This window comes from Scomber scombrus, chromosome 10, assembly GCF_963691925.1.
Source record: "Scomber scombrus chromosome 10, fScoSco1.1, whole genome shotgun sequence".
Taxonomy (NCBI): domain Eukaryota; kingdom Metazoa; phylum Chordata; class Actinopteri; order Scombriformes; family Scombridae; genus Scomber; species Scomber scombrus.
In genome coordinates this window covers 30,904,009-30,976,097 of record NC_084979.1, presented here as the reverse complement: position 1 = coordinate 30,976,097, position 72,089 = coordinate 30,904,009, and the positions used below count along the sequence as shown (strand labels likewise).

The window sequence follows — 72,089 nt, the reverse complement described above, 5'->3', positions numbered from 1 at the left end:
GTTTTCTCTTATTTATATACTGCCATGATGTTGAATATCTATGTTAAAAGGGAGTTTTTCCTTGCCTCTGCCACATGCTTGCTCATGAGGAAATGTTGGGTGTATTTAATTTAAATTTAAAGAATATGGTCTAGACCTGCTCTATGTGTAAAGGGACTACATCAATAAAGATTGATTGATTGAACAATGTTAAAGTTACAAAACTTGAAGTGAATGTTTGTGGAAATGCTCCCTTCAAAGGCGAGGGTGTCACCCTGCTCCGAACTCTTTGTTGTGATGCATTTATTACAAAAAATGAAGGATTAATGTAAGGGATGTGCTGCTTTTCTATTTTTGAAATATTAAACCTTTCAAGCAATTAATTTGTATTAACCATTCTGCTAATTATTTCCTTGTTTTGTCCATGAACTTTTAAAAAAAACAGTGAGATCCCATGGTGATGTCTTAAAATGTTGTTTGATAAAAAGTCCAAAATCCAAAGAAATTTAGTTTAATTTCATGTATGACAATGAAAAGCATCATATTATAGAGCTACTACTGGAGCAATACTATTTTCAAATGGGTATCTCAATCTGTGTGTGTAAATCAGATCTGTGTGTGCGTATCGAGATCTGTGTGTGCGGATTCAGATCTGTTTGTCTGTATTCAGATTTGCAAGTGAAGACAAATCTGCAAATGCATGCAAAGATCTATGAATGCATACACAGATCTGTAAGTGTACATGAATCTGTAAATGTCTGTCATCAGTTATAACTCAGGCAGGAGCTCTCTATTGGCTGTATTTTTACATGTGATTTTTGCTTCACTTCTGCCGTGGCAGATCTGCAAATGCGTGCAGCGATCCGCAAACTTATAGAAAAGATTTTTCTGTAACTTCACTTTTCCTTTGCATTGAGCTCAGGCTCACAGGCTCACGCTGCCTGGCTGCAGTAGCAGTACAGCCTACACACCACTAGTCGGCGCGTAGCACCCAGTGATGTTAAGCGTGTCATCATTGTTATAAGGAAGCGCGTGACTTCTCAGCTGTGTCCAGGTATTGGGTAATACAGGTAGACCAGAGCGAGAAATAGTGAATGTGATACGGACAATTAAAGTGGAGGAGGAGAGAGTGACCGAGAAACATCCAGAGAGGAGAAGGTCAGAAAGGCAAAAAAAAAAGAAATCTAAGAACTTTGACCATTAAGGACCTGCGGACACATCGGTGGTTTTCTAACCGGCGGAGGAACCGACGGAACGGAGAGTGAAAGCAGACAGGTGAGTAACATCAGCTCTGCTGTGCTTCACATAAACAGTAATGTTACCTGTCTGGACATTCAGCTCACTGTCTACTTTGTCAAGATATGCTGTTATTGTGATGTTAGCTGTAAAGTAGCAGCAGAGTTGTTACTACAGCTGTCTGACTCTGCACGTTAACAGGCAGCTAACGTTAGCAGTGTGCTAAGGTACAACCAAACATTAGCTGATGTTAGCTGTGAACTTGCTGTGCTATGCAGGTGCTCTGTGTATCTGGTGTTTGTTCACTGCTTTCAAGTGTTTATGAAGACCTATAAACACAGGTTTGCTATCACATTAAGATTATTTCGAGTGATACAAAATGCTATGTTTTCCTTAGCTGTAACTCTTACTGTAGTTTTGTCAAATCAACCTGAACAGTTAAATCCTGATGACCCAAATTTTCTTGCACCTCAGGTGTGCCTGCACCATCCACTGAAGAGCTTTTTAGGACACAGGTCAGCAGAGGTACAGGTGACACTTGGCCTCAATTATGAAAAAAATAAAATCAGCAAATAATTTGCTCCACACAGTTGTTTCAATCCCCAGACATACGGATTTTTTTACACATACACAAATCTGAACACACACACACACAGATCTGATTACACACACACAGATTGAGATACGCATTTGTAAATAGTATTGCTCCAATAGTAGCTCCATAAAAAGGCAGTTCGTGTGGACCTGCATGATTACAGCCCAATAGCCCTCACTCCAGTGATCATGAAGTGCATCTACAAACTAGTCCTGCACCACATTAAAACCAGCCCCCCCCCTCCCACATTCGTCCCTCGTCAGGTTGCTTACAGAGTTAATAGATCCAGATATTTACTGACCCTTTAAGTAATTTGTGACTGCTTTACTAGTCCTTACCTGAAAATATACACAGACAACAATGTTCTGCTTTCCTCTAGCTCAGCATTTAATACCATCATCTCAGACATCTTAAGCAGCAAACTACAAGACTTAGACCTCTCCATCCCCATCTGCACATGGATCAAAGACTTCCTCACAAACCACCTGCAGAGTTAAAATTGGTCCTCACATCTCTTCCTCCACCACACTAAGGGTTGGCGCACCCCAATGTTGTGTGCTCCTCCTCTTGTACTCATACACCTACGACTACACACTAGCCCACTTGTCCAACACAATGAACAAATTCGCTGATGACACAACTAAACTGTCTTCTGGCTAATCGCTGGGGAAGATGAGTCAGCATATAGGGACGAGATTCAGAGACTGTCTGATTGGTGGAAGTCAATCTACTTATCTATCTAAAATAATTATTTCATAATAGAAAACATTGCACTAATCCTTGCAGCTCTGAAACCTTGCATGCATTTGCAGAGCTGCATTATAAATAAACAGGGGGAGGAGAGCAGAGCTGTGTGTGGTTGTTTGGAGGAGGGACTCCATCATTTAGAGAAGTGAGCGATTTAGAGAAGTGAGAGAAGAAGAGAAGTTCCTGGTTTGCATGTGAAGACGGAAGAAAGGATTAAACTATCGGAGCGTAAGATGAAAGTTTGTCACACTTTGATCTGCTTTTTCTTCTTCAGTGAGTACATTCACTTCTTATTTCTTTATATTATGTTATGTTCTTTATTTAAAGTTGGGGTGAGGGATACATGTGAACACATTTCTGTGGTTAAACATGATGAACAGTCACTTTAAGATGTCAATCATTAGCAGCACTTGTTGTAACATTGAAGGGTTTACACACTGAGAATTATTATTAATTCTTGTTATTTTTGCATGCAAACAGGTTTTACTTCAGTTCATTTGACAGTTTGTGAGTCTTTATAACAGTGACAGTAGAGAGTAGACAGGAAACAGACAGGGTTCTGTGCAGAGAGGCCGTAGTCAAACCACGGATGTGGAAGTTATCTTGCGTCTTGGTCAATGAGCTACCGGCTCACATCCAGAAATGATCCTTTTCACATTAATCTAAAATCAACTCTTCTAACTGTGTTTGTTTTATATGAAGCAGAATTCAGTTTCTTTGTGTTGTATTTTTGACCTTATTCATAACAAAGTGTGTGTTCTGTTGCTTCAGTCTGACTGTTTTAGCTTAACTGCTTTTGAAACTCTTTCTGGTACATTTTACTAAATAAATATTACTTCTTATGAGGAGCAGAGAAACATATGAGTAGCAGCCGAAGTCAAAAAGCATTTCAAGACTACAGAGTGTGAACACAGCGGTGTTTGTCCGTTTGGTGGTTAGTGAACCATTCAGTTCCTCTTTCTGGAGCTGTGAAAAAAACCCTTTGAACCAGTGAATAATGTCTTGTGTTGCGGAGAAACTCAGAAAAATAATTGACTTCTATGTATTGAAACAGGATGTGTTTGGTGAATCTGATGATGTGTTTCATTTAGTTTTATATTCTTTTTTCCTCCAACTGTGTGAAAGTGTTAAAGAGAAATGAACACGGCGCACAGGTGGTCGAGTGGTTAGAGGGCATGCCACATACCTGTGCTGCATGTCACCCCCCCCCCTCTCCTGTTTCCTGCCTGTCCACTGTTAAATAAAGGCGCCTGTGCCGAAAAAATCGTTTAAAAGGAATAAATATACAAATGAAAATAAATTGGATCAGTGACTAAAATGTTGTTTTGAATGAACTTTTTCCATTGATATACTTTGTTTGTTCAGTTAGGGACAATCAGTCAATCATATTTCATATTATCATTCAAATAAAAAAGGAAAAAAACATATTCTAAATAATTTGATTTAATGAATACATTGTCTAGTTTTAGATGATTACAATTAATATTGTTCCATCATCCACTTATGTAGCTGGAGCAGAGGACAAAGGGGAAATTACATCACTTTACTGCCTTTAAAACCAGGAAGACAACACTAATGCTATATTATGATATTACAATATTCAGTATTTAAGAAGATATCTAATTTCATATCATGATATTAATATAATATCGATATATTGCCCAGCCTAAAGCTGGAGTCCTTATTTCAATTCAACCATAGACTGTATATAAGAAATGGACGTAACATCCTTGACGTCACCCATTGGTTTGTGGACTGCTGCTCGGAGGCCAATAGTTTCGGATCTGGGCAGCGCCATCTTGAAAATTTCAGATGCATGCTGGGAAAAATAAAAACAGGGATTCTACTTATATGGGCATCAGGAGGAGCATGAGGCGCCCTCCTGAACCTGTGAACCAATCAACCTGTCAATCAGGACGTAGCCACGCCCTAATGCATACCCTGCTTTATCGTCACATATAAAATCAGGGAGGCCAAAATGTCCCAAATGAACATCATACTGCATTGAAGAAGGCTTTAAACTAGCGATTGAGACCATAAACACATTTTGAAAATGTTTACTGAGGTTAGAAATCAAGTGAGAAGTTTGTGAATTCTCCATTGACTTGTATAGAGACGGAAGTCCTTTTGACACCAAAACGGTCGCCCCCTGGACGACCGGAACTCCCCGCCTGAATTCAACATATAAAATCAATAACAACAAAGTGGCAGATGGAGTCACAGACTTCTTCTTATCTAACTTATAAACATGAAAAGAGACACATCTTGTCCTGCAGCTCGTTGAACGAGCCACCAAACAAACATTAACCTGGAAAAGAGATTTAGCCGACAGATCGCTAATTAATGCTGCAGCACATTAAACAGCATGTTAGCATAACTGAAAATGTCACTTTGGATCGTTTAGATGCTTGTTTCATTATTGTTCCTCAAACTTCCTGTCAGCAACTCAATCTGTCTGTGATTTGTAGCTACAGCAGGTTTTTCTGTACAGTGTAACATGTAGACTGCCAGCTAATGTCAATCAAACACTGATACACACAAACCAACTTGTTCTTCATTCTAATACAAAACTACTAATAATATATTTAAAAATATGTTGACATTATTTTGACTTAAAAGAGGGATAATTAAATGTGATTTTACCTCAACTTTGTTTTTGTTTTATTTTATTGCTATTTTACTTTTACAATAACTAATGTATTGTAACAGCAGTAGTTAATGGGAGTGTATTATGTTGCTAATAGAAGGAAAGAGTGATTATACAGACAAGTTTATTTTTATAACACATTTCAGCAACAGACAATTCAAAGTGCTTTAGATAAAACAAAAAATGTAAAAGAAACAAAAAACTTCATAAAAAGACATCTGAACAAATGAATGAGGACAAAGATGTAATTTAAAACATTCAAATTAAATCAAATCATCAGAAAAATGTGAGAATTCATGCTGCATCCATCGAGTCCTTCCTGACAGAATAAATCAAGTCAAATCACAGACTGGTTGAACTGGGCAGCTCCCAGTATGACTCTGTGGATCAGTGTGGAAATGTTAGTTATTGACTGTTGATTTGTTTTTTTTCCAACAGTGCTGCAGGATGGAAACATTGGTCTCATCAATGCAGAAATCTCCATTTATACAGGAACTGAAGGACAAAGTATCACAGTTCAATGTAACTTTACCACGACTTCATGGTGGAGATACTTCTGTAAGGTCGAATGTAAACAATACATTATTACAACGTATGATGACAGTTATCAAAGAGACAGGTACAGACTAAGATATTATGAGACAAGTACAGGAAGTCGTCTGGATGTATCCATCAGACAGCTGAGAAAATATGACTCTGGACATTACAGGTGTGGTTTGTACAGATTTGCCCTACAAGATCCATACCAGGACTTTAAGATCATCGTCACAGATGGTGAGTTTCTACTGAAAGTCATGAAAATGTTTCTTCATGTGTCTGGAGGTCAGAGGAAACATTTTTCTGACTACAGCTGATATTTTAATAACCTGATATTTGGTCTAACTAATCACTGTGAAGATTGATACAGTAGGTGTTCATTTACTGTCTCAGTGTTTTCAGGAATGAAAATAATAAACTGACTATTTCAATTAAATGTTGCCATCGTTTTTATAAGCAGCCGGTCAGCTAAAGGAGCATTTTATTTCTCTCGTCAGGATTTATTTAGTATCAGTGTGTTTCTTTTCTCTTGTTCACAGCTCCGTCCACTTCAAAACCAAACGTGACTGTCAGACCTGCCGCTTCCACTGAAACCACTGAACAGTCTGAACAGGAGAAAAATGATACAACAGGTGGAGGTTCAGGTACATTTGAAATTTAACATAAAACACTTACTTTGTTGCTACTTGATAATACTACATGTATTTTAAAAAAAATAGTTTTGATGTTTCTCTTATTGTTTTACAAAGTAGAAAACATAGAAATAAAGAAAAACCCTTGAATGAGGAGGTGTATCCAAACTTGATCCAAACACAAACCTGTTTCTACTGTTTAATCTACAACAGGTGTGCTGCTGTACGTGGGTCTGACTCTGTTCATCTTCATGCTCCTGTTCTCCGTGGCTGTGCTGATACTCTGCAAGAAAAGAGCCTCTAAACCCAAAGGTGAACATCTGAAACCATTTCTAACAAACATTAAGCCTGTTTCATATTTGTGTCAAACAAGCTTTCACATGTGAAACAAATATTCTCTCTACTCAACTATGTGCAGTTTGTACTCAGCTGGTCTATTTTCAAGATGAATAATGTTCCCTAATATTTCAGGCAGAGACACAGTTTGCCTTCACAATAGTTTAAATTTGACCAAATTATGTTCAGGAGAACTTTTACGATGAAAATTGATTGTCAGTTCCTGATAAGTTTGGATTAGTCCATGTTGGTTTGTGTCTAAGTTCAGTCTGTGTGTTTATTTACCACAAACTGTCCAACTGCCAAATTCACATAAATAAAGCCAGGTGTACATTTACTTCACAATTGTGCAGAAAACACCTTTTAAAGTTTGGGTTAGCAAGCTCTGGCTAAGTATAAAAGCTGCAGTTCTAGCTACTCCTAGTTATAGATTAGTGGCTGAAAGGAGCAAATAGTTGAAGAACAAACAAAATACACAGTATTCAGTTTTCAGTCTCCTTTTCATTAATTCATCACATTCAACTCAAACATCAGAACAACAACATGACTGTTACTATGTGTGAAAAATGTTTTTAACCCATCATCAGACTAATTTGACTGATTTTGGGAAGTGTTTCCAGGAACATTTTGGTCAGAAAGGCCTCAAATGTCTCTCAGATGTTTTAGCATGTACTTATTCTTCTGAACTTTGTGTTTTTCAGAACATCCTGAGGAAACAGTGTATGTTAATGTCACAGAGGTGAGTTTAAGTGAATTAGTGACATCTGAGCAGCATTAGTGTTTGTGAAACCAGCTGATATTAATACAAACCAAATCCATCCTCTTCTTGTTCTGCTGCAGACCAGCCGAGAGGAGATCAGAGAGAGCGACGGACAGAGCAGATCTGCTCCTGTGGAAAACTCAGCTGACTACAGCGCCGTCACTGCTGCAGCATCCCGTCCTCTGAGCAAAGTAAGAAAAGACTGTGCTTTGTCAGTTATTTGTCTTTAAAGAAAAGTAAATGTTAAGACTAAAACAGTCTATACGATATAAACCTTGAGTTCTTTCTTTTCTTCCAGCCTGAAGACGACTCGATTGAACTCGTCTACACTCAGGTAGATTTTTCCAACAGAGCTGCCTCCTCACTCAACAGCGCCCCCTCTGGTCAGGCCGATACCGTTATCTACTCTGCGCCTCGGAGACGCACTGATGCCAAAGTAGATTCATAAGCTCTGTACTCAACTGTTACTCCACGGCAGAAGCTTTAATGCTGCTGACATCCTGTTTCCTCCAGCATGCTTCAGGTTAAGACTTTTACTACTTCAGTCAACCTAAAAGAAGCTTGAGGAGTAAGAATGGATTTTAATGTCTGTGGATGATAACTGTGAGGTTTACGTAATGATGATGATCCACTTTGAATGTTTCTGCTTACATCTGTATTTTATTACGTAGTTGTTGTATCAGCCTTTGACTCTGATCTATAGTTTCTCACTTCATCTGGTTTCCTTTTCAAATATCTGTTAAGTGTAATTGTTCTTTTTGTTCTGTGATTGTTACAGACTGTCTCTCCACCTCCCTACACTTTTATTTTGAGTGTAATTCATTTGCCAGAAGAGAAGTTAAACAGAGTTAACAAACTTAAAGATGATTTGATTGATAGCATTATTTTTATTTTCTATGGATATCACAATAATATCAATATTGTCAATTATCTTTATCACAATAATAATGTAGTGAAAATCTGAAATCGTGCCGTTCTGCCTCTGGAGAACATTTTATCCAGTCTCGACCTCCTCCACTGTTTACCAGAAAAAAAATTAATTAGATTTTAAGATTATTTATATATTTTTTAGGTAGTGTTTTGTAAAGTTTATGCTCTTTGTGGTTTACTCGTATTTATATGCTGCCATGATGTTGAATATCTATGTTAAAGGGAGTTTTTCCTTGCCTCTGCCACATGCTTGCTCATGAGGAAATGTTGGGTGTATTTAATTTAAATTGAAAGAATACGGTCTAGACCTACTCTATGTGTAAAGGGGCTATATCAATAAAGATTGATTGATTGAACAATGTTAAAGTTACAAAACTTGAAGTTAATGTTTGTAGAAATGCTCCCTTCAAAGGCGAGGGCGTCACCCTGCTCCGAACTCTTTGTTGTGATGCATTTATTACAAAAAATGAAGGATTAATGTAATGTGCTGCTTTTCTATTTTTTAAATAATAAACGTTTCAAGCAATTCATTTTATTAACCATTCTGCTGATTTATTTCCTTGTTTTGTCCATAAACTTAAAAAAACCCCAGTGAAATCCCATGGTGATGTCTTAAAATGTTGTTTGATAAAAAGTCCAAAATCCAAAGTTCATATATGACACTAAAAAGCGTCATATTATGTAGCTACTACTGGAGCAATAATATTTTCAAATATGTATCTCAATCTGTGTGTGTGTGTGTGTGTGTGTGTGTGTGTGTGTGTGTGTGTGTGTGTGTGTGTGTGTGTGTGTGTGTGTGTGTGTGTGTGTGTGTGTGTGTGTGTGTGTGTGTGTGTGTGTGTGTGTGTGTGTGTGTGTAAAAAAATCAGTTTGTCTGTATTCAGATTTGCAAGTGAAGACAAATCTGCAAATGCATGCAAAGATCTATGAATGCATACACAGATCTGTAAGTGTACATAAATCTGTAAATGTCTGTCATCAGTTACAACTCAGGCAGGAGCTCTCGATTGGCTGTCTTTTTACACGTGACTTTTGCTACACTTCTGCCGTGGCAGATCTGCAAATGCGTAGAAAACCTTCACTTTTCCTTTGCATTGAGCTCAGGCCTCACGCTGCCTGGCTGCAGTAGCAGTACAGCCTACACACCACTAGTCGGCGCGTAGCACCCAGTGATGTTAAGCGTGTCACCATTGTTGTAAGGAAGCGCGTGACTTCTCAGCTGTTTCCAGGTATTGGGTAATACAGGTAGACCAGGGAGGCCAGAGCGAGAAACAGTGAATGTTGTACGGACAATTAAAGTGGAGAAGGAGAGAGTGACCGAGAAACATCCAGAGAGGAGAAGGTCAGAAGGACAAAAAAAGAAATATAAGAACTTTGACCAGACAAGGACCTGCGGACACATCGGTGGTTTTCTAACCTGCGGAGGGACCGACGGACCGGAGAGTGAAAGCGGACAGGTGAGTAACATCAGCTCTGCTGTGCTTCACATAAACAGTAATGTTACCTGTCTGGACATTCAGCTCACTGTCTACTTTGTCAAGATATGCTGTTATTGTGATGTTAGCTGTAAAGTAGCAGCAGAGTTGTTACTACAGCTGTCTGACTCTGCACGTTAACAGGCAGCTAACGTTAGCAGTGTGCTAAGGTACAACCAAACATTAGCTGATGTTAGCTGTGAACTTGCTGTGATATGCAGGTGCTCTGTGTATCTGGTGTTTGTTCACTGCTTTCAAGTGTTTATGAAGACCTATAAACACAGGTTTGCTATCACATTAAGATTATTTTGAGTGATACAAAATGCTATGTTTTCCTTAACTGTAACTCTTACTGTAGTTTTGTCAAATCAACCTGAACAGTTAAATCCTGATAGTTTTTACTCCGTTGTGCTTTGTTACACATACAGATTGATACATACAAAAATAGATTTACTTAATTGAACCCAAATTTCTTGGAAAATCTTGACTTAGAGCATCAGGCATTGCATAAGAAAATAAAATATACAATAAATCAACATCAAAAAATGTAGAAATGTATGTTTAAAGAAAACAGATTGTGTGAACAGTGAACAACCAGACACTGAACACCACAAAGACCAAAGAGTTAATACTGGACTTCAGGAGGAAATGTGGCACAGATCTTGCCGCTCTCTGTACGTCTAATATCCAAAGGCCTCTCCTGGTCAGCCAACACCACAGCAACCATCAAGAGAGCAGAGCAAAGACTGCACTTCATGAGAGTGCTAATGAGGCTGAACACCAAAAAGAAGCTGCTGGTGGCCTTTTACCAGGCGACCATAGAGAGCCTGCTAACTTACTGCATGATGGTGTGATACGCAGGCTGCTCTTCTGCAGATAAGAAAGCGCTCCAGAGAGTGGTGAAGACTGCAGAGAACATCATTGGCTGCCTACTGCTCTCTCTGGAGGACATCACTACATCACACTACCTCAGTAGAGCCACCAACATTATCAAAGACTCCACCCACCCAGGTCACCACCTCTTTGAACTGTTGCATGTATTTGCAGACCTGCAGTATAAATAGAGGCAGAGGGGAGGAGAGTAGAGCTGTGTGCATGTTTGTGGTTGTTTGGAGGAGGGACTCCATCATTTAGAGAAGTGAGCGACAAGTTCCTGGTTTGCAAGTGAAGACGGAAGAAAGGATTAAACTATCGGAGCGTAAGATGAGAGTTCGTCACACTTTGATCTGCTTTTTCTTCTTCAGTGAGTACATTCACTTCTTATTTCTTTATATTATGTTATTCTTTATTTAAAGTTGGGGTGAGGGATACATTTGCAAACATTTCTGTGGTTAAACATGATGAACAGAGTCACTTTAAGATGTCAATCATTAGCAGCACTTGTTGTAACATTGAAGGGTTTACACACTGAGAATTATCAGTAATTCTTGTTATTTTTGCATGCAAACAGGTTTAACTTCAGTTCATTTGACAGTTTGTGACTAAGTCTTTATAACAGTGACAGTAGAGAGTAGACAGGAAACAAGTGGTGTGTTTGGAGAGACCGTAGTCAAACCACAGATGTGGAAGTTATGTTGCGTCTTGGTTAATGAGCTACCGGCTCACATCCAGAAATGATCCTTTTCACATTGATCTAAAATCAACTCTTCTAACTGTGTTTGTTTTATATGAAGCAGAATTCAGTTTCTTTGTGTTGTATTTTTGACCTTAATCGTAACAAAGTGTGTGTAGTGGAGACAACAATAATGTGCTCAGGCTGGGAGCTAGTTCAGAGTTTATCACTAGGTTCACCCAGGGGTGTCGGCCAGAACACTACTTAAGGCCACGTTGTCTGGAGTAAAGAGGAATAAAGGGCTGAGAGACGTGGTTATGTTGTTCACTCCTTTCTTTACTTCTCCTTTGCAGCAACACATACATATTTTCCAGTGCTCATGCAGTAACAGCAGGATATTACTGCTGTGGTTATTCTGTAAAGAAAGAATAACAAATATACACATTCATTTCACCCATATGCAGTAATAGGCATAATATTACCAACCTTATATAAACAATAATTGGAAACAGAAAGTAATCAAATGATTACAATTTACATTCCTCCCCCTCTCTCTCTCTCTCTCTCTCTCTCTCTCTCTCTCTCTCTCTCTCTCTCTCTCTCTCTCTCTCTCTCTCTCTCTCTCTCTCTCTCTCTCTCTCTCTCTCTCTCTCTCTCTCTCTCTCTCTCTCTCTCGGGCTGCTGTGCGCACTCCCGCGGCCAGAAATCAGATTCTGGCAGACGATCACTTTTTGGCACGACACCGGCACACACGACTTGCGAGACCTCCTCTTGCGAGGGGCAGGCGTGCGGTGTGTACTAGTGCACACTGGGTAATGTAGTATAGCCATAGGAATATGAGTTTCACGAATCGCAAAGAGAGAAATAGAACAGGACAGGGTACTATGAGCTCATGAGAAGTCCCGGTACGCCGTAAAAAGTCCCGGTACGCCAGAGGCTAAAATTGAGAAGTGCCGGTACTCCGTACCGGTGCGTACCGGCCCACTTAAAGCACTGGTTGTGACAGTGTTTAACCCACCTTAAGCTTCCTTGTGTGTGTGAGAGCCGGTATCAGTGAAAACATGGAGCGGAGTTTCATTGATTTGGGTTTTCTCCATAGACTGTATATAAAATGGACGTAACATCCGTGACATCACCCATTGGTTTGTGGACTGCTGCTTGGAAGCAAATAATTTCGGATCTTGGCAGCGCCATCTTAAAATATTCCAGTGCATGCCGGGTAAAAAAAAACCACGGATTCTACTTATATGGGCATCAGGAGGAGCAAGAGGCGCCCTCCTGAACCTGTTAACCAATCAACCTGTCAATCACGACGTAGCCACGCCCTAATGCATACCCTGCTTTATTTTCAAATATAAAATCAGGGAGGCCAAAATTTCACAAATGAACACCATACTGCATTGAAGAAGGCTTTAAACTAGCGATTGAGACCATAAACACATCTTGAAAACGTTTACTGAGGTTAGAAATCAAGTGAGAAGTTGGTGAATTCTCCATTGACTTGTATAGAGACGGAAGTCCTTTTGACACCAACAGTCGCCCCCTGGTGGCCTTTTGATAGAATGCAGTTTTAAGTTACTTCCGCGTTGGCCTCATTTCAGAGGACCAGAACTCCCCGCCTGGTTTTCTCTCAATAAGCAAGCGGAACGGATTCAATACTGAAACCAGTGCTGAGTGGATAGACTGATTTACTGACTTTTGACATGGTAAAAGAAAGAGTGAGAAATATCAGCGTGGCGTGAGTTGGCTCTAAATTACCAGCACTGAATAAACAGGTACCTAACAGCAGATCAGACATAAAAGCCCTGTGTAGGCAACAGTATTAATATTTTAACCCTTGACTTTGGGGCCTTTTCTACAGTGTTTGTTCTGTTGCTTCAGTCTGACTGTTTTAGCTTAACTGCTTTTGAAACTCTTTCTGGTACATTTGACTAAATAAATATAACTTCTTATGAGGAGCAGAGAAACATATGAGTAGCAGCCGAAGTCAAAAAGCATTTCAAGACTACAGAGTGTGAACACAGCGGTGTTTGGCCGTTTGGTGGTTAGTGAACCATTCAGTTCCTCTTTTTGAAGCTGAGAGAAAAAAAGTCCAACCAGTAAATAATATTTTTTCATGCGGAGGAATTCTTAAAGTTTCCATTAACAATAGTGAATGTTTGACATGGAATCAGCAGCAATCAACATCAATTAATAAGATCATCTGTTTTAAAACAAGATAGTGTTGATGAGATCTAATGTTAATTAAATGTTGAGAAGATAAAGGTTAAAAAGCAAAGATTCATTAGAAATGACATTTAAAATATATGTTGAGTTTTCGATTCTTTTATGTATGTTAGCATAACTGAAAATGTCACATTGGATCGTTTAGATGCTTGTTTCATTATTGTTCCTCAAACTTCCTGTCAGCAACTCAATGGGCCAGATGCAAGAATATGTTCGTATTTTTCTTCTTAAATCTGTCGTACTTTTTTTGTGAGGTGGAATTTACGAGTGAGCCACGTTGGATTCACCAAACACTAGTATCACCAGGAAATCGTAGTAAATGACCTTCGTAAACATGATGAATCCCACCTGTTCTAAATGAACGCGTGTTCCCGAGAATAGTAAATTAACATGAATGACGACCCCAAAATACCATATATGGTCAGACGACCGACAGGTTGTAGAGAAGCTCCATTCATGAAAATTGCACTAAAGACTAAAAATAAGAACTTCACGTGCTCTCAGACTGAGGCCCCGCTCTCAGAAATAGATCAACAGAAGCACATATTATTATTTAGTGTTAGTGGAATTAAAGGTCCTGAGAAAGACAAAGAATGAGGAAAAATGACCCGTGCTGTGAACGCTGTCTCAGCTGTTGCACCATCACAGAAATAAAAACAAAAATGACTGAACATGAATTATGCCAGTGGATGTCATCAGCCAGGGAGTTAAACTATTACTTCAATAAGCAATATTTCAATTAAATGAATAACAGTTATTAATTAATAGTCAGTTTATATTGTGGAAAAGTAACTGTGGACAAGTCGCTTTGTAGTTTCGGCCGCTAATATTTATATTGTAAGCTTGCATTATATCATAGTTTCAATTGTCAATTCAAATGACTGATATATCTACCTAAATTGTTAAATAGCCTACTTCTTTATACTAAATAGCCTAATAATTTTACAAACAGAGTAATGTCATCATGATTATGGATTCAGAAGTGCAATTTAATGAACGGGACATAGTGTACACTTGCTCACAGCCTACATCCCCTGTAGTTTACACCCGTTACTCAGGGGTCTCTAAAATACTGACAATATAATAATCGCTCAGCCTGCGGATCGACATTATTCATTTCTCTGTTAAGTGGTAGTCAGCATACAGTGATGTTAAAAAGAAGCTCAACTGCTGATGTTACACCTGCTGCTAGATTGCTGTCAACGCAGGGCAAGCTGGCAGAAGAAGTTGGACATGAGGGTACCCGTGTGGAGGTGTTATGTGTTCATTAAGTGATTATCATATCTTGCTTATAGTATGTCAACCCCCCCCCCCCCCCCCGGAAAAATTTGAGTTACCCCAAAAGACATGATATCGTTGGCACACTGCCATTGGACAATTACACAGTAACAGTCATGTTTTATTGCTTTGGAGGACTGCAGGTTGGTTGTGCGTGACAGGTACGACAGGTCTGCATCACTCGTAAATTTTGTTAGTACCTAAGAGAAAATCCAAAATACAAGAAAATTGGTGAATGCGGCAAATCCTCGTAAATCACTCGTACGCATGGTTTAAGAACGAATCTGTGCGTACGAGTGGTTCTTGCATCTGGCCCATTCTGTCTATGACTTGTAGCTACAGCAGTATTTTTCTATACAGTGTAACATGCAGACTGCCAGCTAATGTCAATCAAACACTGGTACACACAAATCATGTTCTTCATTCTAATACAAAACTACTAATAATATACTTAAAAATATATAATATTATTTTGACTTTAAATGTTTTTTTTGTTTTACTAATTCAAACTAATAAATGTATTGTAACAGCAGTAGTTAGTGGGAATGTGTTGCTGAAATAGAAGGAAAGAGTGATTATACAGACAAGTTTATTTTTATAACACATTTCAGCAACAGACAATTTAAAGTGCTTTAGATAAAACATAAAAAGAATCAAAGACAAAATGTAAAAGAAAAGCAAAACTTCATAAAAAGACATCTGGAGAAATTAAAGTCAAATGAATGAGGACAAAGATGTAATTTAAAACATTTAAATTGAATCAAATCATCAGAAAAATTTGAGAATTAATGCTGCATCCATCGAGTCCTTCCTGACAGAATAAATCAAGTCAAATCACAGACTGGTTGAACTGTGAACTGGGCAGCTCCCAGCATGACTCTGGATCAGTGTGGAAATGTTAATTATTGATTGTTTTGTTTTTCCAACAGTGCTGCAGGATGGAAACATTGGTTTCATCAATGCACAAATCCCCTTTTATACAGGAACTGAAGGACAAAGTATCACAGTTCAATCTTACTTTCACAGGTATGGAAGTTGGATGTACTTCTGTAAGGTCGAATGTAAAGAATACATTCTGACAACAAAGGATTACAGTGCTCAAAGAGGCAGATACAGCATGACATATTCTAAGACAAGTACAGGAAGTCGTCTGGATGTGACCATCACACAGCTGAGAAAATCTGACTCTGGACGTTACAGATGTGGTCTGTACACCTATTACTGGACATATCTCTACCAGGACTTTGAGATCATCGTCAAAGATGGTGAGTTTCTACTGAAAATCATGAAAATGTTTCTTCATGTGTCTGGAGGTCAGAGGAAACATTTTTCTGACTGCAGCTGATATTTTAATAACCTGATATTTGGTCTAACTAATCACTGAAAAGATTGATACAGTAAGTGTTCATTTACTGAGCACTCTCCGCACATCTCTACCCCAACCGGTCGAGGCAGATGGCCGCTCTCTTTGAGTCTGGTTCTGCCTGAAGTTTCTTCCTGTTAAAAGGGAGGTTTTTTTCTTGCCACTGTCACCAAGTGCTGCTCATGTGGGAATGTTGGTTCTCTTTAAATTAGGGCCGGGACTCGATTAAAAATAAAAAAATATAAAAATTAATCTAATTAATTAGAGGCTTTATAATTAATTAATCAAAATTAATCACATTTTAATCACATATAAATATTTGACCTGAGAACAGTGAGAAGTAATTTTTTTCACATGGCTTTTTAATATACCATTGAATAATGACTGAATACATAAGCTTCAGCAACACAAATATTGTTTATTTTTGTTCAAGTCCAACAGACCAGTGCTATTTTTGCCATTAAGTGTAGCAATAGCATATTTAGAAATATAGTACATATCAGAAATTAGCTAGCTACCACAATAGCGTCCATGCTAGCTGCTATATGTTTTGCATTGAGGTGATACTTGAGGCTCGATGTGCTGCGGTGATATTAGAGATGGCCCGTTCGCGAATGAATCAGTTCAAACGAACGACTCTTTAAAACGAACGAACTGACCTGATTCCCCGTTTCACTACTCTCTCGTTCTTTCGTTCGCTATGTTCACTGTTAAGTTATCAGAGTGGTGAAGAGGGACTGAGAAAGCCAGCCAATCGTAGGTTGTCTGTTGAGTCACTCGCTCTCAAGTTGCGTTCACAGACACGCAGGAAGGATACTGTTCTGTTGAAGCACACTATTTCGGGGTGTTAGCGAATGTTAAGCTAAATGCTAGCTTTCCTGAGTGTCTTTGAACGCATCTTGAGAGCGAATCACTGACTGAACGAGACCGACTGAGATGATTGAACGGAGTGACTGACTGAACGAGACCGACAGGAGAGATATGAACGGAGTGACTGACTGAACGAGACCGACAGGAGAGATATGAACAGACTTAAGTATCTGGGTAATCTCTCTTTTTTAATAACACACATAACAGTAACGTGGCCCAGTTCGTTACAATATATCTGCCAAGCTTTTAAACATGTTTGTCAGCATATTGGGTCTTTATTTCTTTATTTAGTAGCCCTTGCTAAAAGTGAACAAAAAATGAAGACAATAAATTAGCTGATTTAGCCGGAGTCTACTCTCTATTTACCTTCAATACATGTACATTTAATGTGAAGGTGTAAACACATTAGCCACTGTTGTATTGTACATAATCATGAAGTTGCAGCTATGTATTTACTTTGAACTACTGTGTTGTGTTGACCGTTAGCACGATCGTTTGAGAACGAGGAGCTGAGAACCGTGCATTATGATTCACCGTTAAACAACGTTGTACCGGAAATACGACTGAACGAACTAATGAACGAACTATATGAACCGATTCTTCCAGCTGAACTGACCGACGGGAACTGAATCTCGACAACGAATCATGAAATCCATCACTAGGTGATATGCGAATTCCTTGTTGCATAGCTTGCACACAACCATGCTCTTATCCACGGGGCCAACCAAAGCGGTCTCATCAGCTACTTTGTTCTTGTTCACTGTGGTTTGTTGTTGTCTGAACTACGCTAGTTGGTGCTCCAGTTTAATCGGTCCGCCTGAAACTCATCCAGTGAGAAACGTTCCGCGGTGCAAAAATGAGTATGATTAAAATGCGTCAATTTTTTTAACGCGTCAATTATTGTGTAATTAATTAATCTTAATTAACGCGTTAAAGTCCCGGCCCTACTTTAAATTAAACCTGAAGAGTACGGTTTAGAAACTGCTCTGTGTAAAGTACCTTGAGATGAATTTGTTGTGATTTGGCGCTGTACAAATAAAGATTGATTGACTGAAGAAAAAAATAAAATTATAAACTGACTAATTCAATTAAATGTTGTTTTTTTTTTTTAAAAAGTAGCCAGTCAGCTAAAGGAGCATTTTATTTCTCTCATCAGGATTTATTTTGTACCAGTGTGTTTCTTTTTTATTGTTCACAGCTCCGTCCACTTCAAAACCAACGTCGACTGTCAGACCTGCCGCTTCCACTGAAACCACTGAACAGTCGAAACAGGAGAAAAATGGTGGAGGTTCAGGTACATTTGAAATTTAACATAATATACTTACTTTGTTGCTACATGATGATATTAAATGTGTTTTTAAAAAATAGTTTTGATGTTTCTCTTCTTGTTTTACAAAGTAGAAAACATAAAAATAAAGAAAAACCCTTGAATGAGGAGGTGTATCCAAACTTGATCCAAACACAAACCTGTTTCTACTGTTTAATCTACAATAGGTGTGCAGCTGTACGTGGGTCTGACTCTGTTCTTCTTCGTGCTCCTGTTCTCCGTGGCTGTGCTGATACTCTGCAAGAAAAGAGCCTTTAAACCCAAAGGTGAACATCTGAAACCATTTATAACAAACATTAAGACTGTTTCATTTAATTTTCCTCAAACAAGTTTTCACATGTGAAACAAATATTCTTTCTACTCAACTATGTGCAATTTGTACTCAGCAGGTTCATTTATGACGAATAATGTTCCCTAATGTTTCAGGCAGAGACACAGTTTGCCTTCACAATAGTTTAAATTTGACCAAATTATGTTCAGGAGAACTTTTACGATGAAAATTGATTGTCAGTTCCTGATAAGTTTGGATTAGTCCATGTTGGTTTGTGTCTAAGTTCAGTCTGTGTGTTTATTTACCACAAACTGTCCAACTGCCAAATTCACATAAATAAAGCCAGGTGTAAATTTACTTCACAATTGTGCAGAAAACACCTTTTAAAGTTTGGGTTAGCAAGCTCTGGCTAACTATAAAAGCTGCAGTTCTAGCTACTCCTAGTTATAGATTAGTGGCTAAAAGGAGCAAATAGTTGAAGAACAAACAAAATACACAGTATTCAGTTTTCAGTCTCCTTTTCACTCATTCATCACATTCAACTCAAACATCAGAACAACAACATGACTGTTACTATGTGTGAAAAATGTTTTTAACCCGTCATCAGAGTAATTTGACTGATTTTGGGAAGTGTTTCCAGGAACATTTTGGTCAGAAAGGCCTCAAATGTCTCTCAGATGTTTTAGCATGTACTTATTCTTCTGAACTTTGTGTTTTTCAGAACATCCTGAGGAAACAGTGTATGCTAATGTCACAGAGGTGAGTTTAAGTGAATTAGTGACATCTGAGCATCGTTAGTGTTTGTGAAACCAGCTGATATTAATACAAACCAAATCCATCCTCTTCTTGTTCTGCTGCAGACCAGCCGAGAGGAGATCAGAGAGAGCGACGGACAGAGCAGATCTGCTCCTGTGGAAAACTCAGCTGACTACAGCGTCATCACTGCTGCAGCATCCCGTCCTCTGAGTAAAGTAAGAAAAAATAACTGTGCTCTGTCAGTTATGTGTCTTTAAAGAAAAGTAAATGTTGTTAAGACTAAAACAGTCTATAAGATATAAACCTTTAGCTCTTTCTTTTCTTCCAGCCTGAAGACGACTCGATTGAACTCGTCTACACTCAGGTAGATTTTTCCAACAGAGCTGCCTCCTCACTCAGCAGCGCCCCCTCTGGTCAGGCCGATAACGTTATCTACTCTGCGCCTCAGAGACGCACTGATGCCAAAGTAGATTCACAGCCTCTGTACTCAACTGTTACTCCACGGCAGAAGCTTTAATGCTGCTGACATCCTGTTTCCTCCAGCATGCTTCAGGTTAAGACTTTTACTACTTCAGTCAACCTAAAAGAAGCTTGAGGAATAAGAATGGATTTTAATGTCTGTGGGTGATAACTGTGAGGTTACATAATAATGATGATCCACTTTGAATGTTTCTGCTTACATCTGTATTTTATGACGTAGTTGTTCTATCACCCTTTGACTCTGGTCTTTAGTTTCTCACTTCATCTGGTTTCCTTTTTAAATATCTGTTAAGTATAATTGTTCTTTTTGTACTGTGATTGTTACAGACTGTCTCTCCACCTCCCTACACTTTTATTTTGAGTGTAATTCATTTGCCAGAAGAGAAGTTAAACAGAGTTAACAAACTTAAAGATGATTTGATTGATAGCATTATTTTTATTTTCTATGGATATCGCAATAATATCAATATTGTCAATTATTTTCATCACAATAATAATGTAGTGAAAATCTGAAATTGTGCCGTTCTGCCTCTGGAGAACATTTTATCCAGTCTCGATCTCCTCCACTGTTTACCAGCAAAAAATTGAATAGATTTTAAGATTATTTATGTATTTTTTAAAGTATGTGTTTTGTAAAGTTTATGCTCTTTGTGTTTTTCTGTTATTTATATACTGCCATGATGTTGAATATCTATGTTAAAAGGGAGTTTTTCCTTGCCTCTGCCACATGCTTGCTCATGAGGAAATGTTGGGTGTATTTAATTTAAATTGAAAGAATACCGTATAGACCTATGTGTAAATGGGCTATATCAATAAAGATTGATTGATTGAACAATGTTAAAGTTACAAAACTTGAAGTGAATGTTTGTAGAAATTCTCCCTACAAAAGCGAGGGCCTCAACCTGCTCCGAACTCTTTGTTGTGATGCATTTATTACAAAAAATGAAGGATTAATGTAATGTGCTGCTTTTCTATTTTTGAAATATTAAACCTTTCAAGCAATTAATTTTATTAACCATTCTGCTGATTATTTCCTTGTTTTGTCCATGAACTTTTAAAAAAACAGTGAGATCCCATGGTGATGTCTTAAAATGTTGTTTGATAAAAAGTCCAAAATCCAAAGAAATTTAGCTTAATTTCATGTATGACACTAAAAAGCCTCATATTATGGAGCTACTACTGGAGCAATACTATTTTCAAATGTGTATCTCAATCTGTGTGTGTAAATCAGATCTGTGTGTGTGTGTGTGATTTGCAAGTGAAGACAAATCTGCAAATGCATGCATAGATCTGTAAATGTCTGTCATCAGTTACAACTCAGGCAGGAGCTCTCGATTGGTTGTCTTTTTACACGTGATTCTTGCTACACTTCTACCGTGGCAGATCTGCAAATGCGTAGAAAAGATTTGTCTGTAACTTCACTTTTCCTTTGCATTGAGCTCAGGCTCACAGGCTCACGCTGCCTGGCTGCAGTAGCAGTACAGCCTACACACCACTAGTCGGCGCGTAGCACCCAGTGATGTTAAGCGTGTCACCATTGTTGTAAGGAAGCGCGTGACTTCTCAGCTGTGTCCAGGTACTGGGTAATACAGGTAGACCAGGGAGGCCAGAGCGAGAAACAGTGAATGTGATACGGACAAATAAAGTGGAGAAGGAGAGAGTAACCGAGAAACATCCAGAGAGGAGAAGGTCAGAAGGACAAAAAAAGAAATATAAGAACTTTGACCAGACAAGGACCTGCGGACACATCGGTGGTTTCTAACCGGTGGAGGGACCGACGGACCGACGGACCGGAGAGTGAAAGCGGACAGGTGAGTAACATCAGCTCTGCTGTGCTTCACATCAACAGTAATATTACCTGTCTGGACATTCAGCTCACTGTCTACTTTGTCAAGATATGCTGTTATTGTGATGTTAGCTGTAAAGTAGCAGCAGAGTTGTTACTACAGCTGTCTGACTCTGCACGTTAACAGGCAGCTAACGTTAGCAGTGTGCTAAGGTACAACCAAACATTAGCTGATGTTAGCTGTGAACTTGCTGTGCTATGCAGGTGCTCTGTGTATCTGGTGTTTGTTCACTGCTTTCGAGTGTTTATGAAGACCTATAAACACAGGTTTGCTATCACATTAAGATTATTTCGAGTGATACAAAATGCTATGTTTTCCTTAGCTGTAACTCTTACTGTAGTTTTGTCAAATCAACCTGAACATTTAAATTCTGATAGTTTTTACTCCGTTGTGCTTTGTTACACATACAGATTGATACATACAAAAATAGATTTACTTCATTGAACCCAAATTTCTTGGAAAATCTTGACTTACAGCATCAGGCATTGCATAAGAAATAAAATATACAGTAAATCAACATTAAAATGTAGAAATTTATGTTTAAAGAAAACGGATTGTGTGAAAAGTGAACAACCTGACACTGAACACCACAAAGACCAAAGAGTTAATACTGGACTTCAGGAGGAAATGTGACACAGATCTTGCCGCTCTCTGTACGTCTAATATCCAAAGGCCTCTCCTGGTCAGCCAACACCACAGCAACCATCAAGAGAGCAGAGCAAAGACTGCACTTCCTGAGAGTGCTCATGAGGCTCAACACCAAAAAGAAGCTGCTGGTGGCCTTTTACCAGGCGACCATAGAGAGCCTGCTAACTTACTGCATGATGGTGTGATACGCAGGCTGCTCTGCTGCAGTTAAGAAAGCGCTCCAGAGAGTGGTGAAGACTGCAGAGAACATCATTGGCTGCCTACTGCTCTCTCTGGAGGACATCACTACATCACACTACTTCAGTAGAGCCACCAACATTATCAAAGACTCCACCCACCCAGGTCACCACCTCTTTGAACTGTTGCATGTATGTGCAGACCTGCAGTATAAATAGAGGCAGAGGGGAGGAGAGTAGAGCTGTGTGCATGTTTGTGGTTGTTTGGAGGAGGGACTCCATCATTTAGAGAAGTGAGCGACAAGTTCCTGGTTTGCAAGTGAAGACGGAAGAAAGGATTAAACTATCGGAGCGTAAGATGAGAGTTCGTCGCACTTTGATCTGCTTTTTCTTCTTCAGTGAGTACATTCACTTCTTATTTCTTTATATTATGTTATATTCTTTATTTAAAGTTGGGGTGAGGGATACATGTGAACACATTTCTGTGGTTAAACATGATGAACAGAGTCACTTTAAGATGTCAATCATTAGCAGCACTTGTTGTAACATTGAAGGGTTTACACACTGAGAATTATCAGTAATTCTTGTTATTTTTGCATGCAAACAGGTTTTACTTCAGTTCATTTGACAGTTTGTGACTAAGTCTTTATTACAGTGACAGTAGAGAGTAGACAGGAAACAAGGGCTCTGTGCAGAGAGGCCGTAGTCAAACCACGGATGTGGAAGTTATGTTGCGTCTTGGTCAATGAGCTACCGGCTCACATCCAGAAATGATCTTTTTCACATTGATCTAAAATCAACTCTTCTAACTGTGTTTGTTTTATATGAAGCAGAATTCAGTTTCTTTGTGTTGTATTTTTTACCTTAATCATAACAAACTGTTTGTAGTGGAGACAACAATAATGTGCTCAGGCTTGGAGCTAGTTCAGAGTTTATCACTAGGTTCACCCAGGGGTGTCGGCCAGAACACTACGTAAGGACACGTTGTCCGGAGTATAGAGGAATAAAGGGCTGAGAGACGTGGTTATGTTGTTCACTCCTTTCTTTACTTCTCTTTTGCAGCAACACGTACATGGGTCAATGACGTATAAAGATTTAGAACAACTCAATTGTAGAATAATAAAAACAAGCATATCTAATGCAGTAGTTCAAACATTCAGAATGTTGTGTACCTGAAGCTCCATATTATACATTTGAAATTAAGTGATTTTAGTGGGTTTTTCAAGATTAATTGGCACTGGCCTTTAAAAAGAGTCATGTGGTGCGACCACGATTCATCTTGAAATAAATTAATTTACTTAACACGCTTCACATCTTTTTTTACAAGTTTTCAGTAATATAAAGTGTTTGGAAACAAAGTATTTGCATTTTTTTTTTAAATCTTTGTAAATGATGGTCTTTAATTTATATAAGATATTTCAAGATGAATCATGGTCGCACCAAATGACTTTTTTTTCAGGCCAGTGCCAATTAATCTTGAAAAACCCACTAAAATCACTTTCAAATTGTAATATGAATTGTCAGGTACACAACATTCTGAATGTTTGAACTACTGCATTAGATATGCTTGTTTTTATTATTTAAAATTGAGTTGTTGAAAATCCTTATACGTCATTGACCCACATATGTTCCAGTGCTCATGCAGTAACAGCAGGATATTACTGCTGTGGTTTTCTATAAAGAAAGAATAACATATATACACATTAATTTCACCCATATGCAGTAATAGGTATAATATTACCAACCTTATATAAACAATAAACATATAAACAGACTAAAAATAAGATGAACTACTCTGTATTTTGTTAGGAGGTGGGTGGTGTGCTTGATGTGGTGCTGCTGCTGCATGTTCCCTGACCTGTAGCTGAGGAAGTGTTTGGTCCCAGATCACATGTTAGAAGATAATAAAAACACAAGTATAGAATTTGATGTGTTGTGACATATGGATTCATTTAATAATTAGAGTAATATACAGGTGAGATAGTCAATTGCAAAAACTGATTTTTTTTTTGGTGGTCTATGCCTTTACAATTAAATGACAATGGATTTAAGGGTCCACTGTTGATTTACAGTTTGAAAGTGAGCATAGCATAAGATGGGAATAGTATATTAAGTTATCACATTTTCAAATATGTGAGACTCTTCTGACTTTATTTGGTCATACAGGACACCTTAACTGAAATGTTTCCCATTCATTATTCCCATTGACAAATTATTCTAAACTTTCAAATCCCTTTCATCACTCACCACAGCAAAGGATCTCTGCACTGTCTCTGCAGGAGGTGGAGTGATGATTATTTAGTGAGCAGTATCTATTCTTTCACATTTATAATCAGAACAAATGACACTGAATATAAATACTGAATGTAAATACAACTGACTGTAAAATATCAGTATGTGAAACTGGAATTCTACCCAAAGCCCTCAGCAGCAGGCCAGAGATTGCTCCTCAAAAAGTAGAATATTTTGTCAGTTTTATGAGCCAATTTATAAATGAGGCAGCCAGGCTTTTATTAGTCAGCTCCTGTCCATAAGAGACTGAGGTGTAGTTAGCTGAATTTAACTGATTACTACCAGTGATGACTTACTTAAACTCTTAAAAAAATAACTTTATGTTCATGTTGTCTGGGGGAGCAAACATCAAACCAGCCAGAAACAGACCAGTCCTCTCAACAGTAACAACCAAATAAAAACGAACCACCTCATCTTTTCACTATTACTAACGTAGCATTAGCGCTTTTTAACAGTTTGCTAACTCAGCAGTTTGTGTAGAAACGGAAACATAAACAACATCTAGTTTCAGTAAGTTATGATGTCCTGAACATGTTGTGACAGTGGTTAACCCACCTTAAGCTTCCTTGTGTGTGTGAGAGCCGGTATCATTGAAAACATGGAGCGGAATTTCATTGATTTGGGTTTTCTCTCAATAAACAAGCGGAACGGATTCAATACTGAAACCAGCGCTGAGTGGATAGACTGATGTACTGACTTTTGACATGGTAAAAGAAAGGGTGAGAAATAGCAGCGTGGCGTGAGTTGGCTCTAAATTACCAGCACTGAATAAACAGGTACCTAACAGCAGATCAGACATAAAAGCCCTGTATAGGCAACAGTATTAATATTTTAACCTTTGACTTTGGGGCCTTTTCTACAGTGTGTGTTCTGTTGCTTCAGTCTGACTGTTTTAGCTTAACTGCTTTTGAAACTCTTTCTGGTACATTTTACTGAATAAATATGACTTCTTACTGAGGAGCAGAGAAACATATGAGTAGCAGCCGAAGTCAAAAGCATTTCAAGACTACAGAGTGTGAACACAGTTTTTTTTGTCCGTTTGGTGGTTAGTGAACCATTCAGTTCCTCTTTTTGAAGCTGAGAGAAAAAAAGTCCAACCAGTAAATAATATTTTGTCATGTGGAGAAACTCAGAAAAATAATTTACTGATTTGTTTTCTAATGATAATTTGTGATTCTTAAGTTTCCATTAACAATAGTGAATGTTTGACATGGAATTAGCAGCAATTAATAAGATCATCTGTTTTAAAACAAGAAAGTGTTCCTGAAATATGAGATCTAATGTTCATTAAATGTTGAGAAGATAAAGGTTAAAAAGCAAAGATTCATTAGAAATGACATTTAAAATATATGTTGAGTTTAGATTCTTCTATGTATGTTAGCATAACTGAAAATGTCACTTTGGATCGTTTAGATGCTTGTTTCATTATTGTTCCTCAAACTTCCTGTCAGCAACTCAATCTGTCTATGACTTGTAGCTACAGCAGTGTTTTCTATACAGTGTACCATGCAGACTGTCAGCTAATGTCAATCAAACACTGATACACACAAACCAACTTGTTCTTCATTCTAATACAAAACTACTAATAATATATTTAAAGATATGTTGACATTATTTTGACTTTAAAGAGGGATAATTAAATGTGATTTTACATCAAATTTGTTTTTGTTTTATTTTACTAATTGCTATTTTACTTTTACAATTACTAATGTATTGTAACAGCAGTAGTTAGTGTGAGTGTATTATGTTGCTGAAATAAAAGGAAAGAGTGATTATACAGACAAGTTTATTTGTATAACACATTTCAGCAACAGACAATTCAAAGTGCTTTAGATAAAACAAACAATGTAAAAGAAACACAAAACTTCATAAAAAGACATCTGAACAAATGAATGAGGACAAAGATGTAATTTAAAACATTCAAACTGAATCAAATCATCAGAAAAATGTGAGAATTTATGCCTCATCCATCGAGTCCTTCCTGACAGAATAAATCAAGTCAAATCACAGACTGGTTGAACTGGGCAGCTCCCAGTGTGACTCTGTGGATCAGTGTGGAAATGTTCATTATTGACTGTTGATTTGTTTTTTTTCCAACAGTGCTGCAGGATGGAAACATTGGTCTCATCAATGCACAAATCCCCATTTATACAAGAACTGAAGGACAAAGTATCACAGTTACATGTTACTTTACCACGACTGGAAGCTGGAAGTACTTCTGTAAGGTTAAATGTAAAGCATACATTCTAGAAACGTATGGTAACAGTTATCAAAGTGGCAGATACAGCATGAGATATTATAAGATAAGTACAGGAAGTCGTGTGGATGTGACCATCACACAGCTGAGAAAAGCTGACTCTGGACATTATTGGTGTGGTTTGGACAATTACTGGGGGGGTCCATACCAGAAGATTAAGATCACCGTCACAGATGGTGAGTTTCTACTGAAAGTCATGACAATGTCTCTTCATGTGTCTGGAGATCAGAGGAAAACATTTGTCTGGCTGCAGCTGATATTTTAATAACCTGATATTTGGTCTAATTAATCACTGTGAAGATTGATACAGTAAGTGTTCATTTACTGTCTCAGTGTTTTTAGGAATAAAAATAATAAACTGACTATTTCAATTAAATGTTACCATTGTTTTATAAGCAGCCGGTCAGCTAAAAGAGCATTTTATTTCTCTCATCAGGATTCATTTTGTATCAGTGTGTTTCTTTTTTATTGTTCACAGCTCCGCCCCCTTCAAAACCAAAGTTGACTGGCAGACCTGCACCACCACCACCACCAACAACAACAACAACAACAAAAACAACGACACAGAGTTTCAGAAGAAGCTCCGCATCTTCATCATCCTCTACTAAAACTACCAACCAGTCTGAACAGAAGCAAACTGAGCCAACAACAGATGGAGGTTCAGGTACATTTACCTTTGGAACTTTACTGTAATGAACAAAACCCTCCAAATATCTTTCATATTTTAGGTTCCTCAAAGTAACCACTGTTTGCCTTGATTACTGATTTGCACAACAATTGTCAATATCATAACCAGCTTCATGACGTCGTCACCTGGAATGATTTTCTATTAACAAGATTCAGGATTCACAGTATTTGCATACATACAGTAGAATGAGACTAAATACTGTTTCTCAGCAGCTCTTATCAGTGCATTAAAATGAGTAATAAACATGTACTAAAAATGATCATACCTAAAATAAAAACCAAACAAATATATCAGACACAGTTGTATTGTGTCAGTGTAGTGTTGGTAAGCAGTAAATAGCTCTATTCAACTGTTCTAATAATCCATATTATGACAGAAACTGATCAACTAAGTAAATAGAAACAATAGTCGTTCATTACAGATCCAGAAAAATGTCAAGAACTTTGAACGTTTATTTATATCTGGTTGCAAAAACTATGAGGACCGCCCTTACTGAGAGGTTCTTCAAGGAACCTTTTTGAGCTGAGAAGGTTCCTCCACAGTGAGAATGAGGCGGAACCCAAAAGGTTCCTCAAGGCTCTTCTGCTGCTAAGAGTGCAGGAAAGGAAGACCAAGAGTTACCTCTGCTGCAGAAGATGAGTTCATTACTGTTAACAGCTTCAAAAAGCAGCAATTAACAGCAGCTCAGATTAGAGTTAGCTTTGTAATGGAGATGGTTTGAGATGAGCTGGACCACAGCGTGAAGGAAAAGCAGCCAACAAGTTCTCAGCATATGTGGGAACTTCAAGACTGTTAGAAACACATCTCAGGTGCCTTCATCATAAAGCTGGCTGAGAGAATGAAGAGTGAGCAAAGCAAAACGTGGCTAATGTGATGAATCTGAAATTTAACACAATATACTTTCTTTGTTGCTACATGATGATATTAAATGTGTTTTTCATAGTGTTGATCTTTCTCTTATTGTTTTACAAAGTAGAAAAAAATGGAAATAAAGAAAAACCTTTAACTGAAGAGGCGTATCCAAACTTTTGACTGGTTCTGTAAATGTAATGACAAACTAAACAATGTTTGTCGCTGTAGACCACAAACCTGTTTCTACTGTTTAATCTACAACAGGTGTGCCGCTGTACGTGGGTCTGACTCTGTTCTTCTTCATGCTCCTGTTCTCCGTGGCTGTGCTGATACTCTGCAAGAAAAGAGCCTCTAAACCCAAAGGTGAACATCTGAAACCATTTCTAACAAACATTAAGACTGTTTCAACTGTTAATTTTCCTCAAACAAGCTTTCACATGTGAAAAAAATATTCTCACAAATTATGTATGTTTCTATTTTAAAGATGAATAATGTTCCCTAATGTTTCAGGCAGAGACACAATAGTTTAAATTTGAACAAATTATGTTCAGGAGAACTTTTATGAGTACAAATTGATTTTAAGTTCCTGATAAGTTTGGATCAGTGTGTTTTGTTCAGTCTGTGAACAAAACACACTGTATTCAGTTTTCAGTCTCCTTTTAATTCATTCATCACATTCAACTCAAACATCAGAACAACAACATGACTGTTACTATGTGTGAAAATGTTTTTAACCCATCATCAGATTAATTTGACTGATCTTCAGAAGCTCAAACAGGAACAGACTAAAGTGTTTCCAGAAAGGCCTCAAATGTCTCTCAGATGTTTTAGCATGTACTTATTCTTCTGAACTTTGTGTTTTTCAGAACATCCTGAGGAAACAGTGTATGCTAATGTCACAGAGGTGAGTTTACAGTAAGTGAATTTGTGACACCTGAGCATCCTTAGTGTTTTGTGAAACCAGCTGATATTATTACAAACCAAATCCATCCTCTTCTCGTTCTGCTGCAGACCAGCCGAGAGGAGATCAGAGAGAGCGACGGACAGAGCAGATCTGCTCCTGTGGAAAACTCAGCTGACTACAGCGTCATCACTGCTGCAGCATCCCGTCCTCTGAGTAAAGTAAGAAAAGACTGTGCTCTGTCGGTTATGTGTCTTTAAAGAAAAGTAAATGTTGTTAAGACTAAAACAGTCTATAAGATATAAACCTTGAGCTCTTTCTTTTCTTCCAGCCTGAAGACGACTCGATTGAACTCGTCTACACTCAGGTAGATTTTTCCAACAGAGCAGCCTCCTCACTCAGCAGCGCCCCCTCTGGTCAGGCCGATAACGTTATCTACTCTGCGCCTCAGAGACGTACTGATGCCAAAGTAGATTCACAGCCTCTGTACTCAACTGTTACTCCACGGCAGAAGCTTTAATGCTGCTGACATCCTGATTCCTCCAGCATGCTTCAGGTTAAGACTTTTACTACTTCAGTCAACCTAAAAGAAGCTTGAGGAGTAAGAATGGATTTTAATGTCTGTGGATGATAACTGTGAGTTTACATAATAATGATGATCCACTTTGAATGTTTCTGCTTACATCTGTATTTTATGACGTAGTTGTTCTATCACCTTTTGACTCTTTAGTTTCTCACTTCATCTGGTTTCCTTTTTAAATATCTGTTAAGTGTAATTGTTCTTTTTGTACTGTGATTGTTACAGACTGTCTCTCCACCTCCCTACACTTTTATATTGAGTGTAATTCATTTGTCAGAAGAGAAGTTAAACAGAGTTAACAAACTTAAAGATGATTTGATTGATAACATTATTTTTATTTTCTATGGATATCACAATAATATCAATATTGTCAATTATCTTTATCACAATAATAATGTAGTGAAAATCTGAAATCGTGCCGTTCTGCCTCTGGAGAACATTTTATCCAGTCTCGACCTCCTCCACTGGTTACCAGCAACAAATTGAATAGATTTTAAGATTATTTATATATTTTTTAAAGTCAACACATTATGCTCTTTGTAGTTTTCTCTTATTTATATACTGCCATGATGTTGAATATCTATGTTAAAGGGAGTTTTTTCTTGCCTCTGCCACATGCTTGCTCATGAGGAAATGTTGGGTGTATTTAATTTAAATTGAAAGAATACCGTATAGACCTGCTCTATGTGTAGAGGGGCTATATCAATAAAGATTGATTGATTGAACAATGTTAAAGTTACAAAACTTGTTACAAAAAGTGAATGTTTGTAGAAATGCTCCCTTCAAATGGGAGGGCGTCACCCTGCTCCAAACTCTTTGTTGTGATGCATTTATAACAAAAAATGAAGGATTAATGTAATGTAATGCTTTTCTATTTTTGAAATAATAAACCTTTCAAGCAATTCATTTTATAAACCATTCTGCTGATTATTTCCTTGTTTTGTCCATGAACTTAAAAAAACCCCCAGTGAAATCCCATGGTGATGTCTTAAAATGTTGTTTGATAAAAAGTCCAAAATCCAAAGAAATTTAGTTTAATTTCATGTAAAAAGCATCATATTATAGAACTACTACTGGAGCAATACTACTTTCAAATGTGTATCTCAATCTGTGTGTGTGTGTGTGTGTGTGTGTGTGTGTGTGTGTGTATGTGTGTAAAAAAATCAGTTTGTCTGTATTCAGATTTGCAAGTGAAGACAAATCTGCAAATGCATGCAAAGATCTATGAATGCATACACAGATCTGTAAGTGTACATAAATCTGTAAATGTCTGTCATCAGTTACAACTCAGGCAGGAGCTCTCGATTGGCTGTCTTTTTACACGTGACTTTTGCTACACTTCTGCCGTGGCAGATCTGCAAATGCGTAGAAAACCTTCACTTTTCCTTTGCATTGAGCTCAGGCCTCACGCTGCCTGGCTGCAGTAGCAGTACAGCCTACACACCACTAGTCGGCGCGTAGCACCCAGTGATGTTAAGCGTGTCACCATTGTTGTAAGGAAGCGCGTGACTTCTCAGCTGTGTCCAGGTATTGGGTAATACAGGTAGACCAGGGAGGCCAGAGCGAGAAACAGTGAATGTTGTACGGACAATTAAAGTGGAGAAGGAGGGAGAGAGAGAAACATCCAGAGAGGAGAAGGTCAGAAGGACAAAAAATGAAATATAAGAACTTTGACCAGACAAGGACCTGCGAACACATCGGTGGTTTTCTAACCGGCGGAGGGACCGACGGACCGGAGAGTGAAAGCGGACAGGTGAGTAACATCAGCTCTGCTGTGCTTCACATAAACAGTAATGTTACCTGTCTGGACATTCAGCTTACTGTCTACTTTGTCAAGATATGCTGTTATTGTGAAGTTAGCTGTAAAGTAGCAGCAGAGTTGTTACTACAGCTGTCTGACTCTGCACGTTAACAGGCCGCTAACGTTAGCAGTGTGCTAAGGTACAACCAAACATTAGCTGATGTTAGCTGTGAACTTGCTGTGCTATGCAGGTGCTCTGTGTATCTGGTGTTTGTTCACTGCTTTCAAGTGTTTATGAAGACCTATAAACACAGGTTTGCTATCACATTAAGATTATTTTGAGTGATACAACATGCTATGTTTTCCTTAGCTGTAACTCTTACTGTAGTTTTGTCAAATCAACCTGAACAGTTAAATCCTGATAGTTTTTACTCTGTTGTGCTTTGTTACACATACAGATTGATACATAGATTTACTTCATTGAACCCATATTTCTTGGAAAATCTTGACTTAGAGCATCAGACATTGCATAATAGAATAAAATATACAGTAAATCAACATTAAAATGTAGAAATGTATGTTTAAAGAAAACAATAGCTCAATACTAAAACATAATTTTAGAAGACCTGCATGTTTGTTAGATGATGTTTAATCATTAATGTTTGTTTTTTATTCAGCTGGAAAGAAATCAAGGCCTGGTGACCCAAAACTTCTTGCACCTCAGGTGTGCCATCCACTGAAGAGCTTCTCAGGATACAGGTCAGCAGAGGTACAGGTGACACTTGGCCTCAATTATGAAAAAAATAAAATCAGCAAATAATTTGCTCCACACAGTTGTTTCAATCCCCAGACATACAGATTTTTTTTTACACATACACAAATCTGAACACACACACACAGATTGAGATACGCATTTGCAAATAGTATTGCTCCAATAGTAGCTCCATAAAAAGGCCGTTCGTGTGGACCTGCATGATTACAGCCCAATAGCCCTCACTCCAGTGATCATGAAGTGCGTCTAGAAACTAGTCCTTAGACCTCTCCATCCCCATCTGCACATGGATCAAAGACTTCCTCACAAACCGCCTGCAGAGAGTTAAAATTGGTCCTCACATCTCTTCCTCCACCACACTAAGGGTTGGCGAACCCCAATGTTGTGTGCTCCTCCTCTTGTACTCATACACCTACGACTACACACTAGCCCACTTGTCCAACACAATGAACAAATTCGCTGATGACACAACTAAACTGTCTTCTGGCTAATCGCTGGGGAAGATGAGTCGGCATATAGGGACGAGATTCAGAGACTGTCTGATTGGTGGAAGTCAATCTACTTATCTATCTAAAATAATTATTTCATAATAGAAAACATTGCACTAATCCTTGCAGCTCTGAAACCTTGCATGCATTTGCAGAGCTGCAGTATAAATAAACAGGGGGAGGAGAGCACAGCTGTGTGTGGTTGTTTGGAGGAGGGACTCCATCATTTAGAGAAGTGAGCGATTTAGAGAAGTGAGAGAAGAAGAGAAGTTCCTGGTTTGCAAGTGAAGACGGAAGAAAGGATTAAACTATCAGAGCGTAAGATGAAAGTTTGTCACACTTTGATCTGCTTTTTCTTCTTCAGTGAGTACATTCACTTCTTAATTCTTTATATTATGTTATATTCTTTATTTAAAGTTGGGGTGAGGGATACATGTGAACACATTTCTGTGGTTAAACATGATGAACAGAGTCACTTTAAGATGTCAATCATTAGCAGCACTTGTTGTAACATTGAAGGGTTTACACACTGAGAATTATCAGTAATTCTTGTTATTTTTGCATGCAAACAGGTTTTACTTCAGTTCATTTGACAGTTTGTGACTAAGTCTTTATTACAGTGACAGTAGAGAGTAGACAGGAAACAAGGGCTCTGTGCAGAGAGGCCGTAGTCAAACCACGGATGTGGAAGTTATGTTGCGTCTTGGTCAATGAGCTACCGGCTCACATCCAGAAATGATCTTTTTCACATTGATCTAAAATCAACTCTTCTAACTGTGTTTGTTTTATATGAAGCAGAATTCAGTTTCTTTGTGTTGTATTTTTGACCTTATTCATAACAAAGTGTGTGTTCTGTTGCTTCAGTCTGACTGTTTTAGCTTAACTGCTTTTGAAACTCTTTCTGGTACATTTTACTAAATAAATATTACTTCTTATGAGGAGCAGAGAAACATATGAGTAGCAGCCGAAGTCAAAAAGCATTTCAAGACTACAGAGTGTGAACACAGCGGTGTTTGGACGTTTGGTGGTTAGTGAACCATTCAGTTCCTCTTTTTGAAGCTGTGAAAAAAACAACTTTGAACCAGGAAATAATATTTTGTCATGTTGAAAAATAACTTAAAGTTTCCATTAACAATAGTGAATGTTGGGCGTGTCGCTTGTCTAATTAGTTTCCTCTGACGCAGTTGTCATTTTCTCGCCCTGCGCCCATGTTGTCTAAATAGGAAATGCATTTGCACCAGTCTGTGCACCTATGGGCATGTTGGTCTCAGAATGAGGTGAGGTCAGACGCATTGGTGGTGTGTTGCTATTTTCAGGCAGAGGAAAGCGATTGCGTTACTGACCAAAAAAAAAACAGGTCTGAAGTCACTGGCACATATTTCACTGTTATTTTAAGGGCGTGTTTCAATATTTTAATAGGCAGGTGCACAATGCGCATACACTGTTACACACACAGGGACAGGCAGCGGAACACAAACATACAGAAAATAGAAATAAAAGTAGCCTATTACATCAACATATTAACAAAATACATGTCATATTAGTTAGTCATAACAGATTAAATAAGAATAAGCCTTCCACTGTTTGGGTGAGGGGGGATCAGCACCTTGGAGAGTGCCACTGCAGACAGTCTTCATACAACTGTATGAAAGGTTAACATGATTAAAACAGTTTTTGAACAATATTTAACTCATATTCTTGAGATGACATGGATTAGGTTTACATACTTTCAACAATTTAAACCCTGCTGAGTTTACCTGTTACTCCATGAGTGAACAAAACCATTTTAAAGAGAACCAAAATTGTAATTAAAAGATAAATAAATGAAAACAAAGCACTACAGTGTCTGTGTGGTGCAGCTGCATGCACGGTGACCTGATGGAAGGAGACGTGAAAATAGAAGGAGTTTTTGCTGTTTTTGTGGAGAATGGATCTCAGAACCTCGTCTGCTTCTGGAGGAAAGACGCTCTGCTGCCACTTAGTGATTTTATCAACAAGAAGAGCATCTCAACATCTGTATTAATCTGTTAATGAATGTGGGTGATTATTACAGTGTCTGTTACCCACAGCTGTTTATACTGTAGGACTGATGTGTTGATAAGTCTGCAGCCTCTGAGATGCTGCACAGAGCGCAGTGCCATTACACACAGCTGATCCCTGTTTATTAAATCAGCTGATGACACACTCTTGTCCTGCAGCTCTTTGAACGAGCCACCAAACAAACATTAACCTGGAAAAGAGATTTAACCGACAGATCGCTAATTAATGCTGCAGCACATTAAACAGCATGTTAGCATAACTGAAAATGTCACTTTGGATCGTTTAGATGCTTGTTTCATTATTGTTCCTCAAACTTCCTGTCAGCAACTCAATCTGTCTGTGACTTGTAGCTACAGCAGTGTTTTCTGTACAGTGTAACATGCAGACTGCCAGCTAATGTCAATCAAACACTGATACACACAAATCAACTTGTTCTTCATTCTAATACAAAACTACTAATAATATATTTAAAAATATGTTGACATTATTTTGACTGCATAGAGGGATACTTACATGTTTTTTTATTAATTTAAACTAACAAATGTATTGTAACAGCAGTAGTTAGTGGGAGTGTGTTATGTTGCTAATAGAAGAAAAGAGTGATTATACAGACAAGTTTATTTGTATAACAGCAACAGACAATTCAAAGTGCTTTAAATAAAACATACAAAAGAAAAGACAAAATGTAGAAGAAACACAAAACTTCATAAAAAGACATCTGGAGAAATAAAAGACAAATGAATGAGGACAAATATGTAATTTAAAACATTTAAATTGAATCAAATCATCAGAAAAATGTGAGAATTAATGCTGCATCAATCGAGTCCTTCCTGACAGAATAAATCAAGTCAAATCACAGACTGGTTGAACTGGGCAGCTCCCAGTGTGACTCTGTGGATCAGTGTGGAAATGTTATTTACTGACTGTTGATTTGTTTTTTTTTCCAACAGTGCTGCAGGATGGAAACATTGGTCTCATCAATGCACAAATCTCCTTTTATACAAGAACTGAAGGACAAAGTATCACAGTTAGATGTTCCTTTACTAAGACTGGAAGCAGGAAGTTCTTCTGTAAGGACGGATGTCAACAATACATTCTACAAATGTATGGTTACAGTTATCAAAGAGGCAGATACAGCATGATATATTATGAGACAAGTACAGGAAGTCGTCTGTCTGTGACCATCACACAGCTGAGAAAAGCTGACTCTGGACGTTATTGGTGTGGTTTTTCCAGTTACGATTTGGGTCCATACCAGCAGTTTAAGATCATCGTCACAGATGGTGAGTTTCTACTGAAAGTCATGAAAATGTTTCTTCATGTGTCTGGAGGTCAGAGGAAACATTTTTCTGACTGAAGCTGATATTTTAATAACCTGATATTTGGTCTAACTAATCACTGTGAAGATTGATACAGTAAGTGTTCATTTACTGTCTCAGTGTTTTTAGGAATAAAAATAATAAACTGACTATTTCAATTAAATGTTACCATCGTTTTTATAAGCAGCCGGTCAGCTAAAGTAGCATTTTATTTCTCTCATCAGGATTTATTTTGTATCAGTGTGTTTCTTTTTTATTGTTCACAGCTCCATTCACCTCAAATCCAAACGTGACTGTCAGACCTGCCCCACCACCACCACCAACAACAACAACAAAAACAACGACACAGAGTTTCACAAGAAGCTCTGCATCTTCATCATCTTCCACTGAACCCACTGAACAGTCTGATGGAGGTTCAGGTACATTTACCTTTGGAACTTTACTGTAATGAACAAAACACTTCAAATATCTTTCATATTTTAAGGTCCTCAGTAGCAGTACAATAATTGTCAATATCATAACCAGCTTCATGAAGTCGTCACCTGGAATGATTTTCTATTTACAAAATTCAAGATTCACTTTATTGTCATTTCTGAGTATTTGCATCACAGAATGAGACGAAATACTGTTTCTCACTAGCTCCTGTCATTTAATGCAGTGCATTAAAAAAAAATATATATATATAAATATATACATATATATATATATATATATATATATATATATATATATATATATATATATATATATATATATATATATATATATATATATATATATATATATATATATGTGTACTAAAAATGATAATATCTAAAATAAAAACCAAACAAATATATCAGACACAGTTGTATTGTGTCAGTGTAGTGTTGGTATGCAGCAAATAGCTCTATTCAACTGTTCTAATAATCCATATTATGACAGAAACTGATCAACTAAATAAATAGAAACAATAGTCCATCATTACTTTAAGACATGAAAGTCAGTCGATCCAGATAATTTTAAGAACTTTGAAAGTTTCTTTAAGTCAAGTTGCAAAAACTATGAGGACTGTCCTTTCTGAGAGGTTCTTCAATGAACCTTTTTGAGCTGAGAAGGTTCCTCCACAGTGGCAATGAGGCAGAACCCAAAAGGTTCCTCAAGGCTCTTCTGCTGCTAAGAGTGCAGGAAAGGAAGACCAAGAGTTACCTCTGCTGCAGAAGATGAGTTCATTACTGTTAACAGCTTCAAAAAGCAGCAATTAACAGCAGCTCAGATTAGAGTTATCTTTGTAATGGAGATGGTTTGAGATGAGCTGGACCACAGCGTGAAGGAAAAGCAGCCAACAAGTTCTCAGCATATGTGGGAACTTCAAGACTGTTAGAAACACATCTCAGGTGCCTTCATCATAAAGCTGGCTGAGAGAATGAAGAGTGAGCAAAGCAAAACGTGGCTAATGTGATGAATCTGAAATTTAACACAATATACTTTCTTTGTTGCTACATGATGATATTAAATGTGTTGTTCATAGTTTTGATGTCTTTCTTATTGTTTAATAAAGAAAAAACCCATAAATGAGGAAGTGTATCCAAACTTTTGACTGGTCCTGTGAATATAATGACAAACTAAACAATGTTTGTCGCTGTAGACCACAAACCTGTTTCTACTGTTTAATCTACAACAGGTGTGCCGCTGTACGTGGGTCTGACTCTGTACTTCTTCGTGCTCCTGTTCTCCGTGGCTGTGCTGATACTCTGCAAGAAAAGAGCCTCTAAACCCAAAGGTGAACATCTGAAACCATTTCTAACAAACATTAAGACTGTTTCATATTTGTGTCAAACAAGCTTTCACATGTGAGACAAATATTCTCTCAAACTATGTGCAGTTTGTACTCAGCTGGTTAATTTTAAAGATGAATAATATTCCCTAATGTTTCAGGCAGAGACACAGTTTGCCTTCACAATAGTTTAAAACTGACCAAATTATGTTCAGACTTTTACACCATCAACCAGCCCTGGTCCCTCCTCTGTTAGTCGATGTTAAAACAATGGAGGCTTCAGCATTTCTTTGGATCAGTGATCTCCAGACTGCTGTGATGACACAGTGATAAAACAGCATGAGATTAATCTACAGTTGGAAACTATATAACATGTCAAACTAAAATGTGATGCTTCATCACTGCTGGTCTCATTTTACATTAAATGTTGTCACAGTTCACGTCATGATTTATCACAAAGTTAAATACTAAGTTTATAAGATGCAGGTGGATGTTTGTTCAGTTGTATTATAACGTTTAAATGAAAGTGTAACACACACACACACACACACACACACACACACACACACACACACACACACACACACACACACACACACACACACTGAAATAGACATGTTCCAATTATGTTAAAGAGTCATTTTAGTGTTGATTAAAACAAGTTTTTGTCATAATCCTTATTTAATGATGTTACATTTCATGTGTATGTTACAGCTAACCCAGACTATGGGGTTAATTGTAACATTTCCCTCCTTGTGTTTGAGACTAAACCATGCATTTTCTGTTTGTGTTGCAGAGTTAACAGCTGCACCACTTAAAGTCTGAGTAAAGTCAATTCATTGATTTACTTCTAAACATATTATACATGTTGGAAAAATGGTTACAGAAAACATGTGAAAAGGCTGATAACTATGCAGTACTGAATTGTGGAGATAGAGCCTTAAACTGTTTCTCACCCTCTCATTTTTCCTGATTTCTGAGCCTGAAAAAAAGGGCTACCCCGTGACGTAGTGGCCCCTCCCCTACTATATAAGACCGAGAGTCTGCTCTCCTCAGTGGTTAACCTGCCTAGTGGCCAGTTATTGTTACTACATTTAACACTACTACTACTACAGTCTCCAGTTAGCCAGTTAGCTGAGCTAGCCGCCGAGTTAGCCACCGAGCTAGCAGCTGAGCTAGCGGCAGAAAGCTCTCAGATGTAGCGTCCATGTTTCTGGTAGAGGTGGTGACTTTGATTGACAGGTGACACTTGGTAGGGGGCGGGGTTACAGCGAACTCGGAGGGCGCTCCCACAGTGTTTGGGAGAAGAGAAAGAGGCTGATTTTTACACAACTTTGAAGCCTAATTTCGATTTTTTTAATCATTCAAATTTGGCAGGGTGGTTAACAACACACTTTTCTGTGGTATGTCAAACTCAGAATACATATTTATTCTTACTTTACACAGACTTTAATAGCAGACACGTGTCATTAGTTTGCATCACATTTGAAAGCACTATTTTAAAGGAACTCCAAGCTGCAGACAGAAAGGTCAACCATGCCTGGTCTCCTCTACTTATTCTAATGATCCTCTTGTTTTTCAGAACATCCTGAGGAAACACAGTGTGCTAATGTCACAGAGGTAAGTTTAAGTGAATGTGCGACATCTGAGCATTGTTAGTGTTTGTGAAACCAGCTGATATTAATACAAACCAAACCTGTCTTCTTCTTCTGCTGCAGACCAGACGGATGTATGAGGAGATCAGAGAGGATCAGAGCAGATCTCCTTCAGTCCAAACCTTTGCTGTGTATAGCGTAGCCACTGCCTCAGCATCCCGTCCTCTGAGCAAAGTAAGAAATGTTTGTAAAGAAAAAAATTTCGTTATTAAGACTAAAATAGTCTATAAGAAATAAACCTTGAGCTCTTTCTCTTCTTCCAGACTGAAGATGAGTGGAGTGAAGTCGTCTATACTTTCCAACAGAGCTGCCTCCTCACTCAGCAGCGCCCCCTGTGGTCAGGCCGAAAACGTTATCTACTCTGCACCTCGGAGACGCACTGATGCCAAAGTAGATTCACAGCCTCTGTACTCAACTGTTACTTCACCTCAGCAGAAGCTTTAATGCTGCTGACATCCTGTTTCCTCCAGCATGCTTCAGGTTAAGACTTTTACTACTTCAGTCAACCTAAAAGAAGCTTGAGGAGTAAGAATGGATTTTAATGTCTGTGGATGATAACTGTGAGGTTTACATAATAATGATGATCCACTTTGAATGTTTCTGCTTACATCTGTAGTTTTATGACATAGTTGATGTATCTCCATTTGACTCTGTCACTTCATTAGTAGTGGCGCTGCTAATGTAGAGGACTCAGACAAAACTTTGCAGTATTTCTAATGTTTCTGTTATTTATATACTGCTATGATGTTGGATATCTATGTTAAACATGCTTAAACTTACAAAACTTACAAAAAGTGAATATTTGTAGAAATGCTCCCTGCAGAGTCAAAGGCGAGAGCATCAACCTGCTCTGAACTCTTTGTTGTGATGCATTTATTACAACAGGTGAAGATTAATGTTTCTGCAAACTGCATCAGAGTTATGAATGTGCTGCTTTTCTATTTTTGAAATATTCAACCTTTTATGGCTGCAACTAGCAATTCATTTTATTAACCATTCTGCGGATTATTTCCTTGTTTTGTCCATAAACTTAAAAAAAACAACAGTGAGAAATGTTTGTTATATTTTCTAAGATCTCATGGTGATGTCTTAAAATGTTTTGTTTTGTTTGATTAAAAGTCCAAAATGCAAAGAAATTGAGTTTAATTTCATGTATGACACTGAAAAACATCAAATCATCACAACTGAGAAGCAACCACAATGTTTATTCTTGCTTAACAAAATGACTGTTCCCAAAAAAGCCAGTCTTTGTGGACCTGACTGATAGGTATAGAGTAACTTTATTGATCCCTCTAGGGGGAAATTAAAAATTGACATAACAGTATTCTCAAAAGGAAAATCAAAATTAAAAATTAAACTAAAATTGAATAAAATAAATAGTAAAAATCTCAAAATACTATATACAATAAATATATAAAATAAATAGTGGGAGTGGGAGGTCTGATGGCTGATGGTATGAAAGAGCCCCCCAACCGCTTTGATGGATGAGTCTGGCTGAACGTGCTCCTGAGCCGCCTCAGCTCAGCATAGAGAAGATGAGAGGGATTGTCTATGATAGCTTCCAGCTTTCCTCTCATCCACCTCTCCCTCTCTGCCTCCACACTGTCCAGTTCCATCCTGACTACAGAGCTGCTTTCCTCACCAGCTTAGTTAGTTTATTTGTCCACATCTGTTGATGCCCCCTCCCCAGCACACTGTGGCAAAGAAGACCAGCCTCCCTCCCACATTTGACCCTCATCAGTTTGCTTAAAGAGCTGATAGATCCACCTGGAACATGAAGATGCTCGTCATTGACTCTAGCTCAACATTTAATACCATCATCTCAGACATCTTAACCAGGAAACAACAAGATGTAGACCTCTCCATCTCCACCTGCACATGGATCAAAGACTTCCTCACAAACCGCCTGCAGAGAGTTAAAATTGGCCCTCACATCTCCTCCTCCATCACACTAAGCTTTGGCGAACCCCAATGTTGTGTTCTCCTCCTCTTGTACTCCTTATACACATACGACTGCACACCAGCCCACTCGTCCAACACCATAACCAAATTCGATGATGACACAACTGTCCTCGGCCTCATCGCTGGGGAAGATGAGTCAGCATATAGGGACGAGATTCAGAGACTGTCTGATTGGTGGAAGTCAATCTACTTATCTATCTAAAATAATTATTTCATAATAGAAAACATTGCACTAATCCTTGCAGCTCTGAAACCTTGCATGCATTTGCAGAGCTGCAGTATAAATAAACAGGGGGAGGAGAGCAGAGCTGTGTGTGGTTGTTTGGAGGAGGGACTCCATCATTTAGAGAAGTGAGCGATTTAGAGAAGTGAGAGAAGAAGAGAAGTTCCTGGTTTGCAAGTGAAGACGGAAGAAAGGATTAAACTATCAGAGCGTAAGATGAAAGTTTGTCGCACTTTGATCTGCTTTTTCTTCCTCAGTGAGTACATTCACTTCTTATTTCTTTATATTATGTTATGTTCTTTATTTAAAGTTGGGGTGAGGGATACATGTGAACACATTTCTGTGGTTAAACATGATGAACAGTCACTTTAAGATGTCAATCATTAGCAGCACTTGTTGTAACATTGAAGGGTTTACACACTGAGAATTATCAGTAATTCTTGTTATTTTTGCATGCAAACAGGTTTTACTTCAGTTCATTTGACAGTTTGTGAGTCTTTATAACAGTGACAGTAGAGCGTAGACAGGAAACAGACAGGGCTCTGTGGGGAGAGGCCGTAGTCAACCACGGATGTGGAAGTTATGTTGCGTCTTGGTCAATGAGCTACCGGCTTGAAGCTGTGAAAAATGTCTTGTCATGCGGAGAAACTCAGAAAAATAATGTACTTCTATGTATTGAAACAGGATGTGTTTGGTGAATCTGATGATGTGTTTCATTTAGTTTTATATTCTTTTTTCCTCCAACTGTGTGAAAGTGTTAAAGAGAAATGAACACAGCGCACAGGTGGTCGAGTGGTTAGAGGGCATCCCACATACCTGTGCTGCATGTCACCCCCCCCCCTCTCCTGTTTCCTGCCTGTCCACTGTTATAAAGGCGTCTGTGCCGAAAAAACGTTTAAAGGAATAAATATACAAATGAAAATAATTTGGATCAGTGACTAAAATGTTGTTTTGAATGAACTTTTTCGATTGATATACTTTGTTTGTTCAGTTAGGGACAATCATTCAATCATATTTCATATTATCATTCAAATAAAAAAGGAAAAAAACATATTCTAAATAATTAGATTTAATGAATACATTGTCTAGTTTTACATGATTACAATTAATATTGTTCCATCATCCCCTTATGTAGCTGGAGCAGAGGACAAAGGGTAAATTACATCACTTTACTGCCTTTAAAACCAGGAAGACAACACTAATGCTATATTATGATATTACAATATTCAGAATTTAAGAAGATATCTAATTTCATATCATGATATTAATATAATATCGATATATTACAGCTACAGTTCTTATTTCAATTCAACCATAGACTGTATATAAGAAATGGACGTAACATCCGTGACGTCCCCATTGGTTTGTGGACTGCTTGAAGAAGGCTTTAAACTAGCGATTGAGACCATAAACACATTTTGAAAACGTTTACTGAGGTTAGAAATCAAGTGAGAAGTTGGTGAATTCTCCATTGACTTGTATAGAGACGGAAGTCCTTTTGACACCAAAACGGTCGCCCCCTGGTGGCCTTTTGATAGAATGCAGTTTTAAGTTACTTCCGCGTTGGCCTCATTTCAGAGGACCGGAACTCCCCGCCTGAATTCAACATATAAAATCAATAACAACAAAGTGGACTTTAAAGAGGGATAATTGAATGTTATTTTACCTCAACTTTGTTTTTGTTTTATTTTACTAATTGCTATTTTACTTTATTACTTTTATTTTACAATAACTAATGTATTGTAACAGCAGTAGTTAGTGGGAGTGTGTTATGTTGCTAATAGAAGGAAAGAGTGATTATACAGACAAGTTTATTTGTATAACACATTTCAGCAACAGACAATTCAAAGTGCTTAAGATAAAACATAAAAGGAATCAAAGAAAAAATGTAAATGAAACACAAAACTTCATAAAAAGACATCTAGAGAAATAAAAGACAAATGAATGAGGACAAAGATGTAATTTAAAACATTCAAACTGAATCAAATCATCAGAAAAATGTGAGAATTTATGCTGCATCCATCGAGTCCTTCCTGACAGAATAAATCAAGTCAAATCACAGACTGGTTGAACTGGGCAGCTCCCAGTGTGACTCTGTGGATCAGTGTGGAAATGTTCATTATTGACTGTTGATTTGTTTTTTTTTCCCACAGTGCTGCAGGATGGAAACATTGGTCTCATCAATGCACAAATCCCCATTTATACAGGAACTGAAGGACAAAGTATCACAGTTCAATGTTACTTTACCACGACTTCATGGTGGAGATACTTCTGTAAGGACGAATGTAAACAATACATTCTGACAACGTATGGTGGCAGTGCTCAAAGAGACAGATACAGCATGAGATATTATAAGACTAGTATATATACAAGTACAGGAAGTGGTCTGGATGTGACCATCACACAGCTGAGAAAATCTGACTCTGGACGTTATTGGTGTGGTTTGTCCAGTTACGATTTGGGTCCATACAAGCAGTTTGAGATCATCGTCACAGATGGTGAGTTTCTACTGAAAGTCATGAAAATGTTTCTTCATGTGTCTGGAGGTCAGAGGAAACATTTTTCTGACTGAAGCTGATATTTTAATAACCTGATATTTGGTCTAAATAATCACTGTGAAGATTGATACAGTAAGTGTTCATTTACTGTATCAGTGTTTTTAGGACTATTTCAATTAAATGTTACCATCGTTTTTATAAGCAGCCGGTCAGCTAAAGGAGCATTTTATTTCTCTCATCAGGATTTATTTTGTATCAGTGTGTTTCCGTTTTATTGTTCACAGCTCCATTCACCTCAAATCCAAATGTGACTGTCAGACCTGCCCCACCACCACCACCAACAACAACAACAAAAACAACGACACAGAGTTTCACAAGAAGCTCTGCATCTTCATCATCTTCCACTGAACCCACTGAACAGTCTGATGGAGGTTCAGGTACATTTACCTTTGGAACTTTACTGTAATGAACAAAACACTTCAAATATCTTTCATATTTTAAGGTCCTCAGTAGCAGTACAATAATTGTCAATATCTTAACCAGCTTCATGACGTCGTCACCTGGAATGATTTTCTATTAACAAAATTCAAGATTCACTTTATTGTCATTTCTGAGTATTTGCATCACAGAATGAGACGAAATACTGTTTCTCACTAGCTCCTGTCATTTAATGCAGTGCATTAAAAAAAAATATATATATATAAATATATATATATATATATATATATATATATATATATGTGTACTAAAAACGATAATATCTAAAATAAAAACCAAACAAATATATCAGACACAGTTGTATTGTGTCAGTGTAGTGTTGGTAAGCAGTAAATAGCTCTATTCAACTGTTCTAATAATCCATATTATGACAGAAACTGATCAACTAAGTAAATAGAAACAATAGTCCATCATTACTTTAAGACATGAAAGTCAGTCGATCCAGATAATTTTAAGAACTTTGAAAGTTTCTTTAAGTCAAGTTGCAAAAACTATGAGGACCGTCCTTTCTGAGAGGTTCTTCAAGGAACCTGTTTGAGCTGAGAAGGTTCCTCCACAGTGGCAATGAGGAGGAACCCAAAAGATTCCTCAAGGCTCTTCTGCTGCTAAGAGTGCAGGAAAGGAAGACCAAGAGTTACCTCTGCTGCAGAAGATGAGTTCATTACTGTTAACAGCTTCAAAAAGCGTTAAAGTTAGCTTTGTAATGGAGATGGTTTGAGATGAGCTGGACCACAGCATGAAGGAAAAGCAGCCAACAAGTTCTCAGCATATGTGGGAACTTCAAGACTGTTAGAAAAACATCTCAGGTGCCTTCATCATAAAGCTGGCTGAGAGAATGAAGAGTGAGCAAAGCAAAACGTGGCTAATGTGATGAATCTGAAATTTAACATAATATACTTTCTTTGTTGCTACATGATGATATTAAATGTGTTGTTCATACTGTTGATGTTTTTCTTATTGTTTAATAAAGTAGAAAAAAATGGAAATAAAGAAAAAACCCATAAATGAGGTAGTGTATCCAAACTTTTGACTGGTCCTGTGAATATAATGACAAACTAAACAATGTTTGTCGCTGTAGACCACAAACCTGTTTCTACTGTTTAATCTACAACAGGTGTGCCGCTGTACGTGGGTCTGACTCTGTACTTCTTCGTGCTCCTGTTCTCCGTGGCTGTGCTGATACTCTGCAAGAAAAGAGCCTCTAAACCCAAAGGTGAACATCTGAAACCATTTCTAACAAACATTAAGACTGTTTCATATTTGTGTCAAACAAGCTTTCACATGTGAGACAAATATTTTCTCAAACTATGTGCAGTTTGTACTCAGCTGGTTAATTTTAAAGATGAATAATTTACCCTAATGGTTCATGCAGAGACACAGTGTGCCTTCACAATAATTTAAAACTGACCAAATTATGTTCAGACTTTTACACCATCAACCAGCCGTGGTCCCTCCTCTGTTAGTGGATGTTAAAACAAAGGAAGCTTCAGCATTTCTTTGGATCTTCTCCAGACTGCTGTGATGACACAGTTATAAAACAGCATGAGATTAATCTACAGGTGGAAACTATATAACATGTCAAACTAAAATGTGATGCTTCATCACTGCTGGTCTCATTTTACATTAAATGTTGTCACAGTTCACGTCATGATTTATCACAAAGTTAAATACTAAGTTTATAAGATGCAGGTGGATGTTTGTTCAATTGTATTATAACGTTTAAATAAAAGTGTAACACACACAGACACACATACACTGAACTAGACATGTTCCAATTATGTTAAAGAGTAATTTAAGTGTTGATTAAAAGTATTTAATACCATAATCCTTATTTCATGATGTTACAACTAACCCAGACTATGGGGTCAATTCATTGATTGACTTCTAAACATATTATACATGTTGGAAAATGGTTACAGAAAACATGTGAATAGGCTGATAACTATGCAGTACTGAATTGTGGAGATGGAGCCTTAAACTGTTTCTCAGCCTCTCATTTTTCCTGATTTTCTGAGCCTGCAAAAAAGGGCTTGGTCCCTCCCGTACTATATAAGACCGAGAGTTCGCTCTCCTCAGTGGTTAACCCGCCTAGTGGCCAGTTATTGTTACTACATTTAACACTACTACTACTACAGTCTACAGTTAACCAGTTAGCCGAGCTAGCAGCTGAGTTAGCCGCCGAGCTAGCCGCCGAGTAGAGGTAGTCACCACCCCTACTGTTTCTGGTAGAGGTGGTGACTTTGATTGACAGGTGACACTTGGTAGGGGGCGGGGTTTCAGCGAACTCAGCGGGCACTCCCACAGCGTTTGGGAGCAGAGAAAGAGGCTGATTTTTACACAACTTTGAAGCCTAATTTCATATATTTGGCGATTTTTTTTAATCATTCAAATTTGTCAGGGTGGTTAACAACACACTTTTCTGTGGTATGTCAAACTCAGAACACATATTTATTCTTACTTTACACGGACACATGTCATTAGTTTGCATCACATTTTGAAAGCACTATTTTAAAGGAGCTCCAAACTGCAGACAGAAAGGTCAACCATGCCTGGTCTACTCTACTTATTCTATTGATCCTCATGTTTTTCAGAACATCCTGAGGAAACACAGTGTGCTAATGTCACAGAGGTGAGTTTAAGTGAATGTGCGACATCTGAGCATTGTTAGTGTTTGTGAAACCAGCTGATATTAATATAAACCAAACCTGTCTTCTTCTGCTGCAGACCAGACGGATGTATGAGGAGATCAGAGAGGATCAGAGCAGATCTCCTTCAGTCCAAACCTTTGCTGTGTATAGCGTAGCCACTGCCTCAGCATCCCGTCCTCTGAGCAAAGTAAGAAATGTATGCAAAGGAAAGAAATGTTGTTATTAAGATTAAAACAGTCTATAAGAAATAAACCTTGAGTTTGTTTTTTTCTTCCAGACTGAAGATGAGTGGAGTGAAGTCGTCTATACTTTCCAACAGAGCAGCCTCCTCACTCAGCAGCGCCCCCTCTGGTCAGGCCGATAACGTTATCTACTCTGCACCTCGAAGACGCACTGATGCCAAAGTAGATTCACAGCCTCTGTACTCAACTGTTACTCCACGGCAGAAGCTTTAATGCTGCTGACATCCTGTTTCCTCCAGCATGCTTCAGGTTAAGACTTTTACTACTTCAGTCAACCTAAAAGAAGCTTGAGGAGTAAGAATGGATTTTAATGTCTGTGGATGATAACTGTGAGTTTACATAATAATGATGATCCACTTTGAATGTTTCTGCTTACATCTGTATTTTATGGCGTAGTTGATGTATCTCCATTTGACTCTGTCACTTCATTAGTAGTGGCGCTGCTAATGTAGAGGACTCAGGCAAAACTTTTTAATTCCCACTGTATAACAATAATTTCCAAATCAGTTTTAGAGTAACATTGAAGTTAAAGCGTTAACAAAATTAAGATGATGATGATGAAGATGATTTGACTGATAGCATAGCATTCTTTTCAAATTTTCACAATGATATCAATATTGTGAATTATTTTCGCCACGATAATCATGTAAATAAAATCTGATATTGTGCAATTCTGCACAATCTAACATCTGGACAACATTTTATCTGGTCTCGACTTCCTCCACTGGTTACCAGTAAAACATTGAATAGATTTTAATATTTTTTTTATTTTATATATATATATTGCTATGATGTTGGATATCTATGTTAAAAATGTTAAAACTTACAAAACTTGAAAAAGTGAATACTTGTAGAAATGCTCCCTGCAGAGTCAAAGGCGAGAGCATCAACCTGCTCTGAACTCTTTGTTGTGATGCATTTATTACAACAAATGAAGATGAATGTTTCTGCAAACTGCATCAGAGTTATGAATGTACTGCTTTTCTATTTATGAAATATTCAACCTTTTATGGCTGCAACTAGCAATTCATTTTATTAACCATTCTGCGGATTATTTCCTTGTTTTGTCCATAAACTTAAAAAAAACAACAGTGAGAAATGTTTGTTATATTTTCTAAGATCTCATGGTGATGTCTTAAAATGTTTTTTTTTGTTTGATTAAAAGTCCAAAATGCAAAGAAATTGAGTTTAATTTCATGTATGACACTGAAAAACATCAAATCATCACAACTGAGAAGCAACCACAATGTTTATTCTTGCTTAACAAAATGACTGTTCCCAAAAAAGCCAGTCTCTGTGGACCTGAATGATAGGTATAGAGTAAGTTTATTGATCCCTCTAGGGGGAAATTAAAAATTGACATAACAGTATTCTCAAAAGGAAAATCAAAATTAAAAATTAAACTAAAATTGAATAAAATAAATAGTAAAAATCTCAAAATACTATATACAATAAATATATAAAATAAATAGTGGGAGTGGGAGGTCTGATGGCTGATGGTATGAAAGAGCCCCCCAACCGCTTTGATGGATGAGTCTGGCTGAACGTGCTCCTGAGCCGCCTCAGCTCAGCATAGAGAAGATGAGAGGGATTGTCTATGATAGCTTCCAGCTTTCCTCTCATCCACCTCTCCCTCTCTGCCTCCACACTGTCCAGTTCCATCCTGACTACAGAGCTGCTTTCCTCACCAGCTTAGTTAGTTTATTTGTCCACATCTGTTGATGCCCCCTCCCCAGCACACTGTGGCAAAGAAGACCAGCCTCCCTCCCACATTTGACCCTCATCAGTTTGCTTAAAGAGCTGATAGATCCACCTGGAACATGAAGATGCTCGTCATTGACTCTAGCTCAACATTTAATACCATCATCTCAGACATCTTAACCAGGAAACAACAAGATGTAGACCTCTCCATCTCCACCTGCACATGGATCAAAGACTTCCTCACAAACCGCCTGCAGAGAGATAAAATAGGCCCTCACATCTCCTCCATCACACTAAGCGTTGGCGAACCCCAACGTTGTGTGCTCCTCCTCTTGTACTCCTTATACCACCTACGACTGCACACCAGCCCACTCGTCCAACACCATAACCAAATTCGATGATGACACAAATGTCTTCGGCCTCATTGCTGGGGAAGATGAGTCAGCATATAGGGACGAGATTCAGAGACTGACTGATTGGTGGAAGTCAATCTACTTATCTATCTAAAATAATTATTTCATAATAGAAAACATTGCACTAATCCTTGCAGCTCTGAAACCTTGCATGCATTTGCAGAGCTGCAGTATAAATAAACAGGGGGAGGAGAGCAGAGGTGTTTGTGGTTGTTTGGAGGAGGGACTCCATCATTTAGAGAAGTGAGCGATTTAGAGAAGTGAGAGAAGAAGAGAAGTTCCTGGTTTGCAAGTGAAGACGGAAGAAAGGATTAAACTATCGGAGCGTAAGATGAGAGTTTGTCACACTTTGATCTGCTTTTTCTTCTTCAGTGAGTACATTCACTTCTTAATTCTTTATATTATGTTATATTCTTTATTTAAAGTTGGGGTGAGGGATACATGTGAACACATTTTTGTGGTTAAACATGATGAACAGTCACTTTAAGATGTCAATCATTAGCAGCACTTGTTGTAACATTGAAGGGTTTACACACTGAGAATTATCAGTAATTCTTGTTATTTTTGCATGCAAACAGGTTTTACTTCAGTTCATTTGACAGTTTGTGACTAAGTCTTTATAACAGTGACAGTAGAGAGTAGACAGGAAACAAGGGCTCTGTGCAGAGAGGCCGTAGTCAAACCACGGATGTGGAAGTTATGTTGCGTCTTGGTCAATGAGCTACCGGCTTGAAGCTGTGAAAAATGTCTTGTCATGCGGAGAAACTCAGAAAAATAATGTACTTCTATGTATTGAAACAGGATGTGTTTGGTGAATCTGATGATGTGTTTCATTTAGTTTTATATTCTTTTTTCCTCCAACTGTGTGAAAGTGTTAAAGAGAAATGAACACGGCGCACAGGTGGTCGAGTGGTTAGAGGGCATCCCACATACCTGTGCTGCATGTCACACCCCCCCTCTCCTGTTTCCTGCCTGTCCACTGTTATAAAGGCGTCTGTGCCGAAAAAATCGTTTAAAAGGAAGAAATATACAAATGAAAATAATTTGGATCAGTGACTAAAATGTTGTTTTGAATGAACTTTTTCCATTGATATACTTTGTTTGTTCAGTTAGGGACAATCAGTCAATCATATTTCATATTATCATTCAAATAAAAAAGGAAAAAAACATATTCTAAATAATTAGATTTAATGAATACATTGTCTAGTTTTACATGATTACAATTAATATTGTTCCATCATCCCCTTATGTAGCTGGAGAAGAGGACAAAGGGGAAATTACATCACTTTACTGCCTTTAAAACCAGGAAGACAACACTAATGCTATATTATGATATTACAATATTCAGAATTTAAGAAGATATCTAATTTCATATCATGATATTGATATAATATCGATATATTACAGATACAGTCCTTATTTCAATTCAACCATAGACTGTATATAAGAAATGGACGTAACATCCGTGACGTCACCCATTGGTTTGTGGACTGCTGCTCGGAGGCCAATAGTTTCGGATCTGAGCAGCGCCATCTTGAAAATTTCAGGTGCATGCCGGGAAAAATAAAAACATGGATTCTACTTATATGGGCATCAGGAGGAGCATGAGGCGCCCTCCTGAACCTGTGAACCAATCAACCTGTCAATCACGACGTAGCCACGCCCTAATGCATACCCTGCTTTATCGTCACATATAAAATCAGGGAGGCCAAAATGTCCCAAATGAACATCATACTGCATTGAAGAAGGCTTTAAACTAGCGATTGAGACCATAAACACATGTTGAAAACGTTTACTGAGGTTAGAAATCAAGTGAGAAGTTGGTGAATTCTCCATTGACTTGTATGGAGACAGAAATCCTTTTGACACCAAAACGGTCGCCCCCTGGTGGCCTTTTGATAGCATGCAGTTTTAAGTTACTTCCTGCGTTGGCCTCATTTCAGAGGACTGGAGCTCCCCTCCTGAATTCAACATATAAAATCAATAACAACAAAGTGGACTTTAAAGAGGGATAATTAAATTTTATTTTACCTCAACTTTGTTTTTGTTTTATTTTACTAATTGCTATTTTACTTTATTACTTTTATTTTACAATAACAAATGTATTGTAACAGCAGTAGTTAGTGGGAGTGTGTTATGTTGCTAATAGAAGGAAAGAGTGATTATACAGACGTGTTTATTTGTATAACACATTTTAGCAACAGACAATTCAAAGTGCTTAAGATAAAACATAAAAGGAATCAAAGATACAATGTAAAGGAACACACAACTCCATATAAAGACATCTGGAGAAGTAAAAGACAAATGAATGAGGACAAAGATGTAATTTAAAACATTTAAATTGAATCAAGTCATCAGAAAAATGTGAGAATTTATGCTGCATCCATCGAGTCCTTCCTGACAGAATAAATCAAGTCAAATCACAGACTGGTTGAACTGGGCAGCTCCCAGTGTGACTCTGTGGATCAGTGTGGAAATGTTCATTATTGATTGTTTTTTTTCAACAGTGCTGCAGGATGGAAACATTGGTCTCATCAATGCACAAATCCCCATTTATACAGGAACTGAAGGACAAAGTATCACAGTTCAATGTTACTTTACCACGACTTCATGGTGGAGATACTTCTGTAAGGACGAATGTGAACGATACATTCTGACAACGTATGGTGGCAGTGCTCAAAGTGGCAGATACAGCATGAGATATTATAAGACTAGTATATATACAAGTACAGGAAGTGGTCTGGATGTGACCATCACACAGCTGAGAAAATCTGACTCTGGACGTTACAGGTGTGGTTTGAGGAGTTACCATTGGGGTCCACACAAGCAGTTTAAGATCACCGTCACAGATGGTGAGTTTCTACTGAAAGTCATGAAAATGTTTCTTCATGTGTCTGGAGGTCAGAGGAAACATTTTTCTGACTGCAGCTCATATTTTAATAACCTGATATTTGGTCTAACTAATCACTGTGAAGATTGATACAGTAAGTGTTCATTTACTGTCTCAGTGTTTTTAGGAATAAAAATAATAAACTGACTATTTCAATTAAATGTTACCATCGTTTTTATAAGCAGCCGGTCAGCTAAAGGAGCATTTTATTTCTCTCATCAGGATTTATTTTGTATCAGTGTGTTTCTTTTTTATTGTTCACAGCTCCGCCCCCTTCAAAACCAAAGTCGACTGTCAGACCTGCACCACCAACAACAACAACAACAACAACAACAACAACACAAAGTTTCAGAAGAAGATCCACATCTTCATCATCTTCCACTGAAACCACTGAACAGTTTGAACAGGAGAAAACTGAGACAACAACAGATGGAGGTTCAGGTACATTTACCTTTTGGAACTTTACTATAATGAACAAAACCCTCCAAATAGTTTTCATATATTAGGTTCCTCAAAGTAGCCACTGTTTGTTATATAAAAAAATTAAAATATATATATTCATAAACATGTACTAAAAATGATCATACCTAAAATAAAAACCAAACAAATATATCAGACACAGTTGTATTGTGTCAGTGTAGTGTTGGTAAGCAGTAAATAACTCTATTCAACTGTTCTAATAATCCATATTATGACAGAAACTGATCAACTAAATAAATAGAAACAATAGTCCATCATTACTTTAAGACATGAAGGTCAGTCGATCCAGATAATTTTAAGAACTTTGAAAGTTTCTTTAAGTCAAGTTGCAAAAACTATGAGGACTGTCCTTTCTGAGAGGTTCTTCAAGGAACCTGTTTGAGCTGAGAAGGTTCCTCCACAGTGGCAATGAGGAGGAACCCTAAAGGTTCCTGAAGGAAGACCAAGAGTTACCTCTGCTGCAGAAGATGAGTTCATTACTGTTAACAGCTTCAAAAAGCAGCAATTAACAGCAGCTCAGATTAGAGTTATCTTTGTAATGGAGATGGTTTGAGATGAGCTGGACCACAGCGTGAAGGAAAAGCAGCCAACAAGTTCTCAGCATATGTGGGAACTTCAAGACTGTTAGAAAAACATCTCAGGTGCCTTCATCATAAAGCTGGCTGAGAGAATGAAGAGTGAGCAAAGCAAAACGTGGCTAATGTGATGAATCTGAAATTTAACATAATATACTTTCTTTGTTGCTACATGATGATATTAAATGTGTTGTTCATAGTTTTGATGTTTTTCTTATTGTTTAATAAAGTAGAAAAAAATGGAAATAAAGAAAAAACCCATAAATGAGGAAGTGTATCCAAACTTTTGACTGGTCCTGTGAATATAATGACAAACTAAACAATGTTTGTCGCTGTAGACCACAAACCTGTTTCTACTGTTTAATCTACAACAGGTGTGCCGCTGTACGTGGGTCTGACTCTGTACTTCTTCGTGCTCCTGTTCTCCGTGGCTGTGCTGATACTCTGCAAGAAAAGAGCCTCTAAACCCAAAGGTGAACATCTGAAACCATTTTTCTAACAAACATTAAGACTGTTTCATATTTGTGTCAAACAAGCTTTCACATGTGAAACAAATATTCTCTCTAACTATGTGCAGTTTGTACTCAGCTGGTTAATTTTAAAGATGAATACTGTTCCCTAATGGTTCAGGCAGAGACACAGTGTGCCTTCACAATAGTTTAAAACTGACTAAATTATGTTCAGACTTTTACACCATCAACCAGCCCTGGTCCCTCCTCTGTTAGTGGATGTTAAAACAATGGAAGCTTCAGCATTTCTTTGGATCTTCTCCAGACTGCTGTGATGACACAGTGATGAAACTACATGAGATTAATCTACAGGTGGAAACTATATAACATGTCAAACTAAAATGTGATGCTTCATCACTGCTGGTCTCATTTTACATTAAATGTTGTCACAGTTCACGTCATGATTTATCACAAAGTTAAATACTAAGTTTATGAGATGCAGGTGGATGTTTGTTCAGTTGTATTATAACGTTTAAATGAAATTGTAACACACACACACACACACACACACACACACACACACACACACACACACACACACACACACACACACACACACTGAAATAGACATGTTCCAATTATGTTAAAGAGTCATTTAAGTGTTGATTAAAACAAGTTTTTGTCATAATCCTTATTTCATGATGTTACATTTCACCTTGGGGTATGTTACAACTAACCCAGACTATGGGGTTAATTGTAACATTTACCTCCTTGTGTTTGAGACTAAACCATGCATTTTCTGTTTGTGTTGCAGAGGTAACAGCTGCACCATTTAAAGTCTGTGTCAAGTCAATTCATTGATTTACTTCTAAACATATTATACATGTTGGAAAATGGTTACAGAAAACATGTGTAAAGGCTGATAACTATGCAGTACTGAATTGTGGAGATAGAGCCTTAAACTGTTTCTCAGCCTCTCATTTTTCCAGATTTTCTGAGCCTGCAAAAAAGGGCTTGGACACTCCCATACTATATAAGACCGAGAGTCTGCTCTCCTCAGTGGTTAACCTGCCTAGTGGCCAGTTATTGTTACTACATCTAACACTACTACTACTACAGTCTCCAGTTAGCCAGTTAGCTGACTGGCTAGCTGCCGAGTTAGCCGCCGAGCTAGCAGCTGAGTTAGCAGCAGAAAGCTCTCAGACCTAGTGTCCATATTTCTGGTAGAGGTGGTGACTTTGATTGACAGGTGACACTTGGTAGGGGGCGGGGTTTCAGCGAACTCGGCGGGCACTCCCACAGCGTTTGGGAGCAGAGAAATAGGCTGATTTTTACACAACTTTGAAGCCTAATTTCATATATTTGCCAATTTTTTTAATCATTCAAATTTGGCAGAGTGGTTAACAACACACTTTTCTTTGGTATGTCAAACTCAGAACACATATTTATTCTTACTTTACACGGACTTTAGTGGCAGACACATGTCATTAGTTTGCATCACATTTTGAAAGCACTATTTTAAAGGAGCTCCAAACTGCAGACAGAAAGGTCAACCATGCCTGGTCTACTCTACTTATTCTAATGATCCTCTTGTTTTTCAGAACATCCTGAGGAAACACAGTGTGCTAATGTCACAGAGGTGAGTTTAAGTGAATGTGCGACATCTGAGCATTGTTAGTGTTTGTGAAACCAGCTGATATTAATACAAACCAAACCTGTCTTCTTCTTCTGCTGCAGACCAGACGGATGTATGAGGAGATCAGAGAGGATCAGAGCAGATCTCCTTCAGTCCAAACCTTTGCTGTGTATAGCGTAGCCACTGCCTCAGCATCCCGTCCTCTGAGCAAAGTAAGAAATGTATGTAAAGAAAAGAATTTCGTTATTAAGACTAAAATAGTCTATAAGAAATAAACCTTGAGTTTGTTTTGTTCTTCCAGACTGAAGATGAGTGGAGTGAAGTCGTCTATACTTTCCAACAGAGCAGCCTCCTCACTCAGCAGCGCTCCCTGTGGTCAGGCCGAAAACGTTATCTACTCTGCACCTCGGAGACGCACTGATGCCAAAGTAGATTCACAGCCTCTGTACTCAACTGTTACTTCACCTCAGCAGAAGCTTTAATGCTGCTGACATCCTGTTTCCTCCAGCATGCTTCAGGTTAAGACTTTTACTACTTCAGTCAACCTAAAAGAAGCTTGAAGAGTGAGAATGAATTTTAATGTCTGTGGATGATAACTGTGAGTTTACATAATAATGATGATCCACTTTGAATGTTTCTGCTTACATCTGTAGTTTTATGACATAGTTGGTGTATCGCCATTTGACTCTGACACTTCATTAGTAGTGGCGCTGCTAATGTAGAGGACTCAGGCAAAACTTTGCAGTATTTCTAATGTTTCTATTATTTATATACTGCTATGATGTTGGATATCTATGTTAAACATGCTTAAACTTACAAAACTTACAAAAAGTGAATATTTGTAGAAATTCTCCCTGCAGAGTCAAAGGCGAGAGCATCAACCTGCTCTGAACTCTTTGTTGTGATGCATTTATTACAACAAATGAAGATTTATGTTTCTGCAAACTGCATCAGAATTATGAATGTACTGCTTTTCTATTTTTGAAATATTCAACCTTTTATGGCTGCAACTAGCAATTCATTTTATTAACCATTTTGCAGATTATTTCCTTGTTTTGTCCATAAACTTTAAAAAAAACAAGAGTGAGAAATGTTTGTTATATTTTCTAAGATCTCATGGTGATGTCTTAAAATGTTTTGTTTTGTTTGATTAAAAGTCCAAAATGCAAAGAAATTGAGTTTAATTTCATGTATGACACTGAAAAACATCAAATCATCACAACTGAGAAGCAGCAACCAGAATGTTTAATTTTGCTCAACAAAATGACTGTTCCCAAAAAGCCAGTCTCTGTGGACCTGACTGATAGGTATAGACTAAGTTTATTGATCCCTCTAGGGGGAAATTAAAAATTGACATAACAGTATTTTCAAAAGGAAAATCTAAATTAAAAATTAAATTAAAATTGAATAAAATAAATAGTAAAAATCTCAAAATACTATACACAATAAATATATAAAATAAATAGTGGGAGTGGGAGGGCTGATGGTATGAAAGAGCCCCCCAACCGCTTTGATGGATGAGTCTGGCTGAACGTGCTCCTGAACCGCCTCATCTCAGCATAGAGAGGATGAGAGGGATTGTCTATGATAGCTTCCAGCTTTCCTCTCATCCTCCTCTCTGTCTCTGCCTCCACACTGTCCAGTTCCATCCTGACTACAGAGCTGCTTTCCTCACCAGCTTAGTTAGTTTATTTGTCCACAGCTGTTGATGCCCCCTCCCCAGCACACTGTGGCAAAGAAGACCAGACTGGTAGAACATACATAGCAGCCTGGTGCAAACATTAAAGTCTGTGTAAAGTAAGAATAATTATGTGTTCTGAGTTTGACATACCACAGAAAAGTGTGTTGTTAACCACCCTGCAAAATTTGAATGATTAAAAAAATCACCAAATATATTAAATTAGGCTTCAAAGTTATGTAAAAATCAGCCCCTGTCTCTGCTCCCAAACGCTGTGGGAGTGCCCGCCGATTCTGCTGAAGCCCCGACCCCTACCAAGTGTCACCTGTCAATCAAAGTCACCACCTCTACCCGAAACATGGACGCTACGTCTGAGAGCTTTCTGCTGCTAGCTCAGCTGCTAGCTTGGCGGCTAACTCAGCTAACTGGCTAACTGTAGACTGTAGTAGTAGTAATATTAGATGTAGTAACAATAACTCGCCACTAGGCAGGTTAACCACCTCTCGGTCTTATATAGTAGGGGAGGGGCCATGGTCACGGGGTAGCCCTTTTTTGCAGGCTCAGAAAATCCGGAAAAATGAGAGGGTGAGAAACAGTTTAAGGCTCTATCTCCACAATTCAGTACTGCATAGTTATCAGCCTTTTCACATGTTTTCTGTAACCATTTTCCAACATGTATAATATGTTTAGAAGTAAATCAATGAATTGACTTTACACTCACTTTAAAGGACCTGAGCCTCCTCAGAAAGAACAGCCTGCTCTGTCCTTTCCTGTAGAGCGCATCAGTGTTGTCTGACCAGTCCAGCTTGCTGTTCAGTTTCATGCCGAGGAACTTGTAGGTGTCCACTATCTCCACCCCGTCCCCATTTATGGAAACAGGTGTCGGGGGGCACTTTCTGCATCGGAAGTCCACCACCAGCTCCTTGGTTTACTGAATGTTGAGCTGTAGGTGGTTCCTGTCACACTATCCTATAAAGTTCTCCACTAGGTCTCTACACTCCTCCTTCATATTGTCTGTGATGCAGACAACAATGGTGGAGTCACCTGAGAACTTCTGCAGGTGTCACATCCTGGAGTTGAAGCAGAAGTCAGAGGTTTAAATTGTGAACAAAAACAGTGACAGTACAGTTCCTTGGGGTGTGCCAGTGTTGCTTGACACCACCTCTAACAAGCAGCCTTGAGCCTGATATACTGCGGCCTGTCTGTGAGGTAGTCCGTTATCCAAACCATGAGGTCCTGGTCCAGCTGCATCACCGAGAGCTTCTCAGCCAGCCGGACTGGCTGGATGGTGTAAAAAGCACTGGAGAAGAAGAAGAACACGATCCTCACAGTGCTTTGTGTGTAAGCTCTGTGAAGCACGTAGATGAAGGCATCCTGCATGCTGATATGCAAACTGCAGCGGGTCCTGGCAGTCACGTACCAGGGCCTGAGGTGCTGCAGGACCAGCCTCTCAAAGGTTTTCATGACGTGTGATGTTAGAGCCACTAGTCAAAAGTCTTCAGGAGCGCTGGGATATACCTTTCTAGTTGAAAACCAGCCTCCCTCCCACATTTGACCCTCATCAGTTTGCTTAAAGAGCTGATAGATCCACCTGGAACATGAAGATGCTCGTCATTGACTCTAGCTCAACATTTAATACCATCATCTCAGACATCTTAACCAGGAAACAACAAGATGTAGACCTCTCCATCTCCACCTGCACATGGATCAAAGACTTCCTCACAAACCGCCTGCAGAGAGATAAAATAGGCCCTCACATCTCTTCCTCCATCACACCAAGCGTTGGCGAACCCCAACGTTGTGTGCTCCTCCTCTTGTACTCCTTATACCACCTACGACTGCACACCAGCCCACTCGTCCAACACCATAACCAAATTCGATGATGACACAAATGTCTTCGGCCTCATTGCTGGGGAAGATGAGTCAGCATATAGGGACGAGATTCAGAGACTGACTGATTGGTGGAAGTCAATCTACTTATCTATCTAAAATAATTATTTCATAATAGAAAACATTGCACTAATCCTTGCAGCTCTGAAACCTTGCATGCATTTGCAGAGCTGCAGTATAAATAAACAGGGGGAGGAGAGCAGAGCTGTTTGTGGTTGTTTGGAGGAGGGACTCCATCATTTAGAGAAGTGAGCGATTTAGAGAAGTGAGAGAAGAAGAGAAGTTCCTGGTTTGCAAGTGAAGACGGAAGAAAGGATTAAACTATCAGAGCGTAAGATGAAAGTTTGTCACACTTTGATCTGCTTTTTCTTCCTCAGTGAGTACATTCACTTCTTAATTCTTTATATTATGTTATATTCTTTATTTAAAGTTGGGGTGAGGGATACATGTGAACACATTTTTGTGGTTAAACATGATGAACAGTCACTTTAAGATGTCAATCATTAGCAGCACTTGTTGTAACATTGAAGGGTTTACACACTGAGAATTATCAGTAATTCTTGTTATTTTTGCAGGCAAACAGGTTTTACTTCAGTTCATTTGACAGTTTGTGACTAAGTCTTTATTACAGTGACAATAGAGAGTAGACAGGAAACAAGGGTTCTGTGGGGAGAGGCCGTAGTCAAACCACGGATGTGGAAGTTATGTTGCGTCTTGGTCAATGAGCTACCGGCTCACATCCAGAAATGATCCTTTTCACATTGATCTAAAATCAACTCTTCTAACTGTGTTTGTTTTATATGAAGCAGAATTCAGTTTCTTTGTGTTGTATTTTTGACCTTATTCATAACAAAGTGTGTTCTGTTGCTTCAGTCTGACAGTTTTAGCTTAACTGCTTTTGAAACTCTTTCTGGTACATTTTACTAAATAAATATTACTTCTTATGAGGAGCAGAGAAACATATGAGTAGCAGCCAAAGTCAAAAAGCATTTCAAGACTACAAAGAAGTGAACACAGCGGTGTTTGGCAGTTTGGTGGTTAGTGAACCATCCAGTTCCTCTTTATGGAGGAGAGAAAAAAACCTTTGAACCAGTGAATAATGTCTTGTCATGCGGAGAAACTCAAAGAGAAATGAACACAGCGCACAGGTGGTCGGGTGGTTAGAGGGCATGCCACATACCTGTGCTGCATGTCACACCCCCCCTCTCCTGTTTCCTGCCTGTCCACTGTTATAAAGGCGTCTGTGCCGAAAAAATCGTTTAAAAGGAAGAAATATACAAATGAAAATAATTTGGATCAGTGACTAAAATGTTGTTTTGAATGAACTTTTTCCATTGATATACTTTGTTTGTTCAGTCAGGGACAATCAGTCAATCATATTTCATATTATCATTCAAATAAAAAAGGAAAAAAATATATTCTAAATAATTTGATTTAATGATGACATTGTCTAGTTTTACATGATTACAATTAATATTGTTCCATCATCCACTTATGTAGCTGGAGCAGAGGACAAAGGGGAAATTACATCACTTTACTGCCTTTAAAACCAGGAAGACAACACTAATGCTATATTATGATATTACAATATTCAAAATCTAAAAAGATATCTAATTTCATATCATGATATTGATATAATATCGATATATTACAGCTACAGTTCTTATTTCAATTCAACCATAGACTGTATATAAGAAATGGACGTAACATCCGTGACGTCACCCATTGGTTTGTGGACTGCTGCTCGGAGGCCAATAGTTTCGGATCTGAGCAGCGCCATCTTGAAAATTTCAGGTGCATGCCGGGAAAAATAAAAACATGGATTCTACTTATATGGGCATCAGGAGGAGCATGAGGTGCCCTCCTGAACCTGTGAACCAATCAACCTGTCAATCACGACGTAGCCACGCCCTAATGCATACCCTGCTTTATCGTCACATATAAAATCAGGGAGGCCAAAATGTCCCAAATGAACATCATACTGCACTGAAGAAGGCTTTAAACTAGCGATTGAGACCATAAACACATGTTGAAAACGTTTACTGAGGTTAGAAATCAAGTGAGAAGTTGGTGAATTCTCCATTGACTTGTATGGAGACAGAAATCCTTTTGACACCAAAACGGTCGCCCCCTGGTGGCCTTTTGATAGCATGCAGTTTTAAGTTACTTCCTGCGTTGGCCTCATTTCAGAGGACTGGAGCTCCCCTCCTGAATTCAACATATAAAATCAATAACAACAAAGTGGACTTTAAAGAGGGATAATTAAATTTTATTTTACCTCAACTTTGTTTTTGTTTTATTTTACTAATTGCTATTTTACTTTATTACTTTTATTTTACAATAACAAATGTATTGTAACAGCAGTAGTTAGTGGGAGTGTGTTATGTTGCTAATAGAAGGAAAGAGTGATTATACAGACGTGTTTATTTGTATAACACATTTTAGCAACAGACAATTCAAAGTGCTTAAGATAAAACATAAAAGGAATCAAAGATACAATGTAAAGGAACACACAACTCCATATAAAGACATCTGGAGAAGTAAAAGACAAATGAATGAGGACAAAGATGTAATTTAAAACATTTAAATTGAATCAAGTCATCAGAAAAATGTGAGAATTTATGCTGCATCCATCGAGTCCTTCCTGACAGAATAAATCAAGTCAAATCACAGACTGGTTGAACTGGGCAGCTCCCAGTGTGACTCTGTGGATCAGTGTGGAAATGTTCATTATTGACTGTTGATTTGTTTTTTTTCCCACAGTGCTGCAGGATGGAAACATTGGTCTCATCAATGCACAAATCCCCATTTATACAGGAACTGAAGGACAAAGTATCACAGTTCAATGTTACTTTACCACGACTTCATGGTGGAGATACTTCTGTAAGGACGAATGTGAACGATACATTCTGACAACGTATGGTGGCAGTGCTCAAAGTGGCAGATACAGCATGAGATATTATAAGACTAGTATATATACAAGTACAGGAAGTGGTCTGGATGTGACCATCACACAGCTGAGAAAATCTGACTCTGGACGTTACAGGTGTGGTTTGAGGAGTTACCATTGGGGTCCACACAAGCAGTTTAAGATCATCGTCAGAGATGGTGAGTTTCTACTGAAAGTCATGAAAATGTTTCTTCATGTGTCTGGAGGTCAGAGGAAACATTTTTCTGACTGCAGCTCATATTTTAATAACCTGATATTTGGTCTAACTAATCACTGTGAAGATTGATACAGTAAGTGTTCATTTACTGTCTCAGTGTTTTTAGGAATACAAATTATAAACTGACTATTTCAATTAAATGTTACCATCGTTTTTATAAGCAGCCGGTCAGCTAAAGGAGCATTTTATTTCTCTCATCAGGATTTATTTTGTATCAGTGTGTTTCTTTCTTTATTGTTCACAGCTCCGCCCCCTTCAAAACCAAAGTCGACTGTCAGACCTGCCCCACCACCACCACCACCACCACCAACAACAACAACAACAACAACAACAACAACAACAACAACAACAACAACAACAACAAAAACAACGACACAGAGTTTCAGAAGAAGCTCCGCATCTTCATCATCCTCTACTAAAACTACCAACCAGTCTGAACAGAAGCAAACTGAGCCAACAACAGATGGAGATTCAGGTACATTTACCTTTGGAACTTTACTGTAATGAACAAAACCCTCCAAATATCTTTCATATTTTAGGTTCCTCAAAGTAACCACTGCTTGCCTTGATTACTGATTTGCACAACAATTGTCAATATCATAACCAGCTTCATGACGTCGTCACCTGGAATGATTTTCTATTAACAAGATTCAGGATTCACAGTATTTGCATACATACAGTAGAATGAGGCTAAATACTGTTTCTCAGCAGCTCTTATCAGTGCATTAAAATGAGTAATAAACATGTACTAAAAATGATCATACCTAAAATAAAAACCAAACAAATATATCAGACACAGTTGTATTGTGTCAGTGTAGTGTTGGTTAACAGAAAATAGCTCTATTCAACTGTTCTAATAATCCATATTATGACAGAAACTGATCAACTAAGTAAATAGAAACAATAGTCGTTCATTACAGATCCAGAAAAATGTCAAGAACTTTGAACGTTTATTTATATCTGGTTGCAAAAACTATGAGGACTGTCCTTTCTGAGAGGTTCTTCAAGGAACCTTTTTGAGCTGAGAAGGTTCCTCCACAGTGAGAATGAGGCGGAACCCAAAAGGTTCCTCAAGGCTCTTCTGCTGCTAAGAGTGCAGGAAAGGAAGACCAAGAGTTACCTCTGCTGCAGAAGATGAGTTCATTACTGTTAACAGCTTCAACAAGCAGCAATTAACAGCAGCTCAGATTAGAGTTAGCTTTGTAATGGAGATGGTTTGAGATGAGCTGGACCACAGCGTGAAGGAAAAGCAGCCAACAAGTTCTCAGCATATGTGGGAACTTCAAGACTGTTAGAAAAACATCTCAGGTGCCTTCATCATAAAGCTGGCTTAGAGAATGAAGAGTGAGCAAAGCAAAACGTGGCTAATGTGATGAATCTGAAACTTAACACAATATACTTTCTTTGTTGCTACATGATGATATTAAATGTGTTTTTCATAGTGTTGATCTTTCTCTTATTGTTTTACAAAGTAGAAAAAAATGGAAATAAAGAAAAAACCCATAAATGAGGAAGTGTATCCAAACTTTTGACTGGTCCTGTAAATGTAATGACAAACTAAACAATGTTTGTCGCTGTAGACCACAAACCTGTTTCTTCTGTTTAATCTACAACAGGTGTGCTGCTGTACGTGGGTCTGACTCTGTTCATCTTCGTGCTCCTGTTCTCCGTGGCTGTGCTGATACTCTGCAAGAAAAGAGCCTCTAAACCCAAAGGTGAACATCTGAAACCATTTCTAACAAACATTAAGACTGTTTCAACTGTTAATTTTCCTCAAACAAGCTTTCACATGTGAAAAAAATATTCTCACAAATTATGTATGTTTCTATTTTAAAGATGAATAATGTTCCCTAATGTTTCAGGCAGAGACACAATAGTTTAAATTTGACCAAATTATGTTCAGGAGAACTTTTATGAGTACAAATTGATTTTAAGTTCCTGATAAGTTTGGATCAGTGTGTTTTGTTCAGTCTGTGAACAAAACACACTGTATTCAGTTTTCAGTCTCCTTTTAATTCATTCATCACATTCAACTCAAACATCAGAACAACAACATGACTGTTACTATGTGTGAAAATGTTTTTAACCCATCATCAGATTAATTTGACTGATCTTCAGAAGCTCAAACAGGAACAGACTAAAGTGTTTCCAGTAACATTTTGGTCAGAAAGGCCTCAAATGTCTCTCAGATGTTTTAGAATGTACTTATTCTTCTGAACTTTGTGTTTTTCAGAACATCCTGAGGAAACAGTGTATGCTAATGTCACAGAGGTGAGTTTAAGTGAATTTGTGACATCTGAGCATTTTTAGTGTTTGTGAAACCAGCTGATATTAATACAAACCAAATCCATCCTCTTCTTCTTCTTCTGCTGCAGACCAGCCGAGAGGAGATCAGAGAGGGTGATGGACAGAGCAGATCTGCTCCTGTGGAAAACTCAGCTGACTACAGCGTCATCACTGCTGCAGCATCTCGTCCTCTGAGCAAAGTAAGAAAAAATAACTGTGCTCTGTCAGTTATGTGTCTTTAAAGAAAAGTAAATGTTGTTAAGACTAAAACAGTCTATACGATATAAACCTTGAGCTCTTTCTTTTCTTCCAGCCTGAAGACGACTCGATTGAACTCCTCTACACTCAGGTAGATTTTTCCAACAGAGCTGCCTCCTCACTCAACAGCGCCCCCTCTGGTCAGGCCGATAACGTTATCTACGCCGTGCCTCAGAAACGCACTGATGCCAAAGTAGATTCACAGCCTCTGTACTCAACTGTTACTCCACGGCAGAAGCTTTAATGCTGCTGACATCCTGTTTCCTCCAGCATGCTTCAGGTTAAGACTTTTACTACTTCAGTCAACCTAAAAGAAGCTTGAGGAGTAAGAATGGATTTTAATGTCTGTGGATGATAACTGTGAGTTTACATAATAATGATGATCCACTTTGAATGTTTCTGCTTACATCTGTATTTTATGACGTAGTTGTTCTATCACCCTTTGACTCTTTAGTTTCTCACTTCATCTGGTTTCCTTTTTAAATATCTGTTAAGTATAATTGTTCTTTTTGTACTGTGATTGTTACAGACTGTCTCTCCACCTCCCTACACTTTTATTTTGAGTGTAATTCATTAGCCAGAAGAGAAGTTAAACAGAGTTAACAAACTTAAAGATGATTTGATTGATAGCATTATTTTTATTTTCTATGGATATCACAATAACATCAATATTGTCAATTATTTGCATCACAATAATCATGTAGTGAAAATCTGAATTCGTGCCGTTCTGCCTCTGGAGAACATTTTATCCAGTCTCGACCTCTTCCACTGGTTACCAGCAAAAAATTTAATAGATTTTAAGATTATTTATATATTTTTTAAAGAATGTGTTTTGTAAAGTTCATGCTTTTTGTGGTTTTCTCTTATTTATATACTGCCATGATGTTGAATATCTATGTTAAAAGGGAGTTTTTCCTAGCCTCTGCCACATGCTTGCTCATGAGGAAATGTTGGGTGTATTTAATTTAAATTTAAAGAATATGGTTTAGACCTGCTCTGTGTGTAAAGGGGCTATATCAATAAAGATTGATTGATTGAACAATGTTAAAGTTACAAAACTTGAAGTGAATGTTTGTAGAAATGGTCCCTTCAAAGGCGAGGGCGTCACCCTGCTCCGAACTCTTTGTTGTGATGCATTTATTACCAAAAAAATGAAGGATTAATGTAAGGGATGTGCTGCTTTTCTATTTTTGAAATAATAAACCTTTCAAGCAATTTCATTTTATTAACCATTCTGCTGATTATTTCCTTGTTTTGTCCATGAACTTAAAAAAACCCCAGTGAAATCCCATGGTGATGTCTTAAAATGTTGTTTGATAAAAAGTCCAAAATCCAAAGAAATTTAGTTTAATTTCATGTATGACACTGAAAAGCATCATATTATGTAGCTACTACTGGAGCGATACTATTTTCAAATGTGTATCTCAATCTGTGTGTGTGTAATCAGATTTGTGTGTGCGTAAACAAATCAGTATGTCTGTATTCAGATTTGCAAGTGAAGACAAATCTGCAAATGCATGCAAAGATCATAAATCTGTAAATGTCTGTCATCAGTTACAACTCAGGCAGGAGCTCTCGATTGGCTGTCTTTTTACACGTGATTTTTGTTACACTACTGCCGTGGCAGATCTGCAAATACGTAGAAAACCTTCACTTTTCCTTTGCATTGAGCACAGGCTTACGCTGCCTGGCTGCAGTAGCAGTACAGCCTACACACCACTAGTCGGCGCATAGCACCCAGTGATGTTAAGCGTGTCATCATTGTTATAAGGAAGCGCGTGACTTCTCAGCTGTGTCCAGGTATTGGGTAATACAGGTAGACCAGGGAGGCCAGAGCGAGAAACAGTGAATGTGGTACGGACAATTAAAGTGGAAAAAGAGAGAGTGGCCGAGAAACATCCAGAGAGGAGAAGGTCAGAAAGGCAAAAAAAAAGAAATATAAGAACTTTGACTAGACAAGGACCTGCGAACACATCGGTGGTTTTCTAACCGGCGGAGGGACCGACGGACCGGAGAGTGAAAGCAGACAGGTGAGTAACATCAGCTCTGCTGTGCTTCACATAAACAGTAATGTTACCTGTCTGGACATTCAGCTCACTGTCTACTTTGTCAAGATATGCTGTTATTGTGATGTTAGCTGTAAAGTAGCAGCAGAGTTGTTACTACAGCTGTCTGACTCTGCTCGTTAACAGGCAGCTAACGTTAGCAGTGTGCTAAGGTACAACCAAACATTAGCTGATGTTAGCTGTGAACTTGCTGTGCTATGCAGGTGCTCTGTGTATCTGGTGTTTGTTCACTGCTTTCAAGTGTTTATGAAGACCTATAAACACAGGTTTGTTATCACATTAAGATTATTTCGAGTGATACAAAATGCTATGTTTTCCTTAGCTGTAACTCTTACTTTAGTTTTGTCAAATCAACCTGAACAGTTAAATCCTGATAGTTTTTACTCCGTTGTGCTTTGTTACACATACAGATTGATACATACAAAAATAGATTTACTTCATTGAACCCACATTTCTTGGAAAATCTTGACTTAGAGCATCAGGCATTGCATAAGAACATAAAATATACAGTAAATCAATTAAAATGTAGAAATGTATGTTTAAAGAAAACAGATTGTGTGAAAAGTGAACAACCTGACACTGAACACCACAAAGACCAAAGAGTTAATACTGGACTTCAGGAGGAAATGTGACACAGATCTTGCCGCTCTCTGTACGTCTAATATCCAAAGGCCTCTCCTGGTCAGCCAACACCACAGCAACCATCAAGAGAGCAGAGCAAAAACTGCACTTACTGAGAGTGCTAATGAGGCTCAACACCAAAAAGAAGCTGCTGGTGGCCTTTTACCAGGCGACCATAGAGAGCCTGCTAACTTACTGCATGATGGTGTGATACGCAGGCTGCTCTGCTGCAGATAAGAAAGTGCTCAGACCTCCAGATTCAAATACAGTTATTTTGAATTTGAACGTTAAATTATGTCAAGGACTAAGGACAATATCATCCACTCATTTCTTATGATGTGTAATGTATATTATTTATTCTATTCTATGTTTTATTCAGTGTCCTGTGTTATGTTCACACCACAGAGTAGCAATTTAAATTTTGTTATATGCATAAACAGTGACAGTAAAGTCAATCTACTTATCTATATAAAATAATTATTTCATAATAGAAAACATTGCACTAATCCTTTCAGCTCTGAAACCTTGCATGCATTTGCAGAGCTGCAGTATAAATAGAAACAGAGGGGAGGAGAGCAGAGGTGTTTGTGGTTGTTTGGGGGAGGGACTCCATCATTTAGAGAAGTGAGCGACAAGTTCCTGGTTTGCAAGTGAACACGGAAGAAAGGATTAAACTATCAGAGCGTAAGATGAGAGTATGTCGCACTTTGATCTGCTTTTTCTTCTTCAGTGAGTACATTCACTTCTTATTTCTTTATATTATGTTATATTCTTTATTTAAAGTTGGGGTGAGGGATACATGTGAACACATTTTTGTGGTTAAACATGATGAACAGTCACTTTAAGATGTCAATCATTAGCAGCACTTGTTGTAACATTGAAGGGTTTACACACTGAGAATTATCAGTAATTCTTGTTATTTTTGCATGCAAACAGGTTTTACTTCAGTTCATTTGACAGTTTGTGACTAAGTCTTTATTACAGTGACAGTAGAGAGTAGACAGGAAACAAGGGCTCTGTGCAGAGAGGCCGTAGTCAAACCACGGATGTGGAAGTTATGTTGTGTCTTGGCCAATGAGCTACCGGCTCACATCCAGAAATGATCCTTTTCACATTGATCTAAAATCAACTCTTCTAACTGTGTTTGTTTTATATGAAGCAGAATTCAGTTTCTTTGTGTTGTATTTTTGACCTTATTCATAACAAAGTGTGTGTTCTGTTGCTTCAGTCTGACTGTTTTAGCTTAACTGCTTTTGAAACTCTTTCTGGTACATTTTACTAAATAAATATTAATTCTTATGAGGAGCAGAGAAACATATGAGTAGCAGCCGAAGTCAAAAAGCATTTCAAGACTACAGAGAACTGACACAGCGGTGTTTGGCCGTTTGGTGGTTAGTGAACCATTCAGTTCCTCTTTTTGAAGCAGAGAAAAAAACAACTTTTGAACCAGGAAATAATGTTGAAAAATAATTTACTGATTTATTTTCTAATGATAATTTGTGATTCTTAAAGTTTTTATTAACAATAGTGAATGTTTGACATGGAATTAATTAGTTTCCTCTGATGCAGTTGTCATTTTCTCGCCCTGCGCCCACGTTGTCTGAATAGGAAATGCATTTGCACCAGTCTGTGCACCTATGGGTGTGTTGGTCTCAGAATGAGGTGAGGTCAGACGCATTGGTGGTGCGTTGCTATTTTCAGGCAGAGGAAAGCTATTGCACCACTGACCAACAAAAAACAGGTCTGACGTCACGGGCGCATATTTCACTGTTATATTAAGGGTGTGTTTCAATATTTTAATAGGCAGGTGCACAATGCGCGTACACTGTTACACACACAGGGACAGGCAGCGGAACAGAAAAATAAAAGTATTACATCAACATATTAAAAAAATACATGTCATATTAGTTAGTCATAACAGATTAAATAAGAATAAGCCTTCCACTGTTTGGGTGAGGGGGGATCAGCACCTTGGAGAGTGCCACTGCAGACAGTCTTCATACAACTGTATGAAAGGTTAACATGATTAAAACAGTTTATGAAGAATATTTAACTCATATTCTTGAGATGACATGGATTAGGTTAAGATACTTTCAACAATTTAAACCCTGCTGAGTTTACCTGTTACTCCATGACCAGTGGTGTGCAGTCAGGGGCAGCAAGGCTAGCACTGCTAGCCCTGTCAAAAATGTATTTTTTCAGTTTTTTTCCATAATTAAAAGGTCATTCTGAAATGTATCTGGAGTCAATTACTTGTTCAGTATGCAACTTTATCCAGAAAAACGATTGGTTATATATTGTGGAGCTCAAATCTCCTATGTCCTATAAACGCATCACAGCTCCTCTGCTGGGGCCAGCAGTAGTTGCATTGCTAGCCTCTGATCGAGCTGGACGATGCTATTGGATGCGTAACGTTGAGTGACCGTATCATCAGCCAATCAGATGTTGATGTGTTATTTACAGAACGCCCCTAAGTCAAGCAGAGTTTCTAGTGCTGGCCTGGGCGTCGTCATTCAAATGAGCTCTGCTGATTGGCCCATGGGCAGGTGCGTGATGACGCACTGTGTTATTCTGGAAAGGTGATGGCGGTTGATTTAACAGTAAGATCGGTAGATAAAGATATGATTGCGGACCTGCTTCGGGGCCTTTTTCATCATGAAGGATCGCAGAATGGATTTAATCTACAAGTCATCGGTGAGTGCTAGTTTTTTTTTTTTATATACTTTCTCTGGACCAGATTGGCGCTGCTGTTGGGCTAATATCTCTCTCTCTCTTTGTGAAGTAAATTTAGAAACGTTTTTGGAGCATGTTTGTGTCTGTTATAGAAATGTATTTTATTTTTGAAGTGATTTAGAAGTTTCCTCTAAGAGCAGTCGGGCAGTATGTGCTGTTTTTGATGTTGTGTCACATCATGGATTGTAAAGTGAGCAGTGATCTAAGGGAAGATGATCTGATGGATGCTGCACAGTGGTGTCTTCATGCATTGCGGATGTTGATCAGCTGTCATGTTGGTGTCGATTAAGTACTGTTGCATAATAGTGGCCTTACATTGGATGTGTATATATTGTAGGACATAGGCCTATATGTGTGCGGCTGCTCTGTTGGCTGTATCGGCATACAATACTTTCTTTTGGGGGGTTGGGTTTTGGTGCTGGCCCTGACTGAAACACCACCGCATGCTATCCATGACTGAACCAAACCAATTTGAAGAGAACCAAAATTGTAATTAAAAGATAAATAAATGAAAACAAAGCACCACAGTGTCTGTGTGGTGCAGCTGCATGCACGGTGACCTGATGGAAGGAGACGTGAAAATATGCAGCACAGTGTGAGTTGTTGCTGTTTTTTGTGGAGAATGGATCTCAGAACCTCGTCTGCTTCTGGAGGAAAGACGCTCTGCTGCCACTTAGTGATTTTATCAACAAGAAGAGCATCTCAACATCTGTATTAATCTGTTAATGAATGTGGGTGATTCTTACAGTGTCTGTTATCCACAGCTGTTTATACTGTAGGACTGATGTGTTGATAAGTCTGCAGCCTCTGAGATGCTTCACAGAGCGCAGTGCCATTACACACAGCTGATCACTGTTTATTAAATCAGCTGATGACACACTCTTGTCCTGCAGCTCGTTGAACGAGCCACCAAACAAACATTAACCTGGAAAAGAGATTTAGCCGACAGATCGCTAATTAATGCTGCAGCACATTAAACAGCATGTTAGCATAACTGAAAATGTCACTTTGGATCGTTTAGATGCTTGTTTCATTATTGTTCCTCAAACTTCCTGTCAGCAACTCAATCTGTCTGTGATTTGTAGCTACAGCAGTGTTTTCTATACAGTGTAACATGCAGACTGTCAGCTAATGTCAATCAAACACTGATACACACAAATCAACTT

The 72,089-nt window shown here is 38.1% G+C and overlaps 4 protein-coding genes and 1 long non-coding RNA gene across 5 annotated transcripts; all 5 read left to right on the top strand.

Moving 5' to 3' along the window:
- Positions 1 to 18,661: 18,661 nt before the first annotated feature.
- LOC133988227 (uncharacterized) lies at positions 18,662 to 20,070 on the top strand. The gene is made up of 4 exons (XR_009925603.1): positions 18,662 to 18,756; positions 19,483 to 19,520; positions 19,622 to 19,732; positions 19,846 to 20,070. It is a non-coding gene; the product is annotated as an uncharacterized LOC133988227 (long non-coding RNA).
- Positions 20,071 to 27,248: 7,178 nt separating this feature from the next.
- LOC133987763 (uncharacterized) lies at positions 27,249 to 30,178 on the top strand. The gene is made up of 6 exons (XM_062427207.1): positions 27,249 to 27,393; positions 27,696 to 27,881; positions 29,022 to 29,120; positions 29,624 to 29,661; positions 29,769 to 29,879; positions 29,990 to 30,178. Exons 1-6 carry the CDS (start codon positions 27,249 to 27,251, stop codon positions 30,176 to 30,178), a joined length of 768 nt encoding a protein of 255 aa, XP_062283191.1.
- Positions 30,179 to 36,417: 6,239 nt separating this feature from the next.
- Positions 36,418 to 56,688, top strand: LOC133987762 (uncharacterized). Its single transcript, XM_062427205.1, has 7 exons — positions 36,418 to 36,500; positions 52,985 to 53,046; positions 53,349 to 53,525; positions 54,514 to 54,612; positions 56,190 to 56,227; positions 56,326 to 56,445; positions 56,526 to 56,688. The coding sequence occupies exons 1-7, from the start codon at positions 36,418 to 36,420 to the stop codon at positions 56,643 to 56,645; spliced, it is 699 nt and encodes a 232-aa protein (XP_062283189.1). The 3' UTR covers positions 56,646 to 56,688.
- Positions 41,784 to 48,668, top strand: LOC133987203 (uncharacterized). Its single transcript, XM_062426489.1, has 7 exons — positions 41,784 to 42,136; positions 44,646 to 44,692; positions 44,977 to 45,129; positions 46,305 to 46,403; positions 47,782 to 47,819; positions 47,915 to 48,025; positions 48,116 to 48,668. Exons 1-7 carry the CDS (start codon positions 41,784 to 41,786, stop codon positions 48,200 to 48,202), a joined length of 888 nt encoding a protein of 295 aa, XP_062282473.1. The 3' UTR covers positions 48,203 to 48,668.
- Positions 56,689 to 60,128: 3,440 nt separating the features above from the next.
- On the top strand, positions 60,129 to 65,747 carry LOC133987761 (integrator complex subunit 6 homolog). The gene is made up of 6 exons (XM_062427204.1): positions 60,129 to 60,168; positions 63,204 to 63,434; positions 64,576 to 64,674; positions 65,193 to 65,230; positions 65,335 to 65,445; positions 65,559 to 65,747. The coding sequence occupies exons 1-6, from the start codon at positions 60,129 to 60,131 to the stop codon at positions 65,745 to 65,747; spliced, it is 708 nt and encodes a 235-aa protein (XP_062283188.1).
- The last annotated feature ends 6,342 nt before the right edge of the window (positions 65,748 to 72,089 follow it).

Excerpts from the sequence above, each read along its gene's own strand:
- LOC133987203 (XM_062426489.1), top strand. The coding sequence starts at position 41,784 with ATGAAGATGCTCGTCATTGACTCTAGCTCAACATTTAATACCATCATC. Across the intron at positions 45,130-46,304 it reads ACAGTCTGATGGAGGTTCAG|GTGTGCCGCTGTACGTGGGT; the intron begins GTACATTTACCT and ends AATCTACAACAG. Across the intron at positions 46,404-47,781 it reads AAGAGCCTCTAAACCCAAAG|AACATCCTGAGGAAACACAG; the intron begins GTGAACATCTGA and ends CATGTTTTTCAG.
- LOC133987763 (XM_062427207.1), top strand. The coding sequence starts at position 27,249 with ATGAGATATTATAAGATAAGTACAGGAAGTCGTGTGGATGTGACCATC. Across the intron at positions 27,882-29,021 it reads AACAACAGATGGAGGTTCAG|GTGTGCCGCTGTACGTGGGT; the intron begins GTACATTTACCT and ends AATCTACAACAG. Across the intron at positions 29,121-29,623 it reads AAGAGCCTCTAAACCCAAAG|AACATCCTGAGGAAACAGTG; the intron begins GTGAACATCTGA and ends TGTGTTTTTCAG.
- LOC133987761 (XM_062427204.1), top strand. The coding sequence starts at position 60,129 with ATGAAAGTTTGTCACACTTTGATCTGCTTTTTCTTCCTCA. Across the intron at positions 64,675-65,192 it reads AAGAGCCTCTAAACCCAAAG|AACATCCTGAGGAAACAGTG; the intron begins GTGAACATCTGA and ends TGTGTTTTTCAG. Across the intron at positions 65,446-65,558 it reads CATCTCGTCCTCTGAGCAAA|CCTGAAGACGACTCGATTGA; the intron begins GTAAGAAAAAAT and ends CTTTTCTTCCAG.
- LOC133987762 (XM_062427205.1), top strand. The coding sequence starts at position 36,418 with ATGATATATTATGAGACAAGTACAGGAAGTCGTCTGTCTGTGACCATC. Across the intron at positions 53,047-53,348 it reads TAAGATCACCGTCACAGATG|CTCCGCCCCCTTCAAAACCA; the intron begins GTGAGTTTCTAC and ends TATTGTTCACAG. Across the intron at positions 56,228-56,325 it reads AGTGTGCTAATGTCACAGAG|ACCAGACGGATGTATGAGGA; the intron begins GTGAGTTTAAGT and ends CTTCTGCTGCAG.